The sequence below is a fragment of the Theropithecus gelada genome, chromosome 2 (genome assembly GCF_003255815.1).
Source record: "Theropithecus gelada isolate Dixy chromosome 2, Tgel_1.0, whole genome shotgun sequence".
NCBI lineage: Eukaryota > Metazoa > Chordata > Mammalia > Primates > Cercopithecidae > Theropithecus > Theropithecus gelada.
The window spans coordinates 191,097,168-191,169,073 of NC_037669.1; the positions used below are offsets into that span (position 1 = coordinate 191,097,168).

Sequence of the window (71,906 nt, forward strand, 5' to 3'; positions counted from 1 at the left end):
GTTTTCGATTTACTTTGCCCAGATCTACCAGAGGTGTCATTGTCTGTGAGAGCTATGGCCTTACAAAAGCTGCTTTTCTTTTCTAGAATATTATAACCATAACACTATAGAAATCATCAAATCCAGCTATATACATATAGCTGGGCCTTGTTATTAATCCAATTGGCCACTGTGTCTTTTGATTGGAAAATTTAATCCATTTACATTTAAAGTGATTATTGATTTGTAAGAATTATTGTTGCTATTTTGGTAGTTGTTTTCTAATTTGTAGATCCTTTGTTCCTTTCTTCTTCTGTTGCTCTCTTCCTTTGGGATTTGATGATTTCTATAGTGGCATTGATTTCTCTTTCTGTTTTGTGTATTTAGTGTAGGTTTTTGCTTTGTGGTTACCATGAGGCTTACCTAAAACATCTTATGGTTATAGCAGTCTATTTTAAGCTGGTAACAACTTAATTTTTATGATGTACAAAAATACTACTTTTGGTCCTCCTCCCATTTTATGTTTTTGATGTTGCAATATACATATTTTCATGTTGTATAACCATTAACAAATCATTATATAGTTATTTTTAATGTTTTTGTCTTTTAACAATCCTACCCCTTTCTAAAGCCTCTCTAATGTCTCCTCATTTCCCAAATTATGGGTCTTTGCAATTCCTACCCCTCTTCTGACCATTGGCATCACCCTGTCTAGACTGTGAGCTCATGGAAAGCAGGGGCTGAGTCTCCTTTGTGCTTGGCCCATGGAAGGTGCTTGATCAAAATTTATTCCTTTGTCCTTGTTTTTGTCTTGGGAACCTTTCCTGCTTCAGCCTATCCTCATTTTTGGCACAAATGATTAGAATTGCAAGAACGTCTCACTGGTTCACCCACCTCTTTGTCTCTTGGAGGACACTAGGGTTCGGAGAGCCAATGGTCCAATCAGGTGGCCAGGCCTGTGTCCTCTCTTCCTTACCCCTCAGTGGGCACACAGCCTCTGCCTTGGGATGCTCCTTCTGCTTTGACTTCCTTTGCTTTGGCTTCTGCTGATTCTGTCCTTTTTTTGCAGCTTATGCTTCAGTGGTTGGATCTGTTGCTCTGCCGTCTCTCCTCTTGTGTCTGCTGCTTTGCGTTGGCTTCAGCTTCTGCTTTGTACTTTGGCTTCTGCCTTTTCTGCTTCTGCTTTTTTCTCAGCTGCTTTTTCTGTTTCTGCTCCTCATCCTCCCTCTACTATGACTCCCCTCACCCAGTCCTGCTCTTCCGCCCTCTCTTCCCCCCCCGTTCCGCTTCCCATGCTTCTGCTGCTGCCTCTGCTGGTGCTTCTTCTTTGCTGTTGCTTCTCCCTTCTGCTTCTCTTTCCCCCAGTGCTTGCTGCTTCTGCCTCTGCTTTTCCTGCTGGTGCTTCTTGTGCAACATATTCATCTACTTCTGCTTCTGCTTTTTCTTCCTTTTCCTCCTCCTCTTGCTCTTTTCTTCCTCCTCCTGCCTTCTCTGCTGCTTCTCTTCGTTCTGCTACTTCTACTTTGGCTTGTTTCCACTTTCTCTGCTCTAACTTTTGCTTTTGCTGCTTCTCCTTCTGCTGCAGCTTCTCCTTCCTCCACTATGACTACATCTGCCTCTTCCCTCCGCATCCTGCCTTGCTCTTCCCTCTTCTTTCTCCCCTTCCTCTTCTCCCCTGCTCTTCTTCTTCGGGTCCCCTTCTTCTATTTTTACTCCTTCTGCTTCTTCTCTCACTGCCCTTGTTTCTCCTTCCAGGGCTACGACATCGACTTCTCTTCCTCTTCCTTTCTCAATTTCTCGCTTTTCCTCTGCATCTGCATGTGTCTGTGTGTGCGGCTTCGGCTTTCTGAGCATCGACTTCTGCTTTGCATGTTTCTGCCACTTAGCCTTCTGCCTTTTCTGCTGCTTCCATGCCCACTTCTCTTTTCTGCCTCTGCTTCAGCTGCTGCTGCTGTTGCTACACCTTCCTTCTTTTTTTCTTCCTCCTCTTTCTCCTCTTCCTCCTCTTCTGTGGCCTTTGCTTCTGGTTCTGCTTTTCCTGCTCCTTTTCCTTCTCCTCCTGCTCCGTCTTCTCCTCCTCCTGTCTTCTTTTTCTCTTCCTCCTTTGTCTTCTCCTTCTTGTCTTCCTCCTCCTCCTGCTCAGTTCTGAACATGCTAAGTTTAAGATGCCTGTGAAACATGTACTTATACTTTCTCTAGGGCTTTCCAGTGTTCTGTAAGAGCTTCAGAATTTCCACCAACTTGGGACTTGCTGGTTGACCTTCAGAACAGTCTCTTTTAGTAGGTGGCAGATAATAACAAGACCTCACAAAGGAGCAGTACTCTACAATTAACCCAGTATTTACAAACCCATTATTTTATTAGTAGAACAGGGAAACTGAGGCTCAGAGAAATTCCCACACCTTGCAAGGCTGCACAGAAATAAGTGGAGCTTTTTTAAGAACCTAAAGCCTCTTTTCCTAGGGTTTGCCATAAGGCCTTACTTTTTAAAAATTTGTTATTTTAATAGACTTTATTTTTTTTAGAAGCAGCTATAGGTTGACAGCAAAATTGAGAGGAAAGTACACAGAGTCCCAACAGGACCTTACGGTTTTACAGCGCTTAACAAGTTCCTTTGTATCCGTGATTTCATCTGCTTAGGAATCACTTGAGAGGGTGTCAGCCCAGAGAGGGAAGGGATTCAGTTATGCCCACACAGCAAGGCAATGCCACCTCACTGGGGTGACGGCCCCTAGCTCCTCGTCCATTGGCTCAGGAAGGACCAGTGCTATTCAGAAAAGTAGTGAGGCAGTGAGTGCTAGGTGTGGCATTGAGCCAGCTTCTCTTTCGTATGTCACCAGTCCCTCCCACTCACATCCCGGCATGAGAGAGTCATCCAGATCTGGTTCTCTGAGTTTTTCCATCCTTAAGGAAAATTCTAGTGACCTAAATCTGGGGCAGAAAACCAATAAACACAGGAGTTGCTTTTCCAGAAAAACTGAGTTGATAGGCTGGAAGTGCCACGAGGCCACAGGACAATTAGAGTATGCCGGGCTCCAGATGCTGAGCAGATGCCATCCTGGTTGGGAGCCAGGCCCTGGGAATAGAAACACCAGCCCTCTGTGCCAGCTCTGGCAGGGCCTTGCGAGGCAGCTGGTCTCCAGCCAGTTGCTCCCCTTTGTTGCCAACACGGCACAGGCCCCAGGGGAATGAAAATTGAATTTGGCAAAATTCACATGCTTGTCTTTGGAGAGCGGGTGAGAGTTGCACCCTGGGAAGTAGTAGATTATCAGCCAGCCCCATGAGGGGAGGGCTCACCTTCCTTTACTCGCCATCATGTCTCCAGGGTCAAAATCAGTGCCTGGCATGTAACAGGTGCTCAGAAATGTTTGTTACTGATATCTACACACTGAAGACAGGGAAGGGAGCTTACACCACTTTCTAAGGTTTCCAGCTCCCAGATCTTTATGTTTGTAGGACTCTAGATGGCTTCTGATTAAGTATCTATTGTTGAGGGGGACTCTGGGGAGTGGTTGTCCAAATAACAAGATAATGGCTTCCACAGTCAGGTGCCATTTTAGAGGAGGCTTAGGGTGGAAGTAGTTTGAAAGGGAAGAGGCAGCCTGGCTGAGTCTTGGGGCTTGCACGAAGGGAGGAAACAGAATTCCAGAGAGCTGTCTTGGGTGTGGGAAGAGAGCCTAGGGCTTAACTATAGAAGGACTTGTGGAAGTCCTCTTGTTATTTGTCCATTCACCAAGCATCTATCCATGGGCCTCTTCTCCATGATGGGTTCTCCTGGGAAAGTACTGCATCTCTGTGTAGAGAAAGTGTTCCTTTCAGGGTAAGTGCTTTGAAGAGTGCGCTTAGAAGACATACCTTGCAATCTGGGAGTGCAGATGGCCAAAGACACAAAGAGCCCCTGTGCACAGCCTCCTTGAACAGAGCAGCCCCACCCTAGAGGCTCCAATGGGGTTATTTCTGCCTACAAATAAGGATATACTGCCAAAGACGCTGACCAGTGCCTGCAGTGTGGGGCAGAGAAAATAGCACGATGGTTTAGGAAGACAGGAGGAAGCCTCCAGAGGGGGCGGCACCGGAGCTGGCCCTTGAAGTGTGGGGCAGACTTGGCCGTAGAACGGCAGCATAATCAGAGGCAAAGAATCAGGAGTGTTGTGTGAGTCACAGGTCATCCCATTTGGCTTGAGGCTCAAGGAAGTGGGAGCTGAGGTTGGAAATCTAAACCTAGGTCAGGCAGAGCACTATGGCTCACACCTGTAATGCCAGCACTTTGGGAGGCTAAGGCAAGAGAATCACTTAAAGATGGAGTTTGAGACCAGCCTGCGCAACAAAGCAAGACCCCATCTCTAAAATTTTTTTTTTTTTAATTAGCCTGCTGCAGTGGCATACACCTATAGTCTCAGCTACTCGGGAGGCTAAGGCAGAAGGATGGCTTGAGCCCATGAGCCCAGGTATTCGAGGTTACAGTGAACTATGATTACACCACAGCACTCCATCCTGGATGACAGGACAAGACCTGCCTCTATAAACAAACCAGCTGGGCACGGTGGCTCACGTCTGTAATCCCAGCACTTTGGGAGGCTGAGGCAGGTGGATCACGAGGTCAGGGGACAATCCTGGCCAACATGGTGAAACCCTGTCTCTACTAAAAATACAAAAAATAAATTAGCTGGGCGTGGTGGCAGGTGCCTGTAATCCAAGCTACTTGGGAGGCTGAGGCAGGAGAATAGCTTGAACCAGGGAGTCGGAGGTTGCAGTGAGTCTAGATCGTGCCACTGCACTCTAGCCTGGCGACAGAGCGAGACTCAGTCTCAAAACAAACAAACAAAAAAACAAACCGGTAAACAAGGTCAGAGATTTATGTGTCCTCCCTACCCCCACTCCCCTTTTTTTGACTTTGGTGAAGAGAATCCGAGGACTGAGTTAATCAGACTCTGCAGTTCATGACCTATTATCATCATTGGTCCCTACACATTCCCTCTCTTGATTTGCTTATGTATTCTCGTTTCCCCATCCATAGTGGGATGGCTTCTAATACACTTGCCGTCCCTCTTTGTGTTTGTGCATGTTCTCATATAAGTGATATTGGTGCTTAGTTTTCAGGATGCATGTTGTTTTAAAGTATGTAAATGATTTGGGATTTTGTATACCTTATTCTGCTGCTGGCTTTTTTATTTGGCACTAGGATTTTAAGATTCATTCATACTACCAAGTGTGCATACAGGCGATGACTTGTAGGTGCTGCGTGGTACCACTGAAGTACACCCACTACATCCTGTCCACGCCCAGGGGTGGACATCCATGTCGCCCACGAGTGGTTCCTTCGCAAAGGAGCGCCATGTTGAGAGCTGACTTTTAGGCAGGCTGGTGGCCTGACAGGGCTGACGCGTCACCAGTCAGCGAGACACTGGTGAGCCCAGCTTGGGTCTGTCCAGCTGGACTTAAGTGGCTGTGACTTCAGGTACTTTAGGGACCCGCAAGGCTTCTTACAGGCTGTGAGCATTCTTGGTAATGCGTAATGTGGTGACTCATGGGACAAATATTAGGTCTTGGTCCTGTCTCAGTCCTAGCTTTGAAAGGACAATGTGTTCTTGATGCATAATAGGAAGTTTAGGAAGAAGCCCAGGGGGACTGTGTTCCCGAAGGTTGGGCTGTGAGCAAACGTGCTCTTTGGTTTGATGCAGGGAAAGGGCGGGGGAGGGGTGGCACATACCCACAGCAATCCGGGGGCATGGCATTGAACGGAAGAAGCGTGTGTGTGCATGTAAGTGTGAGTGTGAGCGTGAGTGTGTGCCAGAGTGTGTGAGAGCATGACTAGTCCAGAAGGGCAGGGCGTGGAGGTAGCATAGGGACAGGGTGTGGTTATGAGACCGTCGTCTTTCTCTCTTTTACCCATCCAACCTTGCCATGACTTAGCCTGCTGCTGGATCCCCACTGAAGCTTCTAACTGAAGAGCCACTGAGTAAACTGTTCTTCTTCATTTAACTGGGTTGGTCCCTGTGTATGCTTCCTGTACTTCTGGAGAATTTGTCTTCAATTTGGGGAAACACCCTCTCAAAAAGAGCCCAGCAGCTCCACTCTCTGCACAGCACGTCCGTCCATCTGAGCACATAAAAGGGGTCCTGTGGCCGGGCGCGGTGGCTCACGCCTGTAATCCCAGCACTTTGGGAGGCCGAAGTGGGCGGATCATAAGGTCAGGAGTTCGAGACCAGCCTGGACAACATGGTGAAACCCTGTCTCAACTAAAAATACAAAAACTTAGCTGGGCATGGTGGTGGGCACCTATAATCCCAACTACTCAGGAGACTGAGGCAGGAGAATTGCCTGAACCCGGGAGGCAGAGGTTGCAGTGAGCCAAGATCATGCCACTGCACTCCAGCCTGGGTGGCAGAGGGAGACTCCATCTCAAAAGAAAAAAAAAATAAAAAATAAAAAAGAAGGTCTTGCAAAGGCACTCAAGCAGCCAAGGATGTGGTTTTACTTCTCAGTGTGCTCCTTTCAGGCTGGCCAAGGCTCGGAGGGGCAGGCGGGGGAAAGGGCATTGATGTGACGCAGTCCCAGGATCCCAGGATTTCCTCTCCACTCCAAGACCCACAGATGATGTCTCCAAGGCAGGTTGCAGATTGGATCCAACAGAGGTCCTGGGAATCCGAACGTCACCTCTATTAATTATTTCCATGCATGTCACATCCCTTGGAAAACCCTGTCAGTAAAAGAATGAGCGTGTTCCTCAGTTTCCTCCATGTGGAATGCAGCTACTTCAACAGTGACATCAGCATGAGAGATGCCTGCGGCTCTGGGGCTGGCACTTCCCCGAGGGTGGGGCGCATGCCCACTCTGTTCACTGCTGGACCGCAGCATCTAATACAATGCCTGGCATATAGTATAAAATATACCGTCAATATGAATTTGAGGAATATCTGAAATTAAGTGGCAGGGACCAGAGAAGGAATCTGACTTTACAGGGAAAAGGAGATTAAGAGAGTTGAAGGAGGAGTTTCTCAATTTTATGATTGAAAGTTCCTGGTAAATTATTTGATATGACACTTTGACAGGACACCCTTAAGTTGTGGGCAGCTTTGATTGCTAGAATGTTCTTCTTTAGAAGCAAGTAAACGCTCCTTGATGGAATACCCGCTGGATGCTCTGCTCTGGATGAAGCCTCAGGGCTACTATATATACAATATAATGTGTGTGTGTGTGTGTGTGTGTGTGTGTGTGTATTTAGAGTCAAGTTCTTGCTCTGTCATTCAGACTGGAGTGCAGTGGCATGATCCTAGCTTGCTGCAGCCTTGAACTCCTGGGCTCAAGTAATCCTCCTATCTCAGCCTCCTGAGCAGCTGAGAATATAGGTACATGCCACTATGCCCAGCAACTTTTTTTTTTTTTTTTAGAGATGGGGTCTTGCTACATTGCCCAGGCTGGTCTTGAACTCTTGAGCTCAAGTGTTGCTCACACCTCAGCCTCCCAAAGTGCTGGGATCACATGTGTGAGCCACCCTGCCTGACCCAGAGCTAGTATTTTGGAGCATCTTCTCTGAGCTGGGCGTTGTTTTAGGTGCTCTACTTGCATTATCTTATTTAACTCTCATTGTAGTCCTTTGAAATAAATCCCCAGTTAGCAGAAAAGGAATCTAAAGTTTAGAAGGGCAAATGCTTTAATGAAAGTCAATGGCCTCACTTTCAGCTGGGGAAGCTGCTGAGAGGACAGGTTGCATTTAGAGGAGAATGAGAGATGCCCTTCAGACTTTTAGCCCTTCACTTTTAGATCAATTCCACTCTTTACAGGAGATTTACATTTTATTCTTGGTGCCTTTCTGAAAGTCCCAACTATTTTTAAATTTTTTATAGTTTGAATATAAATTAATGTATCATAAAAATAAAATGGAATTTTAAACAGAAAGCTGGCTTGAAGATTTTGTGACAAGCTTACTATTTGAATACTGACACAGAATTCACATTAACACAAACAATAGCAGCACCTTAAAGTCAATCAAACCCATTGACAGAGGGTGCGAGTGAAAGACTATGAAATGATGCATATAGTTGCCATATTTAAGCTATTAAGGGCTCAAGGGTATACTTTTGCCTTTAGGATTGCCTTGGAAAGAAATCAAACTCAGAAACAGACAAGCCAAGCCCACCGTATTCTTGCAGACACCTTCAGGTGATGGGAAGGGTGGCCCGCTCTTGCAGGTCCTCCCTGGCTGGCACAGGCTTTCCTTTACCATCCCTAGGATGGCCTCTGAGGCCCTCTACCTTCCACTTCCCTCTATTCTCTCCATTGCTCAAGATTTCTCACCTAAGTGGCCTTTTTGTCCCCCTGACATGACCAGGCTATTCCTATTCCTGGCTCAGAGCCTTTGCACTTGCTGTCACCTCTTCTTGGGACTCCTCTTCCCCGGATCTTTACATAACTGGCTCCCTGTCTTCATTAAGGTTCCAGTTCTGGCGTCACATTCTCAGGAAGCCTTGCCAGGTAATCCTCACTAAAGAGGTACTTTTCTCCCTCGCTGCTCTGGCTATCCTGGCCACTCTGTATCCCATAACAGAACATGACTCTGTTCTATTTTCTTTATAACATTTGTCATATGTCCAGTGATCTTATGTGTATAATTGCTTGGGTGTTCCCTGCCACCTTTCCCTTTGGACCACTCAATGCAAGCAGCCACTTTTTCTTGTTCACCGTTGTTTCCCCAGTGCCTACACTGTGCTGTGTACAAAGGATATGCTTAGCAAGCATTTGTCAGTTATATCAATGACCGAATACTTGGATGAGTGAATGAGCCAGCTAAACTGGAGGTGGTACAGTAAAAAGCAATCTGGACTGAGAAATGAAAAGACGGCACAAAAGTTCTCACCTCCTCACTTCATCAACACAGAGGCCACTGGTTTTCGCAAAAACCCCTTAACCTCTTTAAGCCTCAACTTCCTCATCAGGAAAATGGGGATAACAGCACCTTCCCTCTGTGCCTTCCCAGGTTGTGAGTGAGGAATGGATGCCACTGTTAGTGGCTTCCGTTGTACTCAGTGGGAACACGCATCTGCAGGTAGAATGTAGAGGAATAGCCCAATCCGGCTGTCTTGTGGATTTCAGGGTTGTTTTTTTCCCAAGCAACAACTGAGTGTTTCCTGAGCACCATTAGATGTCCAGAGCTCCTAGGGACTGGGATCTGCATAAGAGGCGGGGCCTGGCCCTTGATTTAATTGGGGAGTAATTAGTGAGCAGTGTCAGCCCTTTATTAGTCATGGGTCTAATAAGCTGAAATGAAGGAAGGCCAAAAAAATCCATTAACTATAGCCATATTTACACTTTCGTTGTCAGCCACACCATTGTTGGTTTAAAACAAGCCGCCTTTAATTTATTATAGTCATTATTTCTGTCTGGAAGAGACAAGGAACCTGAATTTCATAAGTATGCATGCAATGATTGCGGTTGAAGGGAATCATGCTTGGTGGATACTTTTCAGAATCAGTGAATCTCCGAATAGTAGAATTTTTACTACTTCTAAGAAAGAAACAGGTCTCACACTACGGTAATAAAGAAGGCCCTAGGAACTATGTTTGCTAAAAGACTTCCCTTTTGGTTTTAGCTGCTAACTCTAACACACCAGGAACCTGAATCATTTGGGAGACAGGACTTGGAAATAAGAAAGAAGAGAGTGAGGTCTGAGTGCGACAGGACCAAGCCTCTCAGGCTGGGGTGAGGATGGCACACTTTGGGTGCAGTGAGGAGGCTGGCCTGCCTGGAGTGGGGTTTGTGTCGAGAGACCGCGGGAGATGCTGCTGGGAGCATGTGGAGAAGGGCTTCCAATATCAGGGCAAGGAACATTGTGGTGGATCGTGTTTTTCAAAGATTGCTGCAACAATATGTCCATCCTACATTCTCTTCTTAAAATGTGATCCTGCTACTCCTCCCACTGAGGGCTGGGGTCTATCTGCCTCTCTCTTGAACACAGGCAGAACTTTGCTACTGCGTTGATCAACAGAATACGGGGGAAGCGACATTGTGTGAATTACAAGGTCAGGTCATACAAATTCTGTGCACTTCCTTTTTTTCTCTCTCAGGACATTTTCTCTTGGAACCCAGTCTCCACACTCTGAAGAGGCCCAAACTAGCCCACATTGAGAGATTACATGCAGAGGCCAGGTATAGGTGATCTGGCAAGTCACTTGAAGGCCAGAATTAATCACGAGACAAGTCAGTGAAGATAACACCAGCTACTGGCAGCCCCCAGCAGTTGAGTACACCCCCAGTCTTATGTCCTCCCGCATGAGGCCCCAGGTTTGGTGGAATGGCAATAAACCATCCCTGCCGAGTCCTGTTTAAACGCCTAACCCTCAGCATTGGCAAGATAAGGGCTGGTTGATGTCATTCCCCACATGGTTGTCTCATGGGGTGATGTGTTAAACAGGGAGAGAAACTGGAAGGAACACGCACTTCAGTGGGAGGCGTTAAGGAGAGGAGCACACTCCAAGCCATGCCAGGAACCCATAGCACAGGGCACCCTGAGCGGCCGGCCTAGGTGACAGTCACGGCAGTCACCTTTGCTCCTCCAGTCGCGGTAATTCTCGGAAGGTTTTCATGGATAAACATGGGGCAGGTGGTGCAGAGATTGATTGCCATCTTTCTTCACAAATGAAGAAGTTGAGACTCAGTGAGAGTAAGTGGTTAGCTAAAGTCCCTACGGTGGGTGAGTGGATCAAGCCAGCATCTCCCACACCCAGCAAAGCACCATCTAATTCCACCTATTACTCTGGCCTTAGTACCCTCCCTGTCTCCTGCCCTTCCCTGACAGATGAAGAAACTCTGGCCAGAGAACCTCCGTGCCTTGTTCAAGTTCCCTAAAACAAACAAACAACATCCAGTGACTGCTGGGCACCGTGCCGCTTGCAGGGACATGAGTTTCTCTGGTTGACTACAGTGATCCTGGTGTCCACTATGAATATTGTGATGTCATAGCTTGTCTAGACTAACTCCTCATTATACCCATGGGGCAAGCCAGAGCCTACCCATTTTTTAAGGTCCATCCACCTCCTCAATAAAGCCTTCTCTGATGTCTCCACCACTAACAATCAGTCACCCTCTCCGTGAGCTCCAATAACATTTTGTCCATAACTCTACCATAGTATATTATATGGAAGTATCTCTACTTACATATCCAGTGATTAGTACTGGCTGTCAACTGGGCCTTTAGCTGGGCTGTTGCCAAGACACATACAATGACCTCTCCATGTAGTCTGTCCACATTAGCGTTAATTGATAAGTGCTAATGAACTAGAAACGTACCTGCAGGTCCAACAACCAACTGGAGAATCTGACTATGTATAAGGGGGAGAAGCAGTGCTCATGTGTGTGTCTGGGGGCAGGGAGAGAGGGAGGAGAGTTTGAGTTAAAATGACGTGACTTTTCATTTCCCTCGGCAACCCCGAGAGTCTGGGTTTTCTTCTGGAATGTTTTGCATGACCCACCCTGGTAGCAGCTCTCTGCCAGTACATCCTGACAGAAATCTGATAATTAGGGCCAAGGTAACCAGAAGCAGAGCTGGAAGGGCTGCCCAGGGCAGGCAAATGGAGCCTGGGCAGTGTGGTCTGCACCATGCTAAGTCAGGGATGTGTGCAGGCCTGGCTAGAACCCTTGTGACTGCGGTATATTTAGGATGATCGACAGAGGCTGAGCCGGCCTGTGTCCCAGCCAGAGGTGGGCTGGGAACCAGAACGCTGGGGCAGATCTCAGGCCGGCCACTTTCTCCAGCTCAGTAAGCCTTTTTTCTTTTTCTTTTTCTTTTTAATTTTAGATGGAGTGTTGCTCTGTCGCCCAGGCTAGAGTGCAGTGGTGTGATCTCGGCTCACTGCAACCTCTGCCTCCTGGGTTCTAGCGATTCTCTTGCCTCAGCCTCCCGAATAGCTGGGACTACAGGTGCATGTCACCACGCCCGGCTAATTTTTGTATTTTTAGTAGAGACGGGGTTTCACCATGTTGGTCAGGCTGGTCTCGAACTCCTGACCTCGTGATCCACCCACCTCGGCCTCCCAAAGTGCTAGGATTACAGGCGTGAGCCACCGCGCCCGGCAAGCCTCTACCACATGCTGTCACAGGTGTGGGCCCAGCAGTGCGCAAGTAAGACCCAGCTCCTCCATATGAGGAGGAGCTTGGAAACTTACATTACCTCTCTTGGGCTTACTTGCCCGTCACTTGGAAACTTACATTGCCTCTCTTGGGCTTATTTTTCCTGTCTGTGAGAATTGGGTACCTATGAGGCATTTAGCGTGGTGGACACATGGCCACGCCATGCATTCTGGCTGAGAGCAAGTGTTCTCAGCCATTCCCCTCAGACCCTAACTCCACAGACCTCCCTTTCTCAGCAGGGTGACTAACAGACCATCAGAGAGTCAGGAAATTGGAGAATCGCTACGACAATCACCTAGCCTGGCTGGCAGCCTTGAAAGAACAACCGAGTGAGCCTCCAGAATTAAGGAATTAGGAAGAAAAGCAGCCCTGACTTCAGAGGGTGATGGAAAGTTTGCAGTGGATGAGAACATTGAGCTGAGAGAGGGAAGGGAATAAGCAATCTTAATTAGTTGGTTTCCTTCCTAAAGTCCTCTTCAGGTGGTTTGTTCCTCAGGAGGTTCAAAGCACTTGCCAGCTCCCTCTGAGGTGGCTTCTCCCCTGCCCCTGTGATGATCATTGGTCCGATGAGGGTGATGGGGACGTGCTGCTCAGGCAGAGCAGACAGGCTCCGTGGGGCGGTGGGGAGAGCACTGGACAGGCCAGTGGAGTCGGGTGGCTGCGTTCGAGGCCCATCTCTGGATAAGTTGCTTTCTCTGAGGCTCAGCTTTCTCATTGTGTCTGTAACGTGAGAGGTCGGCCCGTGGTCGCACAGACCCTGCTCCCTTCCTACCTCACTGTTCCTTTGCATCTGCAGCTCCCCTCTCCCCACCCACCAGTTCTTACTGCGCATGCTCACCCCTGCTTCCGTTCCGGGTTCTCCTCTCCTCCCTCATCCAAAATGGTGCCCACTGCAAGTCACTCCTTCTCCATCTCTGACTGCAACTGGCCCTTGCTCGTCAAAAATCCTTCTTCCTGCAGCTCTCGGCAAGCCCTCCCTCCTATTCTCCTGAGCAGACAGATGCCACACATGTTACTTCAGTGCAGCCCTCTCAGCTCTAACGACTCATGAGACACCCCAGGCTCTGTTTAACCCTGATAGCTCGATTCTCCTGAAGCCAATGGAATCTAGTGTCTTTTCAAAGCTCCCCAAGGGATTCGAATGCGCTCCCAAGGCTGAGAACTAAGGTGGCCCACACCTCTGTCCCATGTGGATTAACCTCCTCCCTTTATAAAAACAAAGTCCCTTCAAAAGCCTTTTTTTTTTTTTTTTTTTTTTTTTTTTTTTTTTTTAGACAGTCTCAGTCTGTCACCCATGCTGGAGTGCAGTGGCTCCATCTCGGCTCACTGCAACTGCCCGGGTTCAGTTGATTCTCCTGCTTCAGCCTCCTGAGTAGCTGGGATTACAGGCATGTGCCACCATGCCCAGCTAATTTTTATATTTTTAGTAGAGGCGTCGTTTCACCATGCTGGCCAGCCTGGTCTTGAACTTCTGATCTCAAGTGATCCACCTGCCTCAGCCTCCCAAAGTGCTGGGATTACAGGCGTGAGCCACTGCATTGGGGCCAAAAGCCATTCTTAATGACATCTCCTGCGTTTGGTTGTCTTTTTTTCTTTCCTTTATTTAAAAAGCTATTGGCCATCAAGCCCTGGAAGTTCATGACACTCCTCAGTCAGCTCACAGCACGTTCTCACCACTGGTCCCTGCACGTCCCCTCTTTTCTTGTACTAAAGGTGATTATCCCCAGGCCCGAATCCTATTCTTTTTTTTTTTTTTTAAACCCATAGACCATCATTTTGACATGTTTATCTTTTTGTTTGAACATGTTCTTGCAAAGCGTGTTCTTCTGTGTATATGGACTTTTACGTGTGGAAATGACATGCCCTATGGTCCCGCCAGTGACTTGGTTTCCTGGTGTTCCATACGTTCATCTTCCACACGCCCTGTGGTCCCCGCCAGTGGCTTGGTTTCCTGGTATTCCATACTTTCGTCTTCCACACGCCCTATGGTCCCTGCCAGTGACTTGGTTTCCTAGTGTTCCGTACGTTCATCTTCCACATGCCCTGTGGTCCCTGCCAGTGGCTTGGTTTCCTGGTGTTCCATACGTTCATCTTCCACACGCCCTGTGGTCTCCGCCAGTGGCTTGGTTTCCTGGTGTTCCATATGTTCATCTTCCTTAAAGACCATGCCCTGAGCTCACCATTCCTCTTTCTGAGAGAGCTGAGGCAGTTCTTCCGTCTGGGGAGCAACCGTTGTTCCAGGCTCAAAAATACCACAGCAAGTCAGAGAGACACACGTAAGTGTAGGATTCTAGGACCTTGACCCTCCACCGCAAACAGGCACTCACCTCTGCGTGCTGGGAAATGGTGGTCTGTGTGTCAGCCAGATAAACACGTAAGTTCAGGGGCATCTGACAAACAACTGTCCCCACCCATCTTGTTTTGTTGGTCCCATTTTCAGCACTGCTGATGTGGCTTCCTGAGTTCCTGGCCACTTGAAAAAACAAAGAGCAGCAGCCTCGACGCCCGCAGGACCCTGTGCAGGCAGCTCTGGGCAGCTGTCCGTCAGCACCCCTGTGCACACAGCGAGCAGGCAGCAGGCCAGCACCCTGGTCGGCTGGTACCGACGCCCTCCATCTGTCCATCTGTCCCTAGGGCTGGGTGGACAGGGAAATCTCTTTACAGGGCCGACAGCGGAGCCTGGTGCTGAGACCATCTGACCCGATCTTGAAAGGACTGCATTCTCCTGCCACTCTCTGGCAGATTCCAGCTTGGGGCCTGTTTTCTGGAGCTAGCTGTCTCATGAACCCCAGCATGCTGGCTGGGAGATCTAGCCGGGTCAGTTTTATGGCCAAGAGAGCAATCGGTTACTATCTCAAGCTGGAGCAAATGGATTATCTTTAGTCAGTCTGTGCAAAGCTAAAATCAAAATGTTTCTGTTTTTGGTTTGGGAGTGATGCATCTGGGCAGAGGGGTGGTGTGTTAGACTCAGTCCATGCCCCTCATTTTGCAGGGCTGAGACTGAGGCCAAAGGGACTTGCTCAGGGTCACAGAGTTGCAGAAGAATCCCCAGTCACACTCAGCTGTCCTGAACCCCAGGCTGTCCTTTCAGTGCCCCAGCCTTTGTTCCAGGTTTCATCCCCCACGGGGCTGCCTGTCCTCATCAGTGCACAATAACCCGGGCTCTGCAGGAGGGGCCGCCTTCTCTTTCATGCTGTGCTGTTGAGCGTAGACCACAGAACATGGGATACCTTGCCCTGGGTTTCTGTCCAGCTTTGCTGTGTATTTCAATCTTTGAGCTTTAGTTTCCAACTCTGGGGGGAAGGGCTAACAATAGTTATGATACATGCATCAGGAGCTTTGTCATAGCCTTTAACCCAGTGATTTGTCTTCTGGGAAATTCTCCTGTAAAAGTGACTCAAAAAGCTTTATGCTCACAATGTTCGTTGTGCACATAAGAAAAGTAAATCTCCAAAACAGTATTCAAACTCACAAAGAGAGCATGATCCCAGCTGAGGGGGGGGAAAAAAAAAGAAGGAAGGAGGCTGGGCACGGTGGCTCACGCCTGTAATCCCAGCACATAGATAGGCTGAGGCGAGTGGATCACCTGAGGTCAGGAGTTCGAGACCAGCCTGGCCAACATGGTGAAACCCTGTCTCTACTAAAAGTACAAAAATTAGCCAGACATGGGGGTGGATGCCTGTCATCCCAGCTACTCGGGAGGCTGAGGCAGGAGAATCGCTTGAACCGGGAGGTGGAGGTTGCAGTGAGCTGAGATTGCACCATTGCACTCCAGCCTGGGCTATAAGAGCAAGACTCTGTCTCAAATTAAAAAAAAAAAAAAGAAGAAGGAAATAAATAAACAATATCCAGGGTTGCTTAGGTGATGGGTTTATAAATAATAGTTTCTTTATTCTTTTACTGTTTCAAAATGTTTTGCAGTGTATATACCATCATGCCTCACTTAACAATGGGAATTTGTTCTGAGAAATGCATGGTTAGGCAATTTTATTGTTGTGTGAACATCGTAGAGTGTACGCGAACTTAGATGGTGTAGCCTGTTACACACCTAGGCTCTACGGTATGGCTTATGGCTCCTAGTGTACAAACCTGTACAGCATGTGACTGTACTAAATACTGTAGGCAACTGTTGCATAATGGGAAGCATTTGTGTCTCTAAACATAGAAAAGGTACAGCAAAAATACAGTATAAAAGAAAAAACGTATACCTTGGCAAGGTATAGATTTTAAAATGTGTACATAGTCAGTGCCCTGAACCTATATACCTGTACAGGACATTTACCATGAATGGAGCCTGCGGGATTGGAAGTTGCTCTGGGCGAGTCAATGAGTGAGTGCGGAGTGGATGAGAAGGCCTAGGAGTTGCTGTACATGACTGTAGACTTTATAAACACAAGACACTTTGGGCATACTACATTTACTCAACAATTTTATCTCTTCAAAATAAATTAACCTTAGCTTACTGTAACTTTTTTACTTCATACATGTTTAATTTTTTAAACTTTTTGACTGAGCTTAAAACACAAATGTATTGCACAACTGTATACAAATATTTTCTTTCTTTCTTTTTTTTTAGACAGAGTCTCGCTCTGTCACCCAGGCTGGAGTGCAGTGGCACAATCTTGGCTCACTGCAACCTCCCCCACCTGGGTTCAAGTGATTCTCCTGCCTCAGCCTCCCGAGTAGCTGAGACTACAGGTGCGTGCCACCACGCCCAGCAAAGTTTTTTTTTTTTTTTTTTTTTTAATAGTAGAGACGGGGTTTCACCATGTTGTCCAGGCTGGTCTTGAACTCCTGACCTCATGATCCACCCACTTCGGCCTCCCAAAGTTCTGGGACTACAGGCATGAGCCATCGCGCCTGGCCCATATTCCCTTTATATCCTTACTCTATAAACTTTTTCTATTTATTTATTTTTATTTTATAAATGTTTTGTTACAAAGACACAGACACACACATTAGCCTAGGCCTGCACTGGGTCAGAATCATGAATATGACTGCCTTCTACCTCCAAGCCTCATCCTACTGGAAGCTCTCCATGGGCGGTAACATGAATGGAGCTCGTGTCTCCTATGATAACAGTGTTTTCCTCTGGAATACCTGCTGAAGGACCTACCTGAGGCTGTTTCACAGTTAACTTAAAAAAAAAATACAAGAAGTGCACTCTAAAATAATGATAAAAGGTGTTGTATAAAAATACTACACAATAGGAATTTTTTGACTCTATTGTAATTTTGTAGGACCACTGTTGTGTACGAGGTCTATCAATGACCAAGGTGTTCCTCTGTGGCACGTGACTGCATGTGACTTTTAAAAGCAGCAAAGCAAGGCTTTGAAATAACTTCAAGCATCAAAAATGAAAGAAGGAAACATTTAAAATTCTAGCCTGTTTTACAGTGTTCTAAGCCAGTGTTTTCAACATCGATTATCAGATTAATTCTCACAGCAGCCCCCAGACTTAGGTATGGACTTGAACTTTGTACCCCACTTACAAATGAGGAGGCGGGGGCGAGGGAAGTGAAGAGACTGTTTCTACCTGGGAGTGGAGGGGGCCAGCAAGGGACCAGGCTTCTGGCTGTGGTGACGGGGCAGCTGCCATCAACATGCCTACCCCTTAAAGCACAATGTCAAGACTAACCAACGATGGGGCAGGGTGAATTGTTGGGCAGCCTGAGACCTGTATGTGAGTGGGACAGACAGCAGAGGGGGTGCCTGGGGTTCCTGACCCCCCCTTCCTCTGGCTAAAGCAGAGAAAGGGCTAGACACAGGCAGCATCCACAGAGAGGCTACCTGGTGCCTGGACTTGCTCCTGTGGCTTTTTCTTTTTTGAGACGGAGTTTCACTCTTATTGCCCAGACTGGAGAGAAATGGTGCCATCTTGGCTCCACAGGGTCAGAGAGCCTGTCAAAGGTCCTTGGTATTTCAGGCTGCCTTCACTCCCCCTTCTCACTCATTCTGCCCCTTTTTGGAAGCTCAGAGCTCCCCAAGAAAGGAATGCAGGCCTGGGGACTCTGGGTTAAGAAGGCTCAGACGGAAGGCCCAAGCTGTCTCAGGAATTCACACAGAGGCTGGCAGGAGGGAAAAGACAGGCCACTTGGGCTCACAAGGTTGAGGGTCCAGGTATCAGGAAAGGGGAGGGAGCATGCGGCTTTGAACACACGCTTGAGTGGTACCTCAGCATCTCACCCTGCCCAGGTAGCACCATTTTGCAGTATCGCCTCCAGTCTCTCTGGATAAGGTCTGCATTGCCTGAGCCCCTTGTCAGAGCACCTCCAATGTATGGGCAGTGGCTATGTCATCAGCGCCCTGAAGGATAAGATGTGGCCCTGTGGTGAGTGTGGGAAGACAGCCCTAGCAAGAAGCGAAGAAGGCACAGGCCTTCCCTACACTTGGGTGTCTCACAGGGTCCGTTTGGCTGAAGTGTGAATGAGGAGTGAGAGTTGCAGGGAAGAAACCTCCCCTGGATGCCTGGCAGTGCAGGGTAACGGACAGAGCTCTTGAGGGTGAGATGCACCAGGATCCCTTGCATCATGGGGAACTTATTTAAAAATGCAGATTATGGGCTGTCCTCTGAGATTCTGGTTCAGTCGTCTGGGACGGGGCCTAAGCATCAGTGTTTAAACATGTTCTCCGGATGATGCTGATGCACGTGGTCTCTGGACCACTCTTGCGGATCCCTTGACTAAAAGGTTAGCCTGACTTGCCCACAGCCAGATAGAACTACACAGGCTCCAGAATATGTCCTCGTACCGACACCGTCTCATCTCTGGTCTAGAAGCCCAGTTGAGGCGCCCATATAATCCACACCAAACAGGCATCTCCTCATTCTCCCAGATGCTACTGAGATGTCTCCCTGGGAGACATGGCCAGGTGTCGTCATGGCCTGCAGGGAGCAGTTGTCGAAGAATCGGGTCAGGTGGGGGTTGGCTGGCATTACCTGTGTTTCTGTTGTGGTCATGGCCGCGGTAGTCCTTGCCATCACCCTGCGGTGACCAGGCTGTGAGTTGGAGACCTGCAGCCCCGAGGCCGACATGCTGGATTACCTGCTGGGCCTGGGTCAGATCACCCGCCGAGATGCCCTGGAGGTCACCTGGTACCACGCAGCCAACAGCAAGGAAGCCACGACAGCTGCCCTGAACAGCAACATCACTGTCCTGGGAATTTCTGCACGTTCCCATGGGAAGGAGGATTTTATATATTCTCAGTGTTCAGTTTTGGGGGCCAAAGTACACACAAGTGCTTCTCACCCTAGGTTACCTGGAACTCCAGTGCTCCACGGTGCTATAAGCAAGTCCTTGAACTATTCCAAAAACTCTTCTTCATTTTTTTATTTTTGAGATGAACTCTCACTCTATCGCCCAGGCTGAAGTGCAATGGTGTGATCTGGGCTCACTGCCACCTCCACCTCCCAGGTTCAAGCGATTACTCCTGCCTCAGCCTCCTGAGTAGCTGGGACTACAGGTGTGCACCACCATGCCCGGCTAATTTTTGCATTTTTTAGTACAGACAGGGTTTCGTCATGTTAGCCAGGCTGGTCTTGAACTCCTAATCTCAAGTGATCCACCTGCTTTGGCCTCCCAAAGTGTTGCTATATCAGGTGTGAGCCACTGTGTCTGGCCCCTCCAAAACTCTTAACTATAGTACAACTGTAGGGCTAATGTTTACATTGCTTTTGGTGCAAAATACATCCATTTAATATGCTGCCCTTGGGCTGAATCCACTGCAGTGAATATGTATTGAGTCCTCACTGTGGGTTAGGTAAGGCTGGCCTGAAGTTTACATGTTTTCATGTCACTGATTCATTCTCATATGGGTAAATAAGTTATTAATTAATGCACTCAAGCAGGCAACGTTGGCCGAAAGAAAGATTCCACAAAGGGAACAAAATAATGACACTTAAAACGTTTGACTGGTGGAGAGTTAGGTGCTGCTGGGACCTTCTGCCTCCCACGGGATCCCAGCCGCAGGGAGCCTCGGGGACCCTGGGTCGTGTGGAGTGGGGGGCATTCTTCAGAGAGCGTCGTCGTGGCCTGCAGGGAACAGTTGTCAAAGAATCGGGTCAGGTGGGGGTTTGCTGGCATTACTTGTGTTTCTGTGGTGGTCATGGCTGCCATAGTCCTTGCCATCACCCTGCGGTGGCCAGGCTGTGAGCTGGAGACCTGCAGCCCCGAGGCCGACATGCTGGATTACCTGCTGGGCCTGGGTCAGATCAGCCGCCGAGGTGCCCTGGAGGTCACCTGGTACCACGCAGCCAACAGCAAGGAAGCCACGACAGCTGCCCTGAACAGCAGCATCACCGTCCTGGAGGCTGACGTCAATGTCGAAGGGCTCGGCACAGCCGACGAGACAGGAGTTCCCATCATAGCACACCCCCTGGCTATCTGTAGCTTCAACACACTGGAGCAGTGGCTGGATGGTATGCCAGGCTCTTCCCAGAAGGGCATCAAACTGGACTTCAAGAACATCAAGGCGGTGGGCCCCTCCCTGGACCTCCTGTGGCAGCTGACAGAAGGGGGCAAAGTCTGGCGGCCCATGCGGATCAACACTGACATCTTAAAGGGCTCTGACATGCCCATCTCAACTGAGGTCAGTGCCACAGAGTTCCTGGCCCTCATCCAGGAGAAGTATCCCAAGGCCACCCTGTCTCCAGGCTGGACCACCATCTACGTGCCCATGTTCCCAAACAGAACGTACACCCGAGCGATGGTGGAGAAGATGCACGAGCTGGTAGGAGTGGTGCCCCAGAGAGTCACCTGCCCTGTGCTGTCTTCCACGGTGCGAGCCACCTGGCCCCACTCCAGCTGGCTGCTGAGTCAATCTGAGAGGTACAGCCTGATGCTGTGGCAGGTCGCCTCGGACCCCATGTCGGCAGAGGATCTGCTCTACCTCTAGGACAACACTGCCATCCATCAAGTCTACTATGACATCTTTGAGCCTTTCCTGTTGCAGTTCAAGCAGCTGGCCTCTACTTGGCAAGCTTAGAGAGGATGGCTGTACAGCTGTGGCCTACAGAAGGTATTCCTGAATGGCAGCCCCCTCACCTGGGCGATTTGGGGCCCCACAGTGAATGCCACACGGAAGCAAACGTAACACGGGAGGCAGCCTGATCCCTCTTCTCCAGCGGTTCGGGGGTGATGGTCTTGATGCTGCCCCCGGGGTACAGCAACAGTCACCCTCCCAGACACAGAAGGCACGATCCTGCGGAACACTGGCTCGAGGGAACTGTGGCTGAGAACCCCGTGCCCACTGTTTGTGCTCCAAGTGGCAGCATCCTGAGGTTGGAGTCCTGCCTGCAGCAGCTGGCCACACATCCCGGACACTGAGGCGTCCATTTGCAAATAGTGGAGCCTGCAGCCCTGCGGCCGTCCCTGGCCTTGCTGGCCTGCCTCTCCAGCCTTGGCCTCTTGCATCAGCCTGTGTGGATGGGGGCCAAAATCTCCCACAGGAGTTTTCAGTCCCTGGTCACATGGCTGGCAGAGAACTGCTTACAGCTGTGGCTGAGGTCTTCCCCTGCGTGACTCTGGCACCAGGCTGGCCTGAGGAGGCGCTGGGCAGTGGCTACAAGGAACAGCTGTTCACAGATATGCTAGAGCTGTGCCAGGGGCTCTGGCAACCTGTGTCCTTCCAGATGCAGGCCAGGCCACCGGGCCACAGCACGGCTGGAGCTGTAGCCAGGCTGCTGGCATCCTCCCCCTGGGCCACTGTCACAGTGGAGCGCAGCCCAGCTAGGGGCAACTATGCCTCTGAGAGGACAGTGCTGCTGGGGGCCAGGGCTGTGGACAGGACCCGAATCTACTACAGGTTGCCCCAGCGGTACCACAAGGACTTGCTGGCAGATGTTGGCAAAAACGGAGCACCGAGGGGTGGTGGCCAGTGGACCCAGGGTGGAGGCTGCCCGCGGGGAGGCAAGAAGAAATAAAGGCCTTTGCCTTTCTCCAGGCAAAACAAAACAAAACAAAACCAACAGAAAAGGAAAGGTTAGAAACCCTGGTCTGGATATCCAGCTTATTGTGTGTGGTCAATAGAAGCTTTTTAATAAATGAAAAATGTTTTACTCACCCCTGTCACTCCTTTGCTAGAAAAGACAACTTGGAGCTTCCAAGAGAACAGTCTGTGCCCTGGCTGTGTTTCAGAAACGCTCGTTCTGCTCAGTCCAGCTGCAGGGAAAAGGATTGTTTCTAGAAGAAAGAGCCTACTTTACACAGCTGTATCCAGGGAAGGCTGAGGGTTGCTCCCCATGGCCCTCAGGTTCTCCCCCTGACTGTTTATGATCAGGCCCATGTGCAGCTTCTGGGATCCCTAACGATGCCTGATATATGGGGAGCTTAAGTGGCTACATTTCAGGCTTCAGATATTAGCAGAGGACTCTTGCGCTGTCTGAAGACGAGCAGTTGATGTATTCCATGTGCTGGAGTCTGCCAGCCTGTTAGAATTTAATTAAGCACATTCTTTCCTGACAGCCTTCTGGTGCTCAGGAGCAAGATGCTTTTGGCTTTTGGCTGCAATTGGAACTCATTCTTTCTCCCTTTTTTCCGGAAGCTCTCAGCGTCTCCTCTGCCTTCAGAGAACCCGTGGTGGTGTGCATCAGGGTCACTCCTGGAGATTCTGAGACAGCCGTCTTCCTTTCAGTCGTCCTCCATAGGTGACTCTGAATTGCTCTGAGGCCTAAGAACTGCTGACCTCTGTAGGTTAATGAACCTCAAGCCAATGCCTCCACGCTGGACCTCCCGAGCTTCAGACATTTGCACCTTTCTGTCTTTCGGGCAGCTCCACCTGGAACGTCTAAGAGGCACCTCAAGCTCCAAGTAGATGTCCTATAAGTTTTGGAGTCCCTCACCTGCTGTATTCAATTCATTCTATTCATTCCTTCTTCCAAAATGTCTCTCAATTCTCTCACCTCCTAAGGAAAATTCTGCCTTTTGTAAACAAGGTCTAGTCACTGGATGGAGGAGCTGTTTCTCTGATTCACCCGATTTCCCTTTTTCTTGAGAATTTCTCCCTAACCATTGCTCCCATCTCGTAAATAACTTATAATAACTTGGGTAGGGGCCTGTGACTTCCCCTGCACACATGCATGCTTCTTCCTTTAGTTTCCTCTAGCACAGCTGAGATGAGGCTGGAAACCCTGACTGGATTTGTCCCACTGGAGACTCAGTGATAAGAGAAGGGAGATCAGCACAGGGCGTACTGTGACACAGGATACCTGGCATTCCCCCGCTTTCCCTTCGAAGCCTGAAGGGCCTGCCTCACCCGAGCTCCCCCTGGCATCCCTATGGTGGGTACTGTCTTGGCACTTGCCAAGTTGAGTGTGTGCCCAGAACAGGTCTTCACCCAGAACAGCTGGAGCAAGGTCCTCTCCCTGCTTCCCTGCTTCATTTCTGCTTCTTGTCAGAGCATCCATCTGGTTCTCAAACGGCTGGTGTTGGATATAACCACTCCCTTCAGAGAAGACCATGCCTATTCCAGGGCCAGGGCTGCATAAGGTTGAGCATTGCAACCAAACCAAAATATGACGTAGTGACCCCAATTGTAATGATGAACTCACATTACAGCCCCTGGCCATGCCATTGCCGCTGCCTTAGTTCCAGGCTTCAGTAGCTCTTGCCAACCGGTAGCAGAAGGCTCCCCTCCCGTCATTGACCACAGCCAGTCTTCCCACAGTAGCTGGACCCACAATCCTAAAACTACAGAATATCACCGGTTAGCAGTTCTCAAACTATTTGATCTTAGGATTCTTTCATGCTATAAAAAATTACTGACGAGGTGGGCGGATCACGAGGTCAGCAAATCGAGACCATCCTGGCAAACACAGTGAAACCCTGTCTCTACTAAAAATACAAAAAATTAGCTGGGAACTAATTGGTGGCGCGTGCCTGTAGTCCCAGGTGCTCAGGAGACTAAGGCAGGAGAATCGCTTGAACCTGGAAGGCGGAGGTTGCAGTGAGCCGAGATCACGCCACTGCATTCCAGCCTGGGCGACAGAGCAACACTCTGTCAAAAAAGAAAAAATTACAGAAAACTCCAAGGGTATTTTGTTTATGTGACTTATATCTGTCCTTATTTACTATATAAATTAAAACACAGAAATTTAACAAATGTTAACTTACTAATTCACTTAAAAATAGCAATAAACTCATTACATGTCAACAGAAATAACATGTTTTAACTAAAAAGTCATCATATTTCCTAAAACAAGAAACAATTGCTTACAAGAGTGGCATCGTTTTATATCTTTGCAAATCTCTTTAATGCTTGAATCAATAGATTAACCCAATGACTCATCGCTGTTCCTGCATCCAATCGGTTGTGCCATGTTGTTTTGGCCAAAGTGTGTGAGAAAAATCTGGCATTACACAGACATGTAGTTGAAAAGTAGAGGAGTATTTTAATATTCTTCTTGACAATTATGGGTTTTGTGTGTTGTTGTTTTGAGATGGAGTCTCGCTGTGTTGCCCAGGCTGGAGTGCAGTGGCGCGATCTTGGCTCACTGCAACAACCTCTGCCTCTCGGTCAAGCTATTTCTAACTAATTTTCGTATTTTTAATAGCGATGGGGTTTCACTCTGTTGACCAGGCTGGTCTCAAACTCCTGACCTCAAGTGATCCACTTGTCTCAGTCTCCCAAAAGTGCTGGGATTACAGGCATGAGCCACCTCGCCGGGCTGGGTGGGTTTTTTTTTGTTTTGTTTTTTTAATACTATACCCAAACTCAAGAAGTGATAGTTTCTTAAAGGTTTATTACATTATGGAATCTGAAACTATATCAATAAACTTCTTGTACTGTCCCACATTAAAATCCAAACATTTCTCTTGTACTTTGAACGTGTCTTTTACTTGTGTGTAGTTGTCTAACGTCAGACATTGATCATTTAAAAAATATTGGTTCACTGTGTTGTATACATTTTCCAAATGTTGATATTTTTACTCTCCAATATTTAGATAGCACAATTCATTAGTATTACCATTGGAATATCATTGGAAAACTCCTTAAGTATTATTAGGAAGCTGTCAAGCTCACAGTGGTAAACACAAGTTTTCCAAAATTCTGATTCTCACTGGAAAGCTCAGATTTTATTATTGGCAACAAATACCATCAGTTGTTTTCCTTGAAGAAACAGTCTCAGGAGATCCATTTTTGAGAAAACATCTGCCAAAACCCCAGTCTGAATATCCTTAGTTTGTCTGGTAGTCGTTTTTTCTTAAGTAAAAATGTATCTTCTGAAAAAAGTGATTAGTTCACTTAACCAAAGCAGTCACACAAGTCATTTTTCCTGGAGACAATCATTGTACATCGATGTGTGGCAGAAGTGGTACTTCTAGTGGTGCTTACCAGTCCACACAGAATGTTGAAACAAGGTGTTACGCAAGGGTTGAGATTTCATAACGTCAATAACTTCTACTCTTTCATCATAGACAAGCTTACGTGTGGCTTTTAAAAAAATTTATCTTTTGCTGTGAGTGTGTGGTAGTGGAGAATATGACGGCTGTCAGTACAGTGTAGTGTCACTATCTTGATCTGTGCTGAGGGGACAGTCGTTTTACTCCCTGTTGCTTATGCACCATTATTACAAGCGGCAGCACAGGGAGAAAAGGCAAATAACACCTTCATATCATTATGAAAGGCTTGGCTTCATGGAACCCCCACAACAGGGTCCTCTTGGGAATCCCAGGGATCCAGAGTGCACATTTTGAGAGTTTTCTGTGTTTCCCCACTTCCAATAGGCTAAAAAAGGCTGGACCAGTGGTGGCATTTCATGAACCCCAATCTTCTTCCTATTCTTCTGCCAGCGCTGTCCATAAAAATGTGACTTGTAAGGAAGAGTAGCTGGGAGCCTGAGTCCTGTCTGTGGGGGAGAACTTCAAGAGCTGCCAGCAAGCCCAGCTGTAATTGAAACGTCTCAGGGAGGCTGCTGGGGGGCGGGGGTTGACATCAGCCAGGCGGCACTCAGCCCCGGGGCACCCAAGACTTCAGCAGTTTTGTGGAAAGTCTGGTGTGTGCTTTGCTGGAATCCCGAGGCTGTGGGAGGTGCCAGTTCCAGCAATGACCTCATTACAACTGAGTGATTGAACAAGGCAGGCACCTTTCAAAGAAATCATCAGGTTCGCATGACTGTCAGTCAGAGTGCACAGCAGCACCCTGTAGCAGGTGGGAAGGGAGTGTGATTTGGCTTCTGCAGAAGGGGAAATGGCATTTACAGAGGAAACGTGAATTGGCGACAGTCGTGGAGGGAACTGGCTTCTCAGATCTATAGATTCAGAGACTTTTAGGGCTACAAGAGAACTTAGATGTCAACCAGACAAACTGAGTTGGAAGGAGTGGGAAGATTGCTCAGGACTCCAGCAGACCTGCTTTGGCACATAAGTCAGCCAGACAGCCCAGCCAGTTCCAGTCCCACCTCAGCAAGTTGGCATTGTACCCCTCTTTCTCCCATCTCCCAGCGGGGCAGCCTCCTGTAAAGGAGGCCAACTACTCCATGTATCTTTGGTCTGGTGACGCTTTCAGAGTGAGGTTGGCCCGAAGACTCCCAGGTGATAGAGAATTAATCAGGGGGGACACAGAGTTTTTAATCCCCATTTTACAGATGTGGAAAGTGAGCCCCAGAGAGAATACATGACTTGCCAAGATCACATTAGTAAGTGGCAGAGGAGGAACTTGAACTCAGGTATTGAGGCTTATGGTTCCACTGAGATGCTATGGTGTAGAGAGGAGACTGCAGGATCTGAAGACAGAAAAGCAGGATTTTTAGTTCCTTTGATATTTAACAGCTGGGTGACTTTTGGTCGAGCCATTTTATTTCTTTGAATCTCGGTTTCCTCATTTACAAAATGACATAATATACATCATCTATCCTAAGCTCATTCACAGGGTTGTTTTAGAGCATCAAATTATGTGGTTTTTATAAATATGCCTTATATACTGTGAATCTCTTTAATAAGTTTGAGGGGGCTCACACGCCCACTTAATGGACCATTCTTTTGCCCACAAGGATGATATAGACCCTTGGACTGACACTGCCTTCCTTAACTAAGGCCCTAAGAATCCCAGCATTTGGAAAATGTGAATCAAGAGATCCCAGAGGCTGTAAGCAGGGCGTGGTAATGGATGGGAATGGAAACTGTTATTTATACCAGCTCCCTTCACTTTTCAGGAGATCTGGGGGGATGGGGACAGCTCTGGGTGTGATGTTCCCGATGTGGCTTTGGTGCAAGACTCCACAATTCTTTGTCCCCCAGCTTTTGCACCACTCCAAGCTGTGACACTCTGACTGCCATTCAAGCAGCACCATTGTGCACTATCCTGCCTCGCAAAGTGGTCAGACACATGTTTTCAAGGGCCCTCTAAGGAAGGAAACTGAGGTGCTGGTATTTGAATGTGGTTTTCAGATACTTTCAAAGAGCATTCTAATGGCTGCTTCACTCTGCTTTCACCAAGGCAGCGCCGTGTCTTAGGGAGAGGCCATCTAGGATTAGCAGTTAGGAGCCTGAGCTCTGAAGCCAGATGGCTTGAGCTGGAATCATTCTTTCTACTTCTCTCTGTGCCCCCTATTTCTTACCCTTAAAGTGGGGTTGATCACAGCACCTACCTGATAGCATTCTTGTGGCAAATCAATGAATTTGAATGCATATGAAAACAGGACCGGCTGGGTGCGGTGGCTCACGCCTGTAATCCCAGCGCTTTGGGAGGCCAAGGCAGGTGGATCACCTGAGGTCAGGAGTTTGAGACCAGCCAGGCCAACATAGTGAAAACCTGTCTCTATGAAAAATACAAAAATTAGCCTGGAGTGGTGGAGTGCACCTGTAATCCCAGGTACTCGGGAGGCTGAGGCACGAGAATCACTTGAACCCGGAAGGTGGAGGTTGCAGGGAGCCTAGATTGAGCCACTGTACTGCAGATAGGGTGACAGAACCAAACTCATCTGTCAATGGGCTCCAAGGATAGGGACCAGCAGGGGAGTTAATGGCCCTGGAGACAGAAAGGGCAGGAGGTCAGGGGTCAGGGCTTCGGGAACAGCCAAGGGGCACTGGGAGGAAAGGGACTGCAGAGAGACTGAAAGGTGACTCATCACGTGACAAAGACTTACTGTGATTACAGATAATTTGCAGCAGGCACTGTGTTGGGAACTGGGTATCCTAAGATGAAGACAGCAGGGTGTCTGGTCCAGGGACCCCCCACACGGAGGTGGCTGTGTTGGCAATAGTGGTGTCACAGCAGGTTAGTGCAGACAGCAAAACAGGCCACAGAAGTGTGCACTGGTCTGCGGTGACTCCAAGGAGGACATGATCCCCCTTGTCTGGGAGGTAAGGACAGCAGGCAGCCCACCAGTAGCGGGGAGTGGCGATGTGAAAAGCTGCCGGGCTGGCTTCCTGCAGGTCGGCTCTTAGAGTCGGGCCTTTTTGGCCAATTAAAGGGTCTAACTTCTCCCTTAAAAAGTCCTTAAAAAGAACTTTCTCCATGAATTCTCAGTCCTGTGCTCACCCAGCCTCTGCCACCTCTTTTGCTGTTGGGTGGCTGTGGTCGTCACAGGTTTGCTTCATTTTAGAGACCGAGTCAGCCTTCTGGACTTCCCACTTGCTGGGTGAAAAACCAGTAACAAGTGAGAGCCACGCTCCTCAGGCCCCACCCTTTGTGCATGATTGATTTCTAAGCAGGGGAAGCGCGGCAGCCCCGGGTTAGACACGAGTCTATTTGCTTGCAGATCTGCATACACTGTCTCCAGCTTCTTTTGTGGCTCGGTAGAAGCCCCAGCTTTCTAACTTATTAACCACAGCTCTTCCCGCCGTAGGACTGCAGGTGGGACAGTGCTCTTCCCAGGCTCATGGCAACACTCAGTAGCTGCTTTGAAGGAACAGAAGGTTGCCACATGCCGGTCTGTCATTGGGTCACTTCGGGGTTCCAATCACCGTTGGTTCAGGGCTTCTTTGATTCTTTGTTTTCTTTAGTTTTCATTCTCTCCTCTTCAGAACAAGAGTAGATGGTTCAGCGTATGCAAATATCACAGTTCCAGGTAACTTGAGGAGAGCAGTTTGGATTTAGGTATTCATTTTTACTTTTATATGACCATAGATATAATCTGTTTATGCAAATAAGACTTACTATTGTATTATAAGAGCAATAACCATGCACTGCTTCAAATGACATCATTTACAGTTTTATTTTTGCAATAAGAACATATTTCGGCAACAGCGTCAATGCTGCTTTTTGAGAGGTATTTTCTAATTTCTAATGTTGATGGGGTCAAAGACTTGCTACGAGTACACAGGTCACATACACCACCTCATGCAAAGCAGGAAGGAAATAAATCAAGGAATGAGAACAAGCGCCAACGCCATTCTTTTTTTTTTGGAGACAGAGTCTCACTCTGTCGCCCAGGCTGGAGTGCAGTGGTGAAATCTCGGCTCACTGCAACCTCTACCTCCCAGATTCAAGCGATTCTCCTGCCTCAGCTTCCCAAGAAGCTGGGACTACAGGCGCGTGCTACCATGCCCGGCTAATTTTTGTATTTTTAATAGAGAGGGGGTTTCATCGTGTTGACCAGGATGGTCTCAATCTCCTGACCTCATGATCCGCCTGATCTCGTGACCTCCTGACCTCGTGATCTGCCCGCCTTGGCCTCCCAAAGTGCTGGGATTACAGGCGTGAGCCACCGCCCCCAGCCGGGCCAACACCATTCTGCCCGGTTGTCAATTAAGACTTTCACTCTTAAGCAGAGTAAAGGGCAAAACATAAAGGATTTTTCTCACAGTTGTACTCCGATTGTCTGTGGAAACCAAAGGAAAGAGTCATCGGTTCTGATGAAAGGTTAGAAAAGCTTTTGAGAGGAGATAGCAGTGAACCTTGATGAGTGGGTCATTTGGGTAAACTAAAAAGTGGTGGTGGGGAAAGGAGAAGGGACGTAAAGGGGGAGCAGCCCCCTTGGCCCACTGCCCGTGTCCCCTTGGCTTTTCACTGGTGCAGGCTGAACTTGCATGCTGAAGAGTCCATGTCCCTCCCACCCCAGCAGAAACCCACACCTGTGACTAATGGGAGTGGTGGAAAAATACCCGCAACTTCCTCTCTCTACTCTTGGGTGAGGACAATCCTGAAGTGAGCTCTACATTGTCCCCCAGATAGGATCAATTGCTAGTTGCTACAATGGGAACCTGCTAAAAAAAGTACGCTTTTATTGACTTCTTTTTGTTCCCCACTATCCTGCTGGGTTTTTTCCTGGATCATCTTACCCCCCACTGTCCCAAATACACTTGCACTTGAATCCTTGTCTAAGGGTCTGAGAGTCCAATCTAAGATAAAAGATGTTTCAGTAGCTGGAACAAAACATGTAAATGGGATGGGTTGGGTGTATTTGAAAGGCATGAATGCTCCAAGTGGGCTAGTGGCTTGGAAGTTTAGACGGAGATGAGACTAGAATGATAGTAGTCATGATGTGAAGTATCTGAATCCTGGACAAAATAATCTAACTTTTTTGCAGACAGTGGGAAACCATGGGGCTGATGAGGGTGGTGAAAACTCCCTTCCTAGGTCTGCAAGCATCAGCTTCTCTGGCTCAGGCTCTTGGGGCTGTATGCTTCTTTTTCAGCCCCTCCATTCTGAGTCACCTGCTTGCTAGGGGTTCTGCAGGATGCACCTATGGTCCACCAAGTTGGTGTCTGCTTTTCAGGAGAACATTGAATTTCTTCTGGAGCTTCTTGAGCTTCTATGTGGAAAGAGCTAGGGTTTTGGGAAAAGGCCAGACTTTTGGAACAGTATAGGCTATTTTGGCATTAATTAGATTCTTCCTCATAGGCAGAAGAAGGTGAGTGGCTGGAGTTACTCATTCTAGTTCTTACAATCTCAGGAGGAATGTTTGATGCAAAGGAGTCAGACAGCTCTAAGAAGAGCCCAGCTCACTGAGTTTGACATTCCTGGGGGCAAATAGGAAAAGATTTCCAGCCAGTGCTAGGGAGTCAGATGGCAGTTGCTGGTGGCATTAGAGCTGTTCACCAGGGCTTCGTGGGAGGGAAAGCTGTCCATCAAACACCATCCTATCTGCTGAGGGCCTCCTGGGCTTTGGAGAATGTCCCTCAGCCCTGGTGATTATCTGAGACAGTGGTGGGTATCCAGGAAGTTTCCAAGAAGGAGGCCCAAGAGGCTGTTCCTGTTCATCCAAAAGGAGTGGAAAGGAGACAGGGAGGCATGCCTGCTTTGTGGGGAAGGCCCTGGTGCTGGCTAACAGTAAGCAACGTGGTCTTGTAATGCTAGTGGGCAAAAAGCAAAAGGATGTCAGCAATCCAGCCTGTGTTTGGTGAGTACATTTGAGTCAGGTCCTAGGCTGGGCACTGAGGGCGGGAGTTGGGAGAAGGAGCAAGATGAGCCCAAGGAATTAATGGTCAGGGGTGATCAAGAAGGTATATGCGCATCTAACTGCCATTCCAGCTGCAGTCTGACCTGAGCCATGAAGAAGTGCAAGTCCTCAAGAGGCCAGAGAGCTCATGTCTGGTTAGAGTCAGGGTGTTTGACGGGAAGACAAAAGGAAGAGCCGACATCTGATGTGAGCCTTGTAGGATGTGCAGGGTTTGGACATATGGAGATGGGTGTGGATGTCGGGAGTTGGGGAGTTTTATTCCCAGGGACGTTATTGGGAGGGACTGTAGGTCCAGCTCCTGGGGAGGGGTCCTTGGCTCGCTGCCTGCCCCAAGGCCAGCTTCCACCTGTGTGAGCTCCCCTCCTATTGTTTTAGTCCTGGCTCATCTTAGCATTTAGGGAGGCCACATCCCCTCTCTGGGGCACTGTTCCACCACTTAGAACACAAGGGAGTCGGGCTGGTCAAAGAGTATCTGTGTTAGGGAAGGACTGTCTCAGTTATATCCTCCACCTACCCTCGGTGAGAGGCACTCCTGGGCTTAGCCTGGTTTCTGACAGGAGCAGGGATGTCCCATCGCTCAAGGGTGTTCAGGTGTGTGTGGTAGGAAATTCACTGGACTGGCACTCTAACGTTGTATAATTCCTTCAGAGTAACACTTACCCCATACATCTACTTCCCCCTCCCACACCTACCACCCCCAATGAAACCAAAGCCGGTTTGCCCGCGGTACATGATGTGCTGTGCCCAGCCGACTCCGAGGGAATGGGCCTGCTGCCAAGCTCCATGCAGGCTTGCCTTGTGGGGACAGCTGCCGGCTCATTAAACCCCTTCATTTGTGAGCCACGAGTGCACACTCCTGCATGCCAAGGTGCAACATGAGTCTAATGAAAGAATTATTAATGTGCACACCTTAAATGCAAATAGAATAAGGCCCCTACAAAGACACTCTCAGAAGTTAACTGGAATCTTAGGCACTGCCAGTCGGCGGATGGCTCACCCGTTTTCTTGCCAGCCCATTCTAAATCTGGGCTTTTCTCCTAGGAAGTTCTTCCTCGGATAGAGTGGAGGTCAGTCTCCCCGTGACTTTGACTTCACAGGGCCCAGGTTATCTTGTGGCAAGGCGGAAGCCCTGCTCTTTCTCATCTCCCAAATCCCGCTCTTCCGGGCTCTTCTCTGACACTTCCTGTCCGTCACTTCTTGGAGTTCCTGGCTGGGTCATCTCTGAAGGGCGTTCCTTGGCTCTGTTGCATTGTCTGCTCTGTAGTCTTTGGTTTGCCAGTACTGACCTCCTCAGGTCAATAGGACATTTAGTGTGTGCTGGGCACTAGGGCAGAGGAGGGATAAAGGATGCGTCACACAAGGACCCAGCACTCTGGGGGCTCGCAGTCCAAGAAAGGGGAGAACATCCCCCTGCAGATACGTGCACAACACCAGGTGCCTGAAAGGGGTGCAGGGGGGCTCTGCAAATTGTAGGTGGGAATTCAGAGTCCCACCCAGCTCAGTGGTGTTGGGAGAGAGGGAAGGGGATGGGAGTGGGATGTTAGAAAAGATGTCTAGGAGAAGGTGGCTTTGAATTGGATCAAGTAGGATATAGAGGATTAGGTCAGGCAAAGATGCGGAATAATCTAGAGAATGGGAGTGGGAAGATGGAAAAGGCAGGGCAGATACATGAGACTGTGAAGAGGTCAGTTTGGCAGATGCACAGTGCACAGGGTGTGGTTGGGGTTAGAGAGAGCTGACACTGGAGAGACAGGTGGCTGCCATTACGAACAGACTTGAATGTCATGTTATGGAATTCAGGTCTGCGAGATGCCTGTTCTCTGTTTGTCTCACTAGGTCTGGTCTCCACTCCACGGTGGTAGTCTGATTACAAACCCATCCTTAATTATTCCCCTCCTGGATCCATGCCCCCTTGTGCTGTAACTTTGACTGCTCTCCCACTCTGATTCTGAGCTCTGGCATATAACTTGCTTGGTCAATGGGACGTCACCAATTGTCTCTGCGTAAGCAGAGACTTGAAAAATGATTGCACGCTTGGGTTTGTCCTCTCTTGCTGCTCCTGGAATCCCGCTGCCACATGAATGAACATGCTGAAGGCTAAGAGGAGGCGATGTGGATGGAGAAGCACTGAAGTTCCACAACTGGCACTCAGCCGACCATAGATGCATGAGTGAGTGCTAGCAGAGGTCAGTGGGGCCTGGCTCAGAGCAGCAGAACTGCCCAGTTGAGCTCAGCCCAAATTGCCAATCTGCAGAATTGCGAGCTAAAAAAATGGTTGTTGTTTTAACATTCTAAATATTGGGGTGGTTTATTATGTGGCAAAAACCAACTGCCATAGGTATAATCCCAGATTCAAGGGATCCAGGTTTAGAGGTCCTGGGATATGGGGAAACATATTTTGCATGTGGGAGGAATGTAAGCAATTGTGGCTGGAGCACAGTCTATAGGTTGAAAACTGGCCACTAGCCACATATTCTTCTTCTCCCCTCAAGCAGTAGAATGTATTTTTCTTTTTCTTCTTTTTTTTTTGCGATGGAGTCATGCTCTGTTGCCCAGGCTGGAGTGCAGTGGTGTGCTCCCAGCTCACTGCAACCTCTGCCTCCTGGGTTCAAGCAATTCTCTTGCCTTAGCCTCCCGAATAGCTGGGATCACAGGCGCCCACCACCACACCCAGCTAATTTTTGTATTTGTAGTAGAGACCAGATTTCACCATGTTGGCCAGGCTGATCTTAAACTCCTGACCTCAGGTGATTGCCCCATGTCAGCCTCCCGAAGTGCTGGGATTACAGGCATGAGCCACCACGTCCAGCCAGAATCTATTTTTCTAACCCTTGATTTGGTGATGACCATGTGATTTATTTTATCCAAATGGACAGAAGCAAATGTGATGTAAGCAGAAGTATGAAAAGTGATTGCACTTTGGTGCTTGCCTGCTTGTTGTTCTTGAAACTGTTTGACTGCTTTGTAAACAAGTCCAGGCGAGCACCCTGGAGAGTGAGAGATCCGTGTCAAGAGAGGCCCCTATCTTTCTAAGCATCTCCAATAAAGCCATTCTAAAGTGACTGGTCCTAGATAACTCGCCAATCAACCGCAGACACATGAGTGAGCCCAGCTGGGATAGCCAAGATCAGCCTGCAGCAGACCAGAAGAACTGTCAAGCTGAGCCCAGCTTTAATTGCCGAATTGCTAGACTGAAAAACCAAGGGCTAAATCAATGGTTATTGTCTTAAAGCACTACATTTTGGAGTGGTTTGTAAAAGAACCCATGCTTCCTGCTCTGCAGCCTGGAACCTGTCCTGTATGGGCTGCATCGGTGAGTTCCCATGCTCCTTGCCTTTGGCCAGCAAGAAGATATTGAGACCAAGGCATTCGTTTCCCTGATTCTTATCCTGCTGGACTATGGTTTGGCCACAGCCTCTGTCAATGGCTCTGTCCACAGCTCACTTTCAGGGTGCTAGCAATCACTCCTTTCCATGTCCATTCAGGTCCCTGGACCTGCCAGCTCGGGGGTTCTTCAACATTCCTCAACCCTCCCACACCTTTGTCTCTGCTCCGTTACCCCATTTGCATGGCCACCTGTGTCCTGGAAACACCCTCACTGACTACTTTGTTCTGTGCACAATGAGCAGCTGAAGACTGTCTAGTAAATAGAAACATCCGGTTTTGGAAGAGTGAAACAGAGCTCCTGCTCTAAGGGGTCCTGCTGGGGGCGCCCCACAAATGCTGCCTTGGCTTGGGCATTTGGAAAGTCATGCTAGAGAACGGGGCTGCCAGGGAGCAACTTTTCCCGGCTGGCTGTCAGGAGCCATCTGGATTTTGCTTTCTGCAGGGAGTAGTCATCACCCCCTTTCCTGCCAATTCCCCTAAGTTAAAGAATAAAAAATGAGCCCTGCCAGTGCCCCTGGCACCCTTCCTCTCCTTGAGAGGATTTTTCTGGAGCACTTTTAGTCAAGCATTAGGCAGTGCATTAAGCAAATCAGGAAGTCAGTTTGGCTCCAGGACATCTGTTCAAAGGACCACAGCCTTGACCTATCTCTTCCACACAATCACCCATGCAGTTAGGACCCTCCAGTGACAGAACTCCCACCAGTGTCTGCCTCTGTGCATGGACTCATATGGTTAATAATAGTAATAACTAATGGTGGTGGTGGTGGTGGTGGTGACGATGATGATAAATGGCAAGGCAAACTGAAGGTCTTCCACCACCATGGCTATTACCTTTGATGGAGATGCATTTGGACCTCTTTGTCAAGTTCATATGGGAAGTTTGTAATGGAAGTCAGAGCTGGCATGAGGAAGGGTTAGTAGGGGTAATATATGTTTCTCATCTAGAAGGGTAGCACTTGGAAGGACATGTATCTCCTTAGTGGTGAGAAGTGTTTGATTCTAGCTACTTCAGGGGAGAATCAACCATACACAGCCCAGCTTGGAAGCCCTTTCCACCATTTCTCTCCACTGGCCCAGACACAGGATCAGAGCTGACCCTTCCCTTTGAGGGGGCCACAGGTACTCAGAGTTGCTCTTCCTCTTTTGGCGGAGCAGTTAGAGCCACTTGAGGATGGAAAGCACTGACATTACACGTGTGAGATTGTCCAATTGACAAGATACACTGTGGGGACTTGGGAGACTGAGACTGAATTTTTTCCTGAAGAGATAAAGGACAGAATCCAGGTAGGGAAGAAGGGGATTTGGTAACATTTGAGGGGATGTTGAGAGGTTCATGTCCGCATTCACCTTTTGGGCAGGACAATTCTTTATGACGTGGGACCATCTTGTACATTCTAGGGTGGATAGTGTTCCTCATCTCAGTCCACTAAAGGCCAGTAGAGTCTCCCAGTCATTGTGACCATTAGAAATGGCCTCCTTCCCTTCCAAGCACTCCTAGGATGGACTGGAAGGACATACCGTGCCTGGTTGAGAAACACTGGAGGGAGAGGGCTGCGGGAAGGGAGAGGGCTGCGGGAAGGGAGAAAGAAAGCAGAGAGCTGGGAAGAAGGGAGATCCATGTGGGAAATTTGGATCTCTAGTGTCCAAAGACCTGGGGGCACCCTCTCCTGAGAACTCTCACTCCCTTCTTTGACTCTGTGTGGCACATGACAGTAACAATGACCCTTGAGTACAGAAATACTTAAACCTTCAGGGGAGACTACAGAAGATGAGGCAGTGAAGCAGGCAAGGCAGCATTTGGAAGAGATAGGGGAAGTCTCCCTGATCAGTGATGGCTGGTGGCCTCCATTACCATGGGTTCCTGGGTGCCAGCATCATCTATCTGAAGGTAAAGTCCTGGGTAGAGTGAAGACAAGGTTCATCTCCTCAGTTTCCCCTAGCTCAGAAGACACAGTCTGTGGGGCAGAGGAAAGGAAGGACCTGGCCCCTGGGTTACAAGTAGAATTAACTCAGACTGATTCCTGCTGGTCCTGCCAGAAATGTTCTTCCCCCAGGTCTTGCATGGCTAACTCCTTCTCTTAATTCAGGTCTTCGCTAAACTGGATCTCTCCTTAATCCTCAGACCTCTATCCTTTATCCTAGTTTCTTTTCTTTTGAGATGGAGTTTTGCTCTGTTGCCCAGGCTGGAGTGCAGTGGCATGATCTGGGCTCACTGTAACCTCTGCCTCCCAAGTTCTAGTGATTCTCCCACCTCAACCTCTTGAGAAACTGGGACCACAGGTGCCCATGACCATGCCCGGCTAATTTTTTTATTTTTAGTAGAGATGAGGTTTCACTGCCCATTCAGGTCCCTGGTGCTGCCAGCTCTGGGGTTCTTCAACATTCCTCAACCCTCCCACACCATTGTCTCTGCTCCATTACCCCATTTGCATGGCCACCTGTGTCCTGAAAAGACCTTCACCAACTACTTTGTTCTGTGCACAATGAGCAGCTGAAGACTGTTTAGTAAACAGAAACATCCGGTTTAGGAAGAGTGAAACAGAGCTCCTGCTCTAAGGGGTCCTTCTCTGGGTGCCCCACAAATGCTGCCTTGGCTTGGGCACTTGGAAAGTCATGCTTTCCAGTAATTATCCTCCCAAAGTGCTGGGGTTATAGGCATGAGCCACCGCGTCCAGCCTCTAGTTTATTTTCTTCAAAGTACTTGTCAGTATCTTATGTTAGATTTTAAAAATTCATTGATTTGCCTTTTATAAATTCTGCCCATCAGGGCAGTGGCTTGGTCTGTCACATTCACTTCTGGCATGTAATAGACGCTCAATGAATGAATAAGTGAATGGATTACTCATTATGTACCAGGTGGTGTGCTAAGTAATTTGCATCCATTGTCTCATGAAAATTTCAAGGATTCTTTAAGGTAAGTATTATATCATCCCCAAGTTTTGCAGAAACCAAGACTTAGTGAGTTTAAGTAACCTGCCCAAGGTCATATAGCTATTTATTAAGTGGTGCAATAGGATTTGATTGACTCAAGTGCTCACAGTCTTGTAGGAAAACAAATACAAAGATATAAATCACTGTACTATAGGGAAGCAAATTCTAAATATCCCAAGAGAAGAGCTGGTTGCAGCACTATGGCAATTTAGGAGGGGGCAAGCATTTTCAGTTGAAAGCAGGAATGAATTGGAGGGGGAGGTTAAATTTGAGTTGAGCCCTGGAGGATAGTATGATGGCTAATTTCATGTGTCAGTTGGCTAGGTTATGGTGTCTAGTTATGTGGTCAAACATTAAATCAGTAGACGTTGAGTAAAGATAATCCTCCATAATGTGGATGAGCCTCATCCAATCAGTTGAGGGCCTTAAGGGAAATGTCTGATATTGCCTGACGACAAAGGAATTTTGCCTCCAGAGCACCTTTGGACTCAAACTGCAACACCAACTCTTTCCTAGGTCTTCAGCCTAGTGTTCTTCCCTGTAGGTTTTGGACTTGCCACTCCCCAAAATCACATGAGCCAATTCTTCAAAATAAATCAATCTCTCTCTCTCTCTCTCTCTCTGTATAGATATATACTCATACACACATCCTGCTGGTTCTTTGCTCTGGAGAACCCTGACTAACACAGATGGACATTTAGGTGTTTAGGTGTGTGGAGCTGGGGCAGGGAAAGGAACTGTGGGCAGAAGCTGGAGAGGCGTGGACAGAGCTGTAGTGATTTGGAGGCTCTGGAGCAGAAGATCCCCATAGGGAGGGAAGTGGTGGAGTGGAGACTGCCCTGGACAGGAAGCTGGGGGCAGCATGTGGAGGGCAGGGAACACCAGAATGAGGGTTTTAGGAACCCTCATTGTCTTAGGAAGTAGAAGGTGCTTGAGTGACAAGGGTAAGACAACAAGGTCCACTCCCCATCAAAGGCCACCAGTGCTTCTCTTCAACATTCAAGGGGAGACCCAGTGAAGATCAGTGCCAGAACTTAATGGAGGGAGCCCAAGAGGAACGTGTACCTGGGGAAGTCAAGAGTTATTTCTTGGACATTTGTGCCTCTATTCCAAACTCTTCTCTCAGAGTAGATGATAACTCAGGAAGGAGCCAGTGATCTTCCTCAGTTGAATTGTTCAGAAATATGATTTGGTATTCAGTCTGGCCCCAAGCCATGCTTCCAGCCTCATCTCCACTGTGTACTTTCCATGGTGTTCTGTCTTGGTCCACTTGGCTTATGTAGCTGCCTGGCCTGGGTCGTCCTCCTCACCCTTGTCTGCTTGGTAACACTTGGCCCCGTTCTAATTGCTACTGCTCAGGCAGCTTCTCTCCTCCCTCCTCTGTGCTCTGAGCACACTGGAAAGATTCCTGTTAGAGCTGTCACTGTCTTCCTGCTGTCTGCCCACTGACCTTGGAGCTCCAGGAGGACAGGAGCCTTATCTTACCCCACCACTTGGCCTATGCCCAGGTTGGTGCCAAAGTGGTCTGGAGGTATCTGTAGGCTGAATGAAATTCTTCCCTCTGGGATGCCCTTTCAAGTTGTTTTTTCTTTCTGGAAGCTGGGGCAGTGACTGGAATGGTTGGAATGTGGCCTCGGTTTGCCTTTGGGTGTTTTATACCTCTGAGCATTGACTGGACTCTCTGGTGATTTCTGGTCTTAGAGGACTTCCTGTTTTAAATGTCCGTGGGTTGTGGTTCCCGAGCTGCTGCACCTTTCTCTCCATCCTGGTCTAGTCTCTCTTCCACACCGTAACTTTCCTCTAGATCCATGGTCCAGGACCATCAGGCACCAGTGAACCACACTCCTGACCATTCTCCAAATAGTCATTTGGCCAAATATGAGGTACATGGCAGCTCTTTCTTTTCTGAACCCCACTTCACCTCTGAGCAGCTTCCTTCTCCCAGGAGCTGAAGCTCCCCCACGATGTCTCAATGCCAGGCAGATGCACTTGACCTTCTGCCTCTCGGGGCCCTCACCAAGGTAAGGGATTTTGAATCATTCAACTAATGTATTAAAAAGGGAAAGAGACCCCACTAAGGGGCTTCACTAAATATCCTTTTCAATTGATCAGATCATTGTTTTTTTTTGTTTTAATCCTTCTACAAACTCTTGAGTTTTAAACCTCATAAGTTATTTACCATACACTTGTATCCCCTACAGTGATATTTAAAGTGCCGTGGCTGTTTCTCCACTGACTGTGGAGTGAGCTGATGTTACTGCAGGCCGAGGTTGAGCCACTTTGCTGCCCTGATGGTTCCAGGAGTCCTTTTGGGCACTGACTGTGGGTCCAGTCCTGAGCTGAGTGCACAGAGGACAGGGGGAGGTTGAGGGAGTCAACACAACTCAGAGGTGTACTTGTTCTCCAGGGGCTCTAGGTTCTGACCTGCACCCAGTCACAAGCTGACTTGAGTCAAAAAGTCACAAAGTGTGACCTGGGGTTTTCTATCCCAGGATCTTGGCCAGAGCTTCATTTGGAAGCCCCAGAGACCTGGACCAGACTTCCAGGTAGACATTCACCAATGTGTGATTTGAGGGTTGCTCAAAGGTACCTACCCACTTCCCACATGGAGCACCCTGGGGATCAGCCATCACTGGAAACTCCTTTCCCACAGGACAGAGCCCAGACAACTCATTCTGTCTTCGAAAGCCACCACGGTCTGGCACCAACCCACTTTTCCAACCTCCACCTCCTGCGACTTCAGCCACATGGAGCAAGCATGAACTGATGTTCTCTATACCTTTCCAACTCCAGCTCTTGGCTTCTGCTGTTTTCTCTGCCAATAAGGCTGTGCTGTCTGTTACTGAGTAACAATATTACCATATGCTTAGCACCTTTAAACAATACACATTTATTATCTCATAATTTCTGTGGGTCAAGAATTCAGGTGTGGTTTAGCTGGGTCCTCTGAAAGGCTGCAATGAAGATATCAGCCAGGACTGTGGTCTCAATCCAAGCTTCAGCTAGAGAAGGATCTGCTTCCCAGCTTTGTGTATGTTGGTAGGATTCAGGCCCTTGCAAGTGGTTGGACAAAGGCCCTCAGTTTGTTGTTGGCTGTTGACTGGAGGCTGCCCTCAGTTTCTAGCTGGTTGTGGGCAGTTGCCGTAAGTTCCTTGCCACATGAGCCTCCTCAATATAAATGCTTGCTTCTTCAAAGCGAGTGAGAGAGAGAAGCTCTTCTAATAAGATGGACTTTATGAGCTCACATTATATAATCACAGAAGCAACACCTGTCACCTTTGTTGTACTTTATTGCTTAGCATCTAGTCACAATTCCTGCTGATAATCAAAGGGTGGAGATTACATAAGGGATGGGCACCAAGAGGTGGGGATCTTGGGGTCACTTTAGCCTCTGTCTCCACCCATCTCTTTCTCCCAACCTCCCTGTCCACTCTAGAAACAGCAACCTAATGAAATTCATGAAAGCTTCCCTTAGTCACTTCAATCATAGGGCTTTGCTTACCTTACATCGTTCTTTAGTACTTCATTCATTTATTAAACAAAATACATATTGAGCATCTGCCATATGCCTGGAGCTAGAGGTATACTACCTCTATATAGTATATAGTATAATGGTTAAGTCTATATAGTATAATGTTGGCTGTTGGCTGGAGGCTGCCCTCAGTTTCTAGCTGGTTGTGGGCAGTTGCTGTGAGTTCTATATAGTATAATGGTTGAGGCTTCAAGTTCTGGAATCAGAGTCTCTTGTTCCAAATCCTGGGTCTCCACTTCATGCTGGGTCTCAATAAACTCACCTCTATAATACTAGGAGACTTGTGAGTTTGAAGGTTAATTTTATGTGTCAACTTTCCTGGGTCATGGGGTGCCCAGGTATGGGGTCATACATTATTGTGGATATTTCTGTAACATTTAATGTTAACCTCATCCAAAAGTAATAATAAGGTGAATGGGCTTCATCCAGTAAGTTGAAGGCCTGTGTGGAACAAAAGTCTGACCCTCCCCCTAGTAAGAGAGAATTCTTCCTGTTTGGTGGCCTTTATCAGAACTTCCTGGTTCTATGGCAGCTGTCATCCTTCTGACTTGAACTGGAACATCAGCTCTGCAGATTTTGGACTTGCCAGTCTCCATAATTGTATAAGTCAATTCCTTATACTAAATCTCTTTATGTATATCCCCTATTGGTTCTGTTTTTCTGGAGAACTTGACTCATACAGTTAGGTTAAATGAAATCACACATGTAGAAAACAGCATGGAGCTGGGCTTCTAGTAAGAAATCAATGAAGATTAAATTTCATTTCAGGGGCTGGAGAACCAGTAATGATTCAGTGGGATGTTGTCCAGCCTTCATGGAGCCCATGCAGCCTTTCTCATGAAGGATTACGTGTGTGCTTTACCTCCCCAGCAGGGACCCAGGGATGTCTCTGAGAGCAGATCCCAGTGTTTGTCTTCTCTGTCACCTCCCATGGCCCTAGCTTGGGTCTGGAACACTCAGGGCTTCGGTGACTGGGTGCAGGATGGATGCCCTCCAACCCAACACCCCTTGGCAGTATGCCATCGGCAACAGGGCAAATCTGCTTGATGCCAGTCCTCACGCCCCCTCCGTGCAGCCAGCCACGCTGGTTTTCCAGCTTCCACATTTGTCATGTAGTGTGCTCAGATGCCTGATTCTTCCTCTTAATTCTGTGGATGAGAAATTATGGCCAACCGAGAGTTCTGCCTGTCTCCTTCCCTGCTTGCTGCTTGATGAAAGTGGGTTGCTAGTGTGTCATGTGGATACGTTTCTCAGTCTGAGAACACAGGGAGTGGTGCTGGGAGTGGGTGGGCAGAGGGTGAAGGGTGGTGGCTGGGAGGGGAGAGCTAGAGCTTCCTAAACCACATGGTGGACATTCGCCTTTGATTGTTTGCTTGCCCGGAATCTGATCTGTGCTCTCCTATGTTGGGAGAATCCTCACTGTGTGGGTCTTACTGGGAGGCGGGGCTCTGTCTTACACAGTGAAAACCTTTCTCTGAGTGCTGGCATCCAGGGCCTGGGCATTAAGGCAGATTTGGCTTTAGGCTGCTGACTTGGGTTAGTTTAGGATAACTCTGGTTATTTCCGGTTATTGCAGAAGTCCTAGACAGATTGGAGAGATCAGCCCATCAAGTGTATGTTGATCTGGGGTCCATAGAGAATCCAAAACTGTATACTCTCTGCAGCCAACATTTTCTCAGCTCAGACTTTGCTTCCCAGGATCCTTTTATTTCTTTTTTTGTAGGGAAGCTGAGGGAGAGGGTAAAACTGCAATTAGCTGCCTGCCCTTACTGTCTGGGCCTGTACCCAGCTCATCGGGACTGTGTTCGCAGTGTTCACATGGTAAACCTGTCACCAGGGGCCAACTGCAGCCTCAAAGGCAGGGAGTGGGATAGGAAAATTGGGCTATAAATAAGTCAGAAAAGCAGCTTTTTAAACAAGGAGTGGCTACTTACAAAACTTAGGATTCTCAAACTGGAAAGAACCTTAGAAATTTAGAAATGGAATCAGAGTTGGGATCTACCTTGGGAGTTGGGGCCAATTATGCGAATTCCTTTCTTTTTGTAGGGATTGGCTGAGGCATGGGAATATGACTTCATCCTAGCCAATGGGATGGAAAGGGGAGCCTGGGAGGACATCTGGGAATATTTCCTTCATTCATTAAAAAAAAAAAAAAATACCAACTACTTGCTTTTTCCTGTATCTGAGTGTGTTTGTATGAGGGAGTGTCACCTGCTGTCATCTTGGACCATGAAGGGGAACCCAAGAAAATCCTAGAGAAGCTAATCCAGAACTTACCCAATTTAAAGACTCATCTTAAAGCAGCCTTCAACATCCCAGTACAATTCATACCTTCACTTTGTCTGACTGCTTCCTGGACACGCCTAAGACTCAGTGGAAGCAGCACTCTCCCTTGCCGAAGTAAGAATAAATACAGTTGCTTCTTATCAACAGGTTGCTTTGGTGATGCTGGGGGAGCCAGCGTTGGACACCAGCAAACAACAGGAAAAGAAAGCCCCTTGCCTCCCTCATGTACTCTGGCTTGTAGGGGAAGATCTTGCTCCAGCCCTTCGACTTGCTATGTGTCTTCCTTCCACAGTTTCCAAGGGGACTTCAGGGGCCTGTCTCCTTTCATGCTCTCTTGTCTTCTTGCAACTTGGACTTTTCTCCCTGGAGCTGGAGAAAGGAGAAGCCATAGAATTGCCTAACCTGCCCACCCACCACCCTCGCCCTTCCCACCCTTCCCCGCCCTTGTTCATGTGATACCGTTTCTTTTACTCAAATGCTTTTTTTCCCTCTCTCCCAATACACAGATGAAGGAATTTAGGAATATCGGTAGCCACATAGGCAGAGATTGCTTCTTCAGCCCAGGGGGCTCAGTATTTCCCCGCTCAGTTCTTGAGCTCTAACAAGCCCCTGCTCAGGATAGTCAAACTCAGTTTGTTAGTACACCACTAATTGCCTCTTCCCTTTTTCTTGGGGAAATTTTAGGCCACACTTTCTGGAGCAGCCCACGCTCCAGGTGGATTAGCTGTGGAACAATTAGTTTCATAAACAAATGTGTCTGGGAAGTGGATTCCAAAGCCCTTTGTCTGGTGGTCTGGTGTGTGACCTTGAGCTGTGTAATCTTGGGCAAGTCTCTTCTCTTTTTTTTTTTTTTTTTTTTTTGTGAGCCCAGATTCCTCCTCCGTCAAGGAGAGAGTTGGGCTAGATAATCTCTGAGGGCTCTACAGCTCCTTAAGATCCTGCAGTTCATCGATTCTATGCCTCAAGGAGAAAGCATTTGGAGGGAAATGGTTTTGTTTTTAATTATATAAACAAAACACGCTTCTTACTATAAAAATTAGAACAAGTCAAAAGTATGCAAAACCTAACACATTGGTGTTCTTTCTTTGCTCCATAAATTCCCCTAGAGAGAGTCTTTTGGGGGCAGTATTTGCCAAGAGCACTCCGTGCCTGTTTTTTGATGATGTTGACACCAGTGGCTTCCAATTCACCGAGATAAATAAGGGCTGTTTTGAGAAGTAACTGTTTGTGTTCTTATGGTTTCCCTTTCCCCTGGAGGAAAATTGCAGAAGTTTTTTGTGTTGTTTAAGAGTTGCAGAGCTCTGCTGCCTGTGACCTCACCTATGTCTTTGTCAGAAAATAGGACACATAATCCTGGCCTTAGCCCAAGACTCAAATTTGTGAGGCGCACGTCTTCAGGAGAGCCTGTGACCAGGGTGCTGACTGTCCCACAGAGCCGTGGGCTGGACATGCAGGTCCAGAGATTAGGCCCTAGCACAACAATATCGATCTCAGCACTTTAGTCTTCCCACAAACATGAACATTACCTTGTTATGTGTGTCTAAAGTTTTAATCAATTGCAACTGGACTCTGTAGCAGAGAAACTGAGAAAATACAAAGTGTTGGAGAACAACAATGAAAAGCACTTTATTACCTGCCATTCTGGGGAAGCAGCCCATTAGGGAGACATAGATCAAGGGCACTGACCACCGAAGTTCTCAGCCACATGCTTCATCCCTTAGATGAAGGGCATTCTGAGGGTTAGATAGGGAAACTGATGGAGGAACAGTTGGCTGAACCTGGCCCGTGGTGGAGAGCAGGTCAAGCCACACAGCCAGCCCCTGCCTCGATCCTTGAAGGGCCTGGAGAAGCTCATTGGGGTTAAAGAAGCAGGGGGCAAGGCTGGGCGCCATGGCTCACGCCTGTAATCCCAACAATTTGGGAGGCCGGGGCGGGCAGATCACGAGGTCAAGAGATCGAGACCATCGTGGCCAACATGGTGAAACTCCCTCTCTACTAAAAATACAAAAATTAGCTGGGCATGGTAGCGTGTGCCTGTAGTCCCAGCTACTCAGAAGGCTGAGGCAGAAGAATCGCTTGAACCCGGGAGACAGAGGTTGTAGTGAGTTGAGATTGCGCCATTGCACTCCAGCCTGCCAACAGAGCAAGACTCCATCTCAGAAAAAAAAAAAAAAAAAAAGAAAAAGAAGAAGCAGCAGGGGGCAAAAAGCAAAAGATGTTAAAAGACTGTGCCATAATACTGCTAACTCATTCATTCAGTTCAGTCATTCATTCATCTACCCAGCAAATGTTTATTAAGCCCTTTCTATATGCCAGGCACTGTGCTAGGCCCTGGGAATATAATAGTAAATAAGACAGCTGTATCTCCTGCTCTTATGAAGGCTCCAGTCTAATGGGGGAGGTTGATGCTGAATTAATTCCAAGATGAAAGGCCAGGCAGAGGGGGTGAGGGTCTGGGGCCTGGGCAGGGTCAGAGAGTGACCAGTACTGCAAGCAAGAGGGCAGAGGGAGTAGGTGCTTGCGAGGTGTAAACAGTGTGAGGTGGCCTGGGGAAGGTTGTGGGGTAATCCTAGGGAGGGATGGTGGCCGTAGGGCAGGGCTGCAGCTTCTGGAAGAGTCTCACAAGTATACCCTGCCAGAACTGGTCCTGGATTGGACCTGTGGGAATGGAGAGGGAGGGGTGATGATTGACCTCTGGGTTAAAGCTTGGGGGTCTCAAAGGATGTTGAGATGGGAGGTGGGGGTGGGGTGAGGGTGGGGAGCAGTGGCACGGGGATGCTGCCGTAGTCACAGGTCCAGGTTGCCCAGTTCCATGGACCCTGATTCCAAAATTGGAGGCGCTTCAGGTTGAAAGCACCTGCTCTCTGCAAAGCCGCAGGGAGGGCTAGCAGTCTCTCCACTCTTCCTGAGGATGAATTCATCTGAACATTTTCTTCTCAAGAATGAATTGGGATGACCAAAATTAGGAATTGGAATTTGAAAGGGGAGACTTCAGGGCACTTCCTTAAAAGGAAGGAAAAGTGAAGTGGATGGGAGATACCAGGAGTGACAGGGAGTGGGACAGTGCAAAGAATTTGAACAACCCTCTAGGAAAGTCTATTTTTTCTATGATCTCACCTGGCACTGGATATTCTCTGTGCTGAGTTTCCTCACCTATAAAACGGAGGCAGCAGCGTCATCTTACAGGACTGTGGTGAGAATTAAGTCATAACCCCAAGCCCTCAAAGTACAGCATGGACTCAGTAAACCTTAGCACCCATCCTTCATGCTTGGCCTCCACCAGCCTCTGTGGAATGAAGGATATTATGAATTGCCCTGGCTCACCTTGGGGACTAAGAGAAACAAGTATACGGAAGTCCTTGGCAACCTGCACACACAGGTATACTCATGATTGAGAGGATGGCCGTTAACGACAACAATTTTCATGAAATGTCACCTGAGGGGCCGACAGGCTTGTACGTAGCGGGAATAGCTGAGATCCCCATAGCAACTGTCTTCCCTATGCAACAAATACGGGTGGGAAACAGCGCCACTGGCTAGAGAGAGCTTGGGCGGTGGTCAGAAGGACTTGGAATGGAATCTTGACTCTGCCACCACGAGATGCGTGACCTTATGAAACTACTTAATGTCTCTGCGTCTTATTTCTTCATCTGGACAACATGGATAGTGCATCTAGTTCACAGGTTGTCACCAGCAAGAGAGCTACTACGCAGAACTTCCAGTGCACAGCAGGCAGAATAGCATCGTGTAGGCTCCAGGTTAAGGAGTGACTTTATCTCACGGGGCCTCAGGTTCCTCAGCTATGAAATGTGGATATTAATAGTAGCCACTTCCTAGAGTTTGATGATTAAACACATCATGTAGGGAAAGCACATAGAACAATGCCCGGCAGTCATTGTTAGTTATTATCAAAGTAGGTGCTCCGGACGGCTCTTCCCTCATGGCAGGCCTCTTCTGACTCCCACCCGCGACATTTACCCGTGGGAAGGAGGCTCCTTTAGTACAGGAGTTTCCTGGAATCCAGAGAGGGTTTGGGGCCATCTCATGGTCCCTGTAGGGAACAGTCTGAAAGTTGTTGGAGAGGTAAGGCTGAACTCAGAATCTTCTGGTAGCCTTGACAAAGCCAGTGGTGCTTTTATGATTCTAAGGCCTTTCCCTCCTGTAGGTGGTAGGGATATTAGCCAGGGTTCTCTAGAGGAACAGAACCAACAGCGTGTGTATATATACATCTGAGAGAGAGAAAGAGAGAGAGAGAGGTGGGGCAGGCTGGCAGGCTGGAGATCCAGGAAAGAGCTGCAGTCTTGAGTCCAAAGACAGTCTGCTGATAGAATTCCTTCTTGCTCAAGGGAGATTAGTTTTTGTTCTACTCAAACCTCCAACTGATTAGACGAGGCCCACCCGTGTTATGGAGGGTAATTTACTCAAGGTCCACTGATTTAAATATTAATCTCATTGCAAAAACACCTTCGCAGAAACACCCAGAAGAATATTTGACCAAATATCCGGGCACTATGGCCCAGCCAAATTGACACATAAAATTAGCTATTACATCTCCTTCCTCACACTTCTTTTTTTTTCTTTAATTAAAAAAATTGAAGTTGATGCATAGTATTTGTATCTATTTATGGGGTAAACATGCTATTTTGTTACAAGCATACTATGTGTAATGGTCAAGCCAGGGTATTTAGGGTATCTCCATCACCTCAAGTATTTATCATTTCTATGTGTTGGAACATTTCAAATCCTCTCTTCTAGTATATATGATACGTTGTTGCTAACTATAGTCACCCTACTCTGCTACTGAAGAGTGGAACTTATCCCTTCTATCTAACCCTATGCTTGAATCCATTAGCCAACCTTTCTTCACTCCCACCCTCCCCGATGCACATACCTTTCCCAGCCTCTGGGATCTACCATTCTACTGTCTTTCCTTCATGAGATCAATCTTTTTAGCTCCTACATGTGAGTAAGAACATATGACATTTGTCTTCTTGTGCCTGGCTCATTTCACTTCACATAATGACCGTCAGTTCCATCCATGTTGCTGCAAACGACAGAATTTCATCCTTTTTTTAATGGCCTAATAGGATTCCACAGTTTATATCTCTCTCTCTCTCTATATATATATATACACCACATTTTCTCTGTCCTGTCATCCATTAGATGGACATTTTGGTTGATTTCATGTATTTGCCATTGCGAGTAGTGATGCAGTAAACATGAGGTGTAGGTATTCCTTTCATGTACTGATTTCTTTTCCTTTGGATAAATACCTAGTAGTGTGATTTCTGGATTGTATGGTAGTTCTATTTTTAGTTTTTGAGAAATCTCCATATTGTTTTCCATAGTGGCTGTACTAATTTACATTCCCACCCACAGTGTATGAGTTCCCTTTTCTCCATATCCTTGCCAGTATCTGTTACTTCTTATATTTGCAGTAGTAGCCATTCTAACTGGGATAAGATGATATCTCATTGTGGTTTTGATTTGCATTTCTCTAATGAGTAGTGGTGCTGAACAGTTTTTCATACACCTGTTGGCCATTTGTATGTCTTCTTTTGAGAAATGTCTATTCAGATCACATGCCCACTTTCTAATGGGATTATTTGTTTGTTTGTTTGTTTTACTGTTGAGTTGCTTGAGTTCCTTGTATATTCTGAATTTTAGTCCCTTGTCAGATGAATAGTTTGCAAATATTTTCTCCCATTCAACAGATTATCTCTTCATTCTGTTGCCATTGCTGTGTGGAAGCTTTTTAGTTTAACGTAGTCCCATTTGTCTATTTTGGTTTTTGTCGCCTGTGCTTTTGAGGTCTTAGCCATAAAATCTTTGCCTAGATCAATGTCCTGAAGTGTTTTCCCTATGTTTTCTTCCTGACTTTTAGGATTTCATGTCTTACATTTAATCCATCTTGAGTTGATTTCTGCACATGGTAAGAAATAGAGGCCCAGTTTTCGTCTTCTGCATATGGATATCCAATTTTCCCAGCACCACTTGTTAGAGAGGGTATCCTTTTCCAAGTGTACGTTTTTGGTGCCTTTGTCAAAAATCAGTTGTCTGTAAATATGTGAATCTATTTCTGGGTTCTCTATTCTGTTCTGTGGGCCCACATGTCTGTTTTTATATCAATACTATACTGATTTAGTTGCTATAGCCTTGTAATATATTTTGAAGTCAGGTAGTGTGATGCCTCCAGCTTTGTTCTTTTTTTTGAGACAAAGTCTCACTCTGTCACCCAGACTAGAGTTCAGTGGCACGATCTTGGCTCACTGAAACCTCTGCTTCCCAGGTTCAAGCAATTTTTGTGCCTCAACCTCCGGAGTAGCTGGCACACACCACCATGCCCAGGTAATTTCTGTATTTTTAGTAGAGCTAGAGTTTCACCAGGTTGGCCAGGCCGGTCTCGAATTCCTGACCTCGATTGCTCTGCCCACCTTGGCCTCTCAAAATGCTGGGATTATAGGCATGAACCACCATGCCCGGCCCCAGCTTTGTTCTTTTTGCTCAGGATTATTTTTGCTATTCAGGCTTTTTTATTTAATTCCATATGATTTTTAAGATTGTTTTGTCTATTTCTGTGAAAAATGATGTATTTTGGTAGGGATTGCATTGAATCTGTAGATTGCTTTGGGTAGTATGGTCATTTTTTTTTTTTTTTTTTTGAGATAGAGTCTCACTCTGTAGCCCGGGCTGGAGTGCAGTGGCGGCATGATCTTGGCTCACTGCAAGTTCCACCTATGGGGATGGCGCCATTCTCCTGCCTCAGCCTCCCGAGTAGCTGGGACTACAGGCGCCCGCCACCACGCCCAGCTAATTTTTTGTATTTTTAGTAGAGATGGGGTTTCACCGTGTTAGCCAGGATGGTCTTGATCTCCTGACCTCATGATCCACCCGCCTCGGCCTCCCAAAGTGCTGGGATGACAGGCATGAGCTGTCGCGCCTGGCTGGATAGTATGGTCATTTTAACAATATTAATTTTTCTGGTTCATGAGCATGGGCTGTCCTTCCATGTGTTTGTGTCCTCTTCAATTTCTTTCATCAGTATTTTGTATATTTTCTTGTAGAAGCCTTTCACTTCCTTGGTAAATTTATTGCTAGCTATTTTATATTTTTTTGTTTGTTTGTTTATTGAGGTAGAGTCTGGCTCTGTCATCCAGGCTGGAGTGCAGTGGCATGATCTCAGTTCATTGCAACCTCTGCCTCCTGGGCTCAAGGGATCCTCCCACCTCAACCTCCCAAGTAGCTGGGACTACAGGTGCTTGCCACCACATCCAGCTAATATTTTAAATTTTTTGTAGAGATGAGGTCTTCTTATGTTGCCCAGGCTGGTCTTGAGCTCCTAGGCTCAAGTGATCCACCTACCTTGTCCTTCCAAAGTGCCAGGATTACAGGCATAAGCCACCATGCCCAGCCCATGCTGTTCTATTTTTTTGTAGCTATTTTTTTTGGTAGCTATTGTAAATGGGATTGCCATCTTAATTTCATTGTCAGCAGTTTATTATTGGTATATAGAAATGCTGCTGAGTTTTGTATGTTGATTTTGTATCCTGCAACTTTACTGAATTTATTCATCAGATCTAAGGGCTTTTTTTGTGGAGTATTTAGGTTTTTCTAGATATAAGATAATGTCATCCACAAAGAGGGACAATTTGACTTTCTCATTTTCAGATTAGATGCATTTTATTTCTTTCTTTTGACTGACTGCGTTGGCTAGGACTTTGTTGAATAGGCATGGTGAAAGTGGGCATCCTTGTCTTGTTCTAGTTCTTAGAGGAAAGGCTTTCATCCTCTCCCCACTCAGCGTGATGTTAGCTGTGGGTTTGTCATATATGGCCTTTATTATGTTGAGGTATGCTCCTTCTATGCCTACTTTGTTGAGAGTTTTTTTCATGAAGTGACGTTGGATTTTATCAAATGCTTTCTCTGCATCTGTTGAGATGATCATATGGTTTTTGTTCCTCATTCTGTTGATGTGATGTATCACATTTATTGATTTGTGAATGTTGAACCATACTTCCATCCCTGGGAGAAATCTTGCTTGATCATAGTGTATTTTCTTTTGATGTGTTGTTAGATCCAGTTTGCTAATATTTTCATGAGGATTTTTGCATTATGTTCATCAGGGATATTGGCTTGTAGTTCTCTTCTTGTGTTGTGTCCTTTCCTGGTTTTGGTATCAGGGTAATGCTGGCCTTATAGAATGAGTTAAGAAGGAATCTCTCCTTTTCAATTTTTTTGGGGAATAATTTGAGAAAAATTGGTATTAGTTCTTCTTTGTAAGTCTGGTAGAATTCAGCAGTGAAGCCATCTGGTCCTGGGCTTTTATTTTTGGAGACATTTTTCATTACTGATTCAATCTCATTCCTTGTTATTAGTCTGTTCAGATTTTTTATTTCTTTCTAATTCAATCTTGTTGGGTTGTATGTGTCCAGAAATTTATAAATTTCTCCTGGGTTTTCTAGTTTGCCAGTGTATAGTTGTTCATGATAGTTTCTGATGATCTTTTGTATTTTAATGGTATCTGTTGCAATGGCTCCATCATCATTTGTGATTTTATTTATTTAGTCCTTCTTTCTTTTTTTCTTGGTTAATCTAGCTAGCAGTTTATAAATTTTATCTTTTTTAAAAAACAATTTTTTGTTTTATTGATCCTTTGTATTATTTTATTAGTCTCTATTTAATTTAGTTTTTTCTCTGATCTTTATTTTTTTCTTCTACTAGTTTTGGATTTGGGTTGTTCTTGCTTTTCTAGTTCTTTGAGGTACATTGTTAGATTATTTATTTGAAATCTTTCTACTTTTTTGATGTAGGAGTTTTTTGGCATAAACTTCTCTCTTCTGCTTTTGCTATATTCCATAGGTTTTGGTATGTTGTGTTTTAACATTCATTTGTTTCAAGAAAATTTGAATTTCCTCCTTAAGTTCTTCCTTGATCCAATGATCATTCAGGAGAATGCTGTTTAATTTTCATGTGTTTGCATAGTTTCTAAAGTTTCCCTCATTATTGGTTTCTAGTTTTACTCCATTGTGGTCTGAGAAAATGCTTGATATGATTTTGATTTAAAAAATTTTTTTGGGCCAGACACAGTGGCTCATGCCTGTAATCCCAGCTATTTGGGAGGAAGAGGCGGGAGGATCACAAGGTCAGGAGATCGAGACCATCCTGGCTAACACAGTGAAACCCTGTCTCTACAAAAAGTACAAAAAATTAGTCTGGTGTGGTGGCGGACACCTGTAGTTCCAGCTACTCAGGAGGCTGAGGCAGGAGAATGGCATGAACCCGGGAAGTGGAGCTGGCAGTGAGCCGAGATCGCACCACCGCACTCCAGCCTGGGCGACAGAGCGAGACTCTGTCTCAAAAAAAAAAAAAAAAAAAATTTGAGACTTGTTTTGTGTCCTAACATATGGTCTACCTTGGAGAATGTTCCATGAGCTGATGAGAAGAATGTGTGTTCTGTAGCTTCTGTATTAAATATTCTGTAAATGTCTTTGGTTTCATTTGGTTTAAAGTACAGTTTAAATCAAATGTTTTTTTTTAAAAATGTTCTGTCTAGATAATCTGTCTAACACGGAGAATTGAGTATTAAAGTCTCCAGTTATTATTGTATTGGAGCATATTTCTTTCTTTAGATCTAATAATATTTGCTTTATATATCTGGGTGCTCTAATGTTCGGTATACATCCGTTTAGAATTATTGTATCCTCTTGCTGAATTGATTCATTTATCATTATATACTGACATTCTTTGTCTCTTTTTACTGTTTTTGACTTTAAGACTGTTTTATCTGATATAAGTATAGCTAATCCTGCTTGGTTTTGGTTTCTGTTTGAATAGATATCTTCTTGTATACCTTTACTTTCACTCTATATATGTCTTTACAGGGCAGATGAGTTCCTTGTAGGAGGCATATAGTTGGGTCATATTTTCTTTACCCATTTAGTCAGTCTATATCTTTTTTGTTTTTTTGAGATGGGGTCTCGCTCTGTCACCGAGGCTGGAGTGCAGTGGTGCGATCTCGGCTCACTGCAAGCTCCGCCTCCCGGGTTCACGCCATTCTGCTGCCTCAGCCTCCTGAGTAGCTGGGACTATGGGTGCCCGCCACCATGCCTGCATAATTTTTTGTATTTTTTTTAGTAGCGACGGGGTTTCACCGTGTTAGCCAGGATGGTCTTGATCTCCTGATCTCATGATCTACCTTCCTTGGCCTTCCAAAGTGCTGGGATTACAGGTGTGAGCCACCGCGTCTGTCCCAGTCTGTATCTTTTAAGTAGAAAGTTTAACTTGTTTACATTCAAAGTTATAGTGGTATGTGACTGCTTGTACCTGTCATTTTATTAATTGATTTCTGCTTGTTGCATATATCCCTTGTTCTTTCCTTTATCTCTTATTGCTTGTCATTATACTTTTTTTGTGGTAACATTTTAGTCTTCTCCTTATATGTGTGTTTGCTCTACCAATGGTTTTATACTTTTGTGTTTTTTGTTTGTTTGTTTGTTTGTTTTTGAGACAAAGTCTTGCTCTGTCGCCCAGGCTATAGAGTACAGTGGCGTGATCTCGGCTCATTGTAAGCTCTGCCTCCAGGGTTCACGCCATTCTCCTGCCTCAGCCTCCCGAGTAGCTGGAACTACAGGCGCCCGCCACCAGGCCCGGCTAATTTTTTTATTTTTAGTACAAGATGGGATTTCACCATGTTAGCCAGGATAGTCTCGATCTCCTGACCTTGTGATCCACCCGCCTCGGCCTCCCAAAGTGCTGAGATTACAGGCGTGAGCCACTGCGCCTGGCCTCTTTTGTGTGTTTTCATATGGTAGGTGTCATTCTTTTACTTCCAGGTGTAGGACTTCCTTAAGCATTTCTTATAGGGTCTGTCCAGTGGTGATGAATTCTCTGAGATTTTGCTTGTCTGGGAAATATTTTATTTCTCCTTCATTTATTAAGGATAACTTTGCTGGGTATAGTATCTCTCCCTGACAGGACGTTTTTTTTCCCCCAGCACTCTGAACATATCATTACATTATCTCCTGGCCTATAACGTTTCTGCTGAGAAATACGTTGTTAGTCTGATGGGGTGTTCCCTTTTAAGGGACTAGATGCTTTTCTCTGGCTGGTTTTAGAATTCTGTCTTTGTCTTTGACTTTTGACAGTTTGACTATAATGTGCCATGGAGAAGACCTTTCTGAATTTTATCTATGTGGGGATCTCTGAGTTTCCTCTATGGGATGTTTAAAATCTCTTGTTACACTTGAAAAGATGTCAGCTATTATTTTTCTAAATAGAGTTTCTTCTGAGACACTGAATTTTCAGAGTCTCAGCAAACAAAGAGTTGGTCAAAGAAGACAAGTAGTTAGTTGATCACTTTGTGGTGTTCCATATGTCACATAGGCTTTGTTGATTCTTATAAATTCTTTTTTCTTTATTTTTGTTTGACTGGGTTATTTCAAAAGACTTGCCTTCAGGTTCTAAAATTCTTTCTTCTGCTTGACCTAGTCTATTGTTGAAGCTTTTGAATATACTTATTCATTCAATGAATTCTTCAGTTCTAGGGTGTCTGTCTGGTTCTTTTTTTTTAAAAAATTATATCTATCTCTTTAGTAAATTTCTCATTTATCTCCTGAATTATTTTTTCTGATTTATTTATGTTATTTATGTGTTCTCTGGTATCTCGCTGAGCTTCTTTAGCATCATTATTTTGAATTCTTTTCCCATTATTTCAATTTTTTTTTTTCACTGGAATCTGTTAGTGGAGAATTATGATGTTACTTTGGAGATGTCATATCTTTTTTCTTTTTCATGTTTCTTGTGTTCTTACATTGATATCTACACATTTGATGTAACAGTTACTGCTTCCAGTTTTCTGGGTTTGCTTTCATAGTGGAAGACTTTTTCCTAAAAAGGCATCTATGGTGTTGATTGGGTAGGCCACTTTGGCTTTTATTCTGTGTGTATGCAGTAGTCTATGGTGCCATGCTGTAGCTGTTCAGGAGAGCTAAGGGAGTGTGGGACCCAGTGTGAGCCCCCTTTCTGGAGCAATAGCGTTGTGCAGTCTCCAGGCAACCCATTTCAGTTAGTCTCGGGCTCTGCAGGAGTTGAGAGTCTCTCCTGTGGCTACGGTTGCAAGACTCGAAGGTGGGAATGCAGAGACCACTGGGGGTCCCTCACTTACCCTTTCCCCACATTGCAGATCCTGTCCTGGCTTCCGGGGGAATGCAGACCACTGGGGGTCCCTCACTTACCCTTTCCCCACATTGCAGATCCTCTCCCAGCGTCCAGCCGATCCTGCTTCCCTCTCCTTCCTTGCCTCAGGTGTTTTCTGTCACTTCGTGTTGAATTCCCGTGTTCTGTCTTAGATGATTTATTGGCAGCATGATTATCTACTTGCTGTTTTGGTTCCTGTCTGTGGAGTAGGCAGGTATCAGATGTCCCCATTCAGCCATCTTGAGGCCCCTCCTTCTTTGTTAAATCTTATGGATTCAAACTGAGGCTTTAGGAGAAACAGAAACAGCTTTAGCTTCCCATGGGCTCAGAACAGACCCTAGGACCCTGTAAGGCTCACCCACCTCCTTTTAGATAACTTAGTACCAGCTTAGCTATCCGTGAGCACAACTAGAGATGAGGGAGCAGGCCCGGAGATGGGGCCTCGCTTACCCAGGTCACGCAGTAGAGCCAACCCTCTAGCCTAGGGCTTTTCACCGGGTCCCTGCTCTCTCGCCTCAGAGTGTTTGGAGCTCCACCCTCACACCGCCCAAATGCTGAGGAGATGAACTCTGATGTAGGCAGAGGCCTCTGGGTGCTCACTGTCCCTGTCTCTGCAAGGTCAGCTGATCCTGAAAGGAACCCTTCCAGCCCTTTATTTCCAGCACACTCTTTTCCTCCACATTGATTGCCTTCTGTTGAGCAGACCAGATTGAGGAGATCGATGACATTAATTTGCACTGAGAAGTTGGTGATTTTCCTCCTTCAGATATGACAAGGCTGCCTGAGGCTTTAGTTCAGAAAAAGATGCCAGCTTTAAAAAAACCTCTGCAGAAGGTTTCTCAGAAGAATCACAGAATCTTGGAGCAGAAAGAAGCTTCCAGAAGACTTAATTGTATCCAATTTCTTCGTGGCGGATGAAGGCACACGGGGCCCACGGTATGGAAAGAATACGCCTCAGGAAACAGAGCTAAACACTTGCTCTTTTCGTGTTTTCCTCTTTTATCTGGACCTTGGTCCTAGGGGTAGGAGGCACCTGGGGCTGGCTGAGGCCCAGGATGGGTGGAGAGGAAAGCTCTATGGGAGCCACTCCCATAGTCCAGGTGAGATGTGATGGGGTCTGGGCTCAGGCAGTTGTTGGATGGATGGGGAGCATGAAGGTTACACACTGTATCCAAAGATAATTGTGAGACAGAATCCATGAGGTATAGTGACTGGTTACATGTGTGAGTGGGAGGAAGGATGGAGTTTGGGGCTTCTGTTTCGGTTGCTGGCTGAATGGCTATTGCTAACCAAGACCAGGAAAGTATAAGAGGTGGTGAGTAATGAAGTGGTGAGCATTTCAGAGGGGTGAGCAATGAGCTTTGGATGTGTTATGGGATGTCCAGAGGAGGCTGGTAGGTAGTGAGATGTAGGGCCTGAAGCTCAGAGCACAGGACTGAGCAGGAGATGTAGCATTTCGCCAGCATGTCCTGGAAGCTGAACCTGTGGGAAGAAGGATTTGCAGGGGTGAGTTCACGGCCAGGTAAAGCAGAGCCCGAGTTGATTCCTGGGCCATGCTCTTTCCACTAAACCATATTCCCAAGGGGAGATAACAAGGATCAGAGACCAATACCCAGAGAAGGTTTATGCCCCCAGTTTTCACAGTCATTTCCTTCTCTGGCATTGCATCTATTGGTAGATATGACGCCGCCCCTCCCTGCTGACACTAGCGATCATGGGCTCTTTGGAGCAGTGAGTCTGATGCTTTCTGGTCTTGGTAAAATGATTCCTTAGAGTTGATGAAAGGACTTGGACAAGGAGGATACAGACATGGCTGGCACCTCACTCTCCCACCATTCCAGGGACTCCAGGCTGGGCAAAGCATCTACAGATTTCTCTGACCCCCTTCCCACCCAGGCAGGCCCAGAGCCACAAAGAGGGGACAGAGCTATTCACTGAAGGGCTAAGTGGCTTTCTCTGGTGTCCTGAGTACAGCATTAAGAACCATTGTCAGTGATTTGTCACCTTGATTTCTCTCCAGCTGTTTGGTAATTCATGTTAAGTCCCAAATGAGTATGTGTGCTGGTTCCTGGCAGGATTCAAAGAATAGAGGTCAAAAGAAAATAAAAGCCTTTCTGGGATTTCTTAGATCAGGTGGCTTAACCTTTTTAAAAAGATTTTTAAATAACTCACTCCAGATTTAGCAGAGATTCCATTCGGGAGGATTCTGGCAAAGCAGCGTGAGTTGACAACTCTGCTTCTGAATAGTACATTATTTATTCAGTGCCAGCCATGAGCCCGGCAGGTGATGAGCTAAACTAGACTTGCTGGCACACACACGCAGAACTCAGGAACAGCAGAGTGATGGCAGCCTCCTCTCAAAGTGGCTCCTTCAAGGAAGAGGACTAAGAGTGTTGAGGTGAGAATCTTGCCCTGCTCTGAATGGGGAGGGGAACTTCTGTGCATGCCCCTGTGTGCCAGGCACTGTGCTACAGTTTTCTATACTCAATAACATTTGTTCTCCACCACAACCCGCAAGGCACGTGCCACTCTCAGGGACCCTGAGGGAGTAGTGACTTACCTAAAGGCTTGAACCCAAGTGTCCAATTCAGAATCCAGAGCTCTTTCCAATACCACTTAGAGGAGGCTGCTGGTTGGTGCGGTAACTAGTCTCCAGGACAGCCCCAGTGAACTGGTTTTAGTATTCACACCCTTGTACCGTTGCCTCTCACACTGAATCTGAGCTGACCCCGTGTAGCCGGATGAATGTAGCTGAAGCGATGCTGTGTGACTTCTGAAGCCAGCTCATAGGAAGCCTTGTAGCTTCTTGATTCTCAGAATGCTTGCCCTGGAAGAAGCCAGCTGCCATGTAAGAAATCAGATGTCTCCGAGACCACCATGCTGTGAGGAGGCCGAAACTGCCACATGCAGAGGCTCCATGGTGGGGGAGAGAGAGAGAAGAGGAGAGAAGAGGAGAGGAGAGAGAGAGAGAGAGAGAGAGAGAGAGAGAGAGAGAGGTGCTCAGCCATCCGCCAGCCAAGGCATAAACACGTGAGTGAGGAAGCCAGGTTGGATGTTCCCACCCCCTCCAGTCCTCAGATGACACCAGCCTCAGCTGCTATCTGACGGCAACCAGAAGAGGCACCCGGAAAGACCTGCCCAGCGGAGCCTAGTCAATCCTTAGAATAATGAGAAGTAATAGTACATTTGTGTTTTAAGTGACTAGGTTTTTTTTTTTTTTTTTGAGATGGAGTCTTGCTCTGTCGCCCAGGCTGGAGGGCAGTGGCACGATCTCGGCTCACTGCAAGCTCCGCCTCCCGGGTTCACGCCATTCTCCTGCCTCAGCCTCCCGAGTAGCTGGGACTACAGGCGCCCGCCACCTCGCCCGACTAGTTTTTTGTATTTTTTTTTTTTTTTTAGTAGAGACGGGGTTTCACCGTGTTAGCGTGACTAGGTTTTGAAGTGGTTTGTTTCACAGTGATACAGAGAAACCCAAGTGAAACAGTTGCGTTTCGGGACCATTTTGTCTATAATAGTCTTTATGACCTATATTCTTGTCCATTTATTATATATCAGACACCATACTAAGCATTCTACATTTATTACTCCATTTGATTTTTCACAAGAATTCTATGAGACAGCACCTGTCATTACTAATTACACTTGCTTTACATATAGGAAAGGCTCAGAGATGTTAAGTAATAAAGCCAAGGTTACACAGCAAGTGAGTGGAAAGGCCAGGATTAAACCCCAACAACCTAACCTTAGACCTTATGCCATTATGCGGTGCTCTGTACTGTGACTGGAGGCAGGTGACCCGGGGGACTAAACCCCTGATGAGCAGACTCAGATCTGTGGAATTTGCCTTCGCGCGTTTTATTTTGCCCAGAGAGCTTGCTCTGGGAAGTTGGAAGCAGCTGTCTGGGCTCATGCTGAGGCTTCTGGGGGCCAGCAGCCAGGGTTTTGTGAACTCATTCACATGGAGAAACAAATGGTTCTGACCTTTTCTTTTTAAAATGTTTTTCAAGGGAACTCGGTGCTGGCAGCAGGGTCTAGATTGATGGCATCGGATGCTGAGAAGTGGAGCCTCCACCTTGTGTCGATTCTCTTGGTAACTTGGGCCAGCTCAGCCAGAAACACAGCAGGGCTGGGCAATGTCCCGCTGACGGTCTGTGCAGAATACATCCCCCTCCCTTTTCTCCTCACTTTTATTGTTTTTCTAGTCTGCTTCTCTAGTCATGGCGGCTGCTTTAGATTTTCTGTCCTCAGAGCAAAAGAGATGGAAAAAGGAGGATACAGTCACATGCAATTAGAGGTGTGGATGGGGGCAGGAAGCAAGGGAAGGGTGGAGGGCTGTGTCTCCAAGTGGAGACGCAGGAGCCACCAGGCACCGATGGCTCCCTCTCCATGCAGGCAGGGCTCTGGAGGCGCCAGGGCAGAGCCAGGCACCCCCTGGTCCTCTGCGGCACGTCCCTTCGCAGGATGTTGGGGACAGGATTCTAGATATGAGGGGCTGCAGCTCTGACTCGTGACGGCAGCTCTGGTCCTGGGTGTACGTATGGAAAAGTGCTGATCGCCAGCCTGGCCTCTGGGTCTCTCTTCTCTCTTTCCTTCCACCAGGCCTCTCCTTGGTGTCTGCCATCCACATGCACAGCCCTGTCTTCCAAGCCAGGGGATCAGGAAACAGCGTGGGTCATGTTGAGGGACACAACTCACCTCTGCCCACAGGACAAAACATGAGCCTGGCGGGCACAGGCCTCACCTCCAGCTCCCGGGAGTCCCTAGCCTGCTGCCTGACCCTCCATCCTCACCCAGATCCTCCGCTGCTCCCCAGGAGCCCTCGGTGTGCACAGCTTTCACTGGGCTGGGAAAGTCTTCCGCACACTCGCTGCCATTGTGTTTGCCAAGCACCAGACCTTTACGGACCATTTGCCATTGTTTTCATATCCGCATACCACATGTCCTGCTATTTGCTTATTAGTTTTCTTTAAAGTGACTCTTTCTTTATACTTAATTGATTTTACAAGTGAAACGAAATGGTGAAAACCAGAACCACTTGCTGTAAATAGAAGATGCGTGATCAACGGAATACAATAAAAACGAGATACTATCATTTTAGCTCAATATCGTTGTCTTCCAAAGATCCAGGCTTGAGGCCTGCCCTGTGTTTACTGAATGGAATATCACCATCTGTTAAAGATGTACCAATGAGACTTTCTTTTTAATGTAAACTAAAGAAACCAAAGAGAATTGAAAAGGGCAAAAATCTTCTTGCTCTGTGATTTAATGCTATTCAATGTTGTGTCTGTATCTACCTCAAGTCATTTCTCCTCCCTCCTGTGGCCCATATGTCACGCTTTGACAATCACAGTTCTGCCCAAATCCTGACTTGTTTTTAAGGACCAGCTAAAAGGTTCTACTGCCTCCAAAAGTCTTCGGAGTCTTTGCTTACTACTTCTGCCTGTGTCTTTTTCTTCTTTCTCTAACCACCGCTCCCGGCCTTTTCCTGGTAATTTTTAACTGAAAGCCAGGCGTTGTATATACATCTGCATCATCGAACATAGTAGTTATAAGTCACGTGTAGCTATTTGAATTAAAATAAAATAAAATAAAAAATTCAGTTCCTTAGTTGCACTAGCCACATTTGAAGTGTTCAATCGCCACATAAGATTAGTGCCTACTGTCTTGGCCAGTGCAGGTTACAGACCATTCCTATCATTGCAGAAAACATTTATGGTAACAGGTATAATAGTAACAGTATAGTAACAGGTATAATACTAACAGTATAGTAAACATTTATAGTAACAGGTACCATTTTATAGTAAAAAGTACCAATTATTATGATACTTACTGTGACCTAACTGCTCTGAGGCTCCATGCCAGGAGACTCCTGCTTCGAGAAGGCAGAGACTGTAAACTCTTCTTGGAGCACGTGTGGGGAGGGAGGGAGGTGGGGATTTTATGTGCATTTTTCATGCTGCTGAGCACAAACGTGATGCTTGGTTGACCCTGCTGAATTAAATTTAATTCCTTATGACAGCTAACTGTAATTGTGTTGCTCTAAAGTTGGTTTTATGCCATCGTATCAAATAATATGTATATAAATAGCAAAATAACTTTCAGCTCAGAACCCTTATTTTGTGCAGTGTGTGATACAATAAAATTCTGGTATAAGAAAAGAATTCGCAAAATTATCTACCTTGTGTGTAAAGGCTACCTTGTCTAGAGTTAGAGTTTTCTGAATTAGAAAGAAAAAGCATTTTCCCTCTCGGACTAAATTTATTCCTTACTCTCTTATCCTTTCAACAAACCTTGACGGAATACCTACCATGTGCCAGACCTTAGTAAACTCCAGGGGAATAAAGATGAAGATGAAGTTGTATTTCTGATTTGGAGAGGCTTATAATTTAGAAAGGGAGATGATATGAAAACCAAGCCAATTGTCCCAGTTCAGTACAAACACAATACAGGTATGCACAAAAGTGCTGTGAGAACCAAGAGAGGGGCTTTGACTATGACTAGGAAAGCTGGAAAAGGTAACACAAAAGGGATGACCTTTGGATCATGCTTTGAAAATGAGCCAAACTTGTCAGAAAAAGAGCATTCCAGGCTACAGAAAGAGCAGGAATTGAGCTATGGAGGCTTATATCTAGGGTTTTAGAAGCAGCCAGTGACAAGAGGTGGCTGGTGTGTAGAGTATCTGGGGGAGGGATAGGAGACAGAGCTGGAATGAGAGGTAGGGGCAAAGTAGGAAGGACCTTATGTGCCTAGCAATGGGTGGTGGTTGTAGGTCTCTAAATATGAAAGTGTAACAGAGATGGCTGGTTATCTACTCTAAGATGTATTATCTCTTCCCTTCTTACTTACAGAACTCTGCTGTTTAGTTAGGCCTATTAATTTCTGGAACAGAAGAGTACATTCCTCAGCTTCCCATGCATTTAGTTAGCCGTATGAGTAAGATATAAATGAATGAGTAAGTCTGGACCAAAGGGAGATAAGCAGAGTGTTGTGTGGAACTCCTAAGAAGATGCTTAAAGGGAGATGAGTTATAAAGCAGAGAACCCCGTGTCATTCTTACTTCCTCTTGTTTTGGTTTGCAACTTGGACATCATGCTTGGAGTTTCAGCAGTTCTTTTGTACTACAAAGTCACTTTGAGGATGAAAGCCACAACTAAAAATGGCAGAGTAGAAAGAGGAGGCACCAACCCTGTGTGTCCTCTTTTATTTTATGTGAGAAATAAACAAGGATTTACGTGATTTAAATTATTGTCACTTGGGGATTTGTAATAGTCAGCCAAACTTAATGAATACAGGGAGTCATTGCCTCTCTGATTTAAACACCATGTCTGGTGTTTTAGACCAGCCACCTCTTGTCACTGACTGCTTCTAAAACTCCAGATACCCAATATTCTGGATCTCCTTTGGATCTATATATGCGAATTTTTTCCTCTTGGTTTTCAGTCATTTGATTTTACCTTCTTATTTTCCTGGTAATTTTTAATTGAAAGCAAGCCAGGCATTGTATACATCTGCATCATTGAATACCGTGGTTACAAGTCACATGTAGCTATTTGAATTAAAATAAAATAAAATATAAAATTCAGTTCCTTAGTTGCACTAGCCACATTTGAAGTGTTCAAATGCTTTGAAAATGAGCCAGACTATAAGCCAGACTTACTGTTTTGGCCAGTGCAGATTACAGACCATTCCCATCGTTGCAGAAAATAGACATTGCTGCTGTAGAGATTATTTGAGGCTCAGGATGATGTTATCTTTCTCCAGAGAGGAAACTCTCATTTTTGACCAACAATTAGGTTTTAACTCTTCTAGACTGATAGACCCTGCAGTCCCACTTTTGTCTCTCTAGCTCCATAAGGCTGTCAAATGGTCAGTTCAGTTTCTCAAACTCTAGACTGCTCCTTATGAAAGGGCAAATGCCTCAAGAGCAGCTAAATGTTGGACTTACCTCTTTGTATTTACCTTCTTTCCACAGTCTTGGCCCTTCGCATCTTTGATATTGGTCACTTTCCAACGACTTCAAATGGATTTTTAAAATACAGTATTCCATTTTGTAGTTATTATTGGTAGAAGGGTTGGTCTAATGCAAGTTTGTCTGCCATAGCTGGGAGCAGCAGCTGTATCTCTGTCTTAGGCGTATAGCTTGGGAGGCAGTACAGAGGAAGTATGTTAGGATAGTGTAGGCAAGAAACAATGAGAGCTTAAACTCTCCAGGGAGGGAGAGAGGAGACAGATTTCGGAAATTTGAGCAATTGAAGAAAGCGAAGTTAGCCGGAATTGGTGTCCAAGTGGATGTGGGGCGTGAGAGACGGGGAGAGGGAGAGGAAGAATTCAAGGATGACTTTCAGGTCACAGCCCTTAGATATCTTGGGCAGCACAGTGGATGTGCCCTTCTAAGTGATGTAAAGAGCAGGGCCTGAGGATAATTCCGGTGGCTCTGGAGGTGGTTGCATCAAGTGTGCCGTGTACAACGTCCTGTTGAGGTGAGACCGGTGGAGCAGCTGTTATGCCTGGTGTTCACTGGCAGAACAGCAGTACCTTCCCCCAGGCTAGTTCTGTAGCATGGCTTTAGTTTGGTTCTGCTTCTCCTCCTCTTCCTCCTCCTGCTTCTCCTCCTCTTCCTCATCCTCCTCCATCCCCCTCTCCCTCTTCTTCTTTTTCTTCTTTTTTTCTCCCCTACTCCTTTTCTGCTTGCTACCCTGGCCTTCTGGGCAATTCCAGTACTCTTTGAATGAACTTCTTGTTGAGTCTATTTCTGTTGCTCGAAACCCAGTACTCTGATGACTAAAGAAGTATACACTCATAATATCCAATGTGTACATTACAGAGAGTTTTCTCCCTGTGGACTGAGTTTCTTAATATAACTCTGGTACGTATGCTTGTCCTATTTTCCAGATATTCTCAGAAGTGATGAGAAAAAACCAGAATGTAGAGATGGAAGGTGGAATAAAATGGCTATTTCAAGCAGTGATAGTATAATAATGCCTTAGTTGAAGCCAAGAGAATGGTTGATATTTCCTAGACACTTTGAAGCCTGGGAAAGAAAGAGAGCTTACAGATTTTCATTTAGTCTCTCTCCCTCCCCAGTCTAGGAGAGGTATTCCCATCTAGGGACGCAAAGCTAATTCCAGGGACTCTGGGTGTGTGACTTTCTCCTAGCATGATGCAGTGCTGGTCAAACAAAGGCCAGCCCAGCATTGACCCTTCAGCTGAGGAGGAGCAGGGTCTCCGCCAGGTCTGGGTGAACCTTTCTCTTCCTGGGCATGACTCGTCTGACCTGAGAGTGAGCACTCTGCTCCCTGCAGTGCCTAAAGGCTGCCTGGGATGCAGACAACTCAGTATCCCTGGGGTAAGTGGCCTGAGCTGGAGGTCCAGGAGCCAGAGTCCAGACTTAGGGCATCACTACATCGATGTGGTCCTTGAAAGTCCGCAGGCCAAAAGGGGAACGGGGAGGATGTCTGACACCTGGCCTTCTGCTGTTCTGAGCTCCACAGAGGCCAGATCATGGAGGACCCTACTGGCCAAGTTCAGACATTTGGAGTTTACTCTAGGGGCACTGAGGAGTGAGTAGCTTAAGTGACTTGGTTTGCATTTTGGAAATCTGACTCCAAATCAGAATTGATGGAAGGGGAATATGTTATATGTTGTGAACCCAGTTAGGATCTGCTGTAGTGGTCCACATGAGAGAAGAGGCAGACCTGCAGAGGAGAGTGTGGTAGGGACGCGGAGGAGGAGACAGGCATTTCGTGATAGGCTGTGGACAAGGTCAGAGTGACCTCTAGAAGTTCTCTCAGGCAGATCCAGAGGAAGAACCACCGGATTTGGGGGAAGGATAATAAATTCTGTTTGGACATGATACTTTGAAGTGTCTGTGAGAAACGCAAGACACTTGGGCAGACTGTGTGTCTAAGGATCAAAGGCAACGTCTGGGTGAGAGATCTGGGTTTTGGAATCCTTGGTCAGAGCTGGCCTCTGTCTGAATCACTCCTGAAATTGATGGCTTGGGTGTCTGCATATGGACTGACCCTGGCCCCCTGAGGCCGGATGCTTGTTTACAGTTTCTTGTGCCATCTTCTGCTGGGACCACCCCAGATGACCCACCATGCCCCGTGGACTGGCCCTGCCTGTGGCCCCTGTCCTTGCAATCCATCCCACCTGCCTCTTGGGAGCTGGAGTTCTGACAGGGACAGGCCTGACCATCTCAGTCCTCTAGCTGGGAGAGGGCAAGAGCTCACCATGTAATGAAGCTTCTAACTTCTCAAAGCTGCCTGTGTAGACAGACTCACAGCTCTCGTCAGAGCCACCTAGAAAGGCTACAGAAATATATGCAATTGTCAGGGGAAACCAGGAGTGCTGCCATAATCTTGAGGAAAGTAGCGTTCACTTAGGTTGCAGTATGTGGGCTGTGGCCCAGAACTTGGCTCCCATCGATGCCTGAACCACAGTGTACTCTGCTCTCCCACTGCCAGTGCAGAGCCCAAGCTGACCTCAGGTGCTCTCCTGATCATGCCCAGCTTGCAGCCTTTCTCTCTGGGATGAGCTTCCTCACAGCTTCTTCCCAGTGGATGAGGACACAGTTTTTAAGACCAGTGTCACATGTCACCTCCTCTCTGGATCTTTCCCCAAGCCAGTAGCAGTCGCCCCTCCTCTGAGCTCCCATGATGCTTTGCGTAGCTTCCATCCTGTACCATTGAGTACTGCGCCTGGGACAGTGCATATGCAGGTCTGTCTCTCCTGTCCAAGTGTAAACTCTTTGAAGGCCACTTTTCATCTTTCTATGTCTAGTGCCTAGTTCAGGGTCTGGCACAGAGGAACTTAGTGTTTGTTGAATGCATAAATTAATAAAATAATTACACACAAGAATTAGAAAGAGCCACAACCTGGTGAACAGTAGACTGGAGTCCAGCCTCATCCCCTATCCCCGTGCTCCCTGAACCTCCCTGGGTAGGTCACTCGTCCTCTCTTCAGCATCCTCGTCTGTAAAACAAAGGAGGTGGAACCAGTTGCTAAGGGTCATCCTACTTTGATGCTCTGTCATCTATGAACTAATCCCACCCTACTTGCAATCTGCAAATAAAGAGACTCTGAAGACACAAAGCTCTAATCAGAACTGAAAGGCTCAAAGACTTGAGATCTTGCCAAACTAAATAGCCACAGAAGAGTCAAGGAAAACATCGGGGAGGAGGGCTTGGGTGGAACAGAGGGGAGGCCCGGGCCATTGCAGGTGCAGGGAGCAGAGGCGCAGCAGGAAAAATGCTCAGGGTTGGTATTGAGGGGTGATGAGGCACTGGCTTTCGGGGAGCCAGGCAGGCCCTCCTTCTCCTTCGTGGATTGGAATTGCTCGTTGCATTTTGCATAGCCTTTTAGAAAGCTGAAGAGCAGGATTTTTGGAGATGAAGAACCAAGTCCCCTCATCTTTCAGCCGAGGAAACAGAGCATAACTGGGCTGGCCCACGGCCTCAGGGAAGATCTCATGACCCTGAATCTGGGACTTGTTTTGACTCCCAGGTTTATTGTGAGTCACTGGAGGATGGGCACATCTGTCTTCCGTATCTCCAGCTGCCTCATGCAGAGTTTCATACCCAGAAGGTGTTTCATAAGTGCTCACCAGACACCTAACATCCAAAGAACCTTGAAGGACTCTGTTCGTGTGCTGAGCAATTTCAGCTCTTGGAGGGGGTTGTGGGGGAGAAGGTTTGGGTAATTTTCCAAAGCTTTGGAGGCCTGGCAGGGCTCATGGTGAACTTATAGGAGTAAATTGCTTGCCTCTGTGAAGGGAATGAACTCTCCCAGGGCACCAAGTAGTTAGAGAAAGAAGTAATTCACTAAATGGTTCCTTCCTACAGCAGCAGAAGAACAAATGTGCTTCACACAAGCGTGGAAATTACTTATCGCAGGAACATTTTCGGGGAGAATCATTTTTTCAGGGCTGTTGGATCGTGACTAGAGCCAGCACTGTGACGCCACAGCCAGCTAGCCCTTTGAGAGAGATGGCCGAGAGGCGGCACCTCTTTATTTTTACCAGAGGGACCCTTGAGATGGGGGGGAGGGTAGAGAGAGGCAATACTCATGACAGTTAAGAGTCACCTTTTCTCACTGAGTCATCCTCAAGACTGGTAAACTGAGGCCCAGAAAGGGGAGAGGACTCTTAGAGCCATTCAGGGACTGGGGCAGGAGCAAAAGGGCCCCTGGCTCCCAGCGTGGGCTCTGCCCTCAGCTGGCCTGTCAGAGTCCTGAGGACATCTTCCTCTCTGTTCCTAGGTTACCGGATTAGTGACTGGACCCTCCTATTGCCCCTCGCTCTTCATCACAGTTGCTTAACCTGTGTCCAGAGGGCTGCGGCAGGGGACCTGGGAGCGTAAGGAGCTCTCCTTGCCCCTCTGCGGGTAGAGCAAGTCTTCTCCACTTTGTTTCTGAGTTAAGAGAGCTCATCTTTTGGTGAAAAGGCTCAGAACTCTATAGCTTGCTTATTTTCACTTCGCAACATCCAGTAAACATTTTCCAAGTCACCGTACACATATCTAACTTGGTTTTGTTTTCAATGGTTGCATTTTCATCTGTGTATGGATCTCCCATAATTTATTCAACCAATTATTTACTGATGGAAATTCAGGTGGTTTCAAGCTTTTGCTAATACAAGAGACAATGTAATAAGTGTCCTTAAAAGGTACTCTTCTGTACTTGCTTTAACAATTTCTTTCTCTTTGTTTTTTTTGTAGTATAGATGTGTAAAAGTAATACTACTGGGTTAAAGAGCAAGTCTATTTAAAATTTTAATAGAAATATCCAGCTTACTTTCCAAAACTGTGTAGCAATTAAATCCTACTGCTGTGTGCACTCATTTGATGGCAAAAATTGAGAAGTTGTGATACCACGTGTGGGAGATGATGTCTATTAACTGTGTCTCTTCCACATTCCTAGTAGAAGTGCAAATTGGCACAACCATTTTGGCAAGTCATTTAGCATGGTCTTACAAAGTCGGACCTTCGTGTATCCTGTGACCTGTGACCTGGCGATTTTGCTACTAGGTGTGCATGAAAATGCTCTCACATTTATGCTAGGAAACTCACACAACAAAGTTCCAGTAGAATTGTTCCTATCAGCAAAAAGCCAGAAACAACAAATGCCTGTTGACAGGATATTGACTATATAAGTTGTGGCATTGCCACATAATGGCAGTACAAATGAATGAGCTATAGCTACACGATATTCAATATAGTATATACATACACTAAGTAACGTATATAACACAATTCTATATACACATGCGTAAAATACTGAGTGAAAAGATCCAGAAGAAGAATATTGTTTACTATTATTTACTATTTAGTGAACAACTAAATCTAAATAAAACAATATGTAAAATAAAACTTTAAAACAACCAAGGTAATGATAAATAAGTGGTTGGCTCCGGTGGGAGAGGCAGAGAGGTCTGATGAGGAAGAAACACACAGGCAGAGACATGATATTGCCAATGCCCTGGTTCTTTGGAGGAGTGCGTTGGTGTTAAGTATATCATAATTAGATGAAAATCACATATTCCTTGGCCTTCGTTTCTGTTTTCTTTTTCTTATATAGGCCTTAGCTCCTGACACAGTCTCATGAATGACCCTCTTTTCATTAATTAATTGATTGATTCATTCATTGATTCATAATTGATTGATTCATTGATTGATTCAATTAATTAATGAAAAGAGGGTCATTCATGAGACTGTGTCAGGACCTAAGGCCTATACAAGAAAAAGAAAGCAGAAACAAAGGCCGAGGAATGCAAGACGAGACGTAGCCCTAGGAACCAGGTTTCTGACTAAAGGGAAGTCAGGACTGTCAGCCTCCCAAGTTTGGATCAGGGGACTTTCAGAGATGTTGACACATTCAGTGCAGCGTCCCTGAGAGAAGCCCGGGTGGCTTTGTCAGAACAAACAGCATGGACCTTTTGCCACAGCAGTTCTCTTGGGTATAGATGATGTCAGAGTCTGTCATCCTGAAGGCCTGGGAATGATTGGTTTCTTCCCATTTCATGTGTTTCATCCTATGGGGAAAAACATCATCTGGAAATTTTTACCTTGCCTTGGAGTGAGGCACCCATTGGTTGGGGTGAATCAGCACCAAACAGCCACACACCGGTGTCTGGGGTTCAGCGTGAGGCTACCTGGAACTGGGCGAACTGCCCAGAGAGAAGCCCTGTTCTTGCCCTGCAACAGGCACACTCACCTCCACATCACCTCTCTGCGGTTCCAGCTGGCTGGCAACAGCCCCAGCCCAGGAAGGACATAATGGATGAAAGGGCAGCCCAGGAAGGATATGATGGATGAAAGGGCATAGCAGATTAGAGTGGGGACACCTGTCGTCAGGTGGAATTAACAGCGACCTCTTCTAGGTGGAGTTACCTTGGCTTCAAGACAGGGACGTCTGGTCCCTCCCCACAAGGTTCCTGCACTAAAACAATCACCTTCCCTTCTGAACTGGCTTGGGTGCCAACCCTCTTTGATAAGAAAGGGGCTAAACTGCTGATTATGATGGGGTCCTGGCTAGGTGGGTCAGGATGGGAGCACAGACTTCCCATCAGCTTCTGTATCCTGGGGCTCAGCATGGCGTTGTCTTGGGGAGCAGCTGTCATTGTTCAGTGGTAGATGAAATACTCACTCTCTGCAACCGCCTGAGAAGATGGTGAGCTGTTATTGTTATTATTTTTGATTTGCAAAAAGAGCAAAGTCATAAAGCCCTGGGGTCACTTAGCTAATGGACACATAATTTTCCAGGCTCTCTCTAATGCATCAGATTATGGGCAAGAGAGCCAGCTCTGTGCTCCTCTCCTAGCCGTGGTCTGGCTGCACAGTTAGGGCTATACCAGCACGACCTGGACAGCTCCGAACAGTCTGGGATGTTTGCACCAGGTTTCCACTCCCAGGCCTGGGCACTCAAAGCTTCTTACAGCAGAAAATCTCAATTTGTCAGTAATAGGAAGATCACCCACTCAAGAAGACAGAACTGCATTACCAGTCATTTACCTGATCCATAGTCATTGTGGGGACTACAAATGTAGGGAACTATTCCCTCCACTCTGACGCTTCTCGCTTTCCGTAAATAAGACCCAGCTACATGGGTTTACTTGATCTCTAAGGAGTCTTTGAAGTTTTGCAACATAGTCTGTTTACAATGACCGGATTCCTCTTCCCAACGTCCCGTCTTGAAATTCTGCTCCTTTTTTTTTATGGAGTTTATGGGAGGGCTGGGGCTTCTCCTAGCTGAAAGAGTGTTACGATCTTTTGATATCATGAAAAACTTCCTCTGAGATTTCCATCATTAAAAGGGAAATCAAATACTGCCTCCTCTTTGGAACCTCCTTGTTTCTCCCGTTGGAATTAAGTACTCTGTCTGCACATTCCCTTCTTGTGACATGGAAACTGTGCACCATGTTGTGGTTGTGTACAGTTGTGTCTCTCCCATTCGCTTGTTAAGTCCCTTAAGGGCAGGGAGTGAGGTCATGAGAGAGAAGCTGTACGAGGCGCGTGGCACAGAGTCAGAAGGTGACGGGCGCTAAAGGAGGTCAGCTGCCACTCTGCCCTGCCCAGAGCCGGGTACAAAGTGGGTCAATTTAGATTTTAGTTGAACACACATGGAACCGAGAGGTCAAAAGGACAAACAAGCTAAAGCAATAAGACATAGGATAAACGTTTTGTGAGACTCCCAAATTACTTGTTCTGAGTGAGGAAAGAGAGGGGATATGTCCAGTTTTGTTACAATACAGTTGCGGAGTTTGGGGGGCGGTTCCAGAATTAGTTGCACTGAGCACAGGAGACAAATCAGATTGTGTGATTTGAATTTCTTGATTTTGAAAATTTGAGATGGGTTCCACCTGCTGCTGCCACCCGGTCTCTAGGGTATCTAAACCACGTATACTGACACCAGGACAAGGGAAGGGACCTGCTTCTTCAACCCATAGTGCACCCCACACTTGTGGGTTTCCTGATTGGCTTAAACTGAGGGAAGGGTCATCATTTACATTTGAAGTATTTTTGTCATACAAAATGTTAACGATCATATCTGTAATAGTGGGGTTTGGCCTCCAAACCTAGGGGAGCAATTAGAATTATTTTACTGCAAAGGGCAATCTTTTGCCATTATAATTTT

General features: G+C 46.8%; 1 pseudogene; it reads left to right on the forward strand.

The window, feature by feature from the left end:
* The first annotated feature begins 19,136 nt into the window (after positions 1-19,136).
* On the forward strand, positions 19,137-22,024 carry LOC112619437 (annotated as a pseudogene).
* Positions 22,025-71,906: the final 49,882 nt, after the last annotated feature.